Below are 66,551 nucleotides of genomic sequence, written 5' to 3'. Positions count from 1 at the left end.
GCATTCTCTCAACCAGCTTCATGACGTAGTCATCTGGAATGCATTTAAATTACCAGGTGTGCCTTCTTAAAAGTTAAGTTGTGGCATTTCTTTCCTTCTTAATGCTTTTGAACAAATCAGTTGTGTTGTGAAAAGGGAGTCGTGTATACAGAAGATATCCCTATTTTGTAAAAGACCAAGTCCATATTATGGCAAGAACAGCTCAAATAAGCAAAGAGAAATGACAGTCCATCCTTACTTTAAGACATGAAGGTCAGTCAAGAACTTTGAAAGTTTCTTCAAGTGCAGTTGCAAAAACCATCAAGAGCTATGACGAAACTGGCTCTCATTACGACTACCACAGGAGTGGAAGACCCAAAGTTACATCTGCTGCAGAGGATAAGTTCATTAGCGTTACCAGCCTCATAAATCGCAGCCCAAATAAATACTTCACAGAGTTCAAGTAACAGACACATCTCAACATCAACTGTTCAGAGGAGACTGTGTGAATCAGGCCTTGGTGGTCAAATTGCTGCAAAGAAACCACTACTAAAGGACACCAATAAGAAGAAGAGACTTTCCTGGGCCAAAGAAACATGAGCAATGGACATTAGACAGGTAGAAATTTGTCCTTTGGTCTGATGAATCCAAATTGGAGATTTTTGGTTCTAACGGCTGTGTCTTTGTGAGACGCGGTGTGGGTGAATGAATGATCTCCGCATGTTTATTTCCCACCGTAAAGCATGGAGGTAGTGTGATGGTGTGGGTGTGCTTTGCTGGTGACACTGTCTGTGATTTATTTAGAATTCAAGGTGCACTTAACCAGCATGGCTACCACAGCATTCTGTATCAATATATGCTACGCCATCCCATCTGTTTTGGGTTTAGTGGGACTATCATTTGTTTTTCAACAGGACAATAACCCAACACACCTCCAGGCTGTGTAAGGGCTATTTTACCAAGTGGGAGAGTGATGGAGTGCTGCATCAGATGACCTGGGTTCCACAATCCCCCGACCTCAACCCAATTGAGATGTTTAGGGATGAGTCGGACCACAAAGTGAAGGAAAAGCAGCCTACAAGTGCTCAGCATATGTGAGAACTCCTTCAAGACTTTGGAACAGCATTCCAGGTGAAGCCTGGTGAGAGAATGTCAAGAGTGTGCAAAGCTGTCATCAAGGCAAAGGGTGGCTATTTGAAGAATCTCAAATAAAATATATTTTTATTTGTTTAACACCTTTTTGGTTACTATATGATTACTATCCATATGTGTTATTTCATAGTTTTGATGTCTTCACTATTATTCTACAATGTAGAAAATAGTAAAATAAAGAAAAACCCTTGAATGAGTAGGTATTCTATAACTTTTTTTTTACTTGTACAGCATATAGAGTATATATATTTATTTTATCAGAACATTAACCATGTGTGTTCTCTCGTTTTGTACTGTTCTGTAGTTTTGACCCAATGATTTGTCTGACAAACAAAGAACTTCATGTCATGCAGGCCCATGCATGGATCAAAGCTGGCGAGACATTCAATGACACCATCTTCACATACGAATCAACCTTGCCCCTTGAGCAATTTGCTCAAAATTGCTACAGAAAAAAGGAAGTAGATCAAGCAAGCAGAGTCCCAAGCATCCGCTCAAACTCCATGTGTGGGTGGCAATTTCTCTCCAGGGACCAGGCCCAAATTAGATTTTTGATGGTATGTTTAGCTATTTACAAAGCAAAAGGTACATCAAATATTGTAGCCTACACCTCACAGACTGCTATGTGTTCAACACTAATTCACTGTTGCCTCCTTTTTCAGGTATCATGGCTCAAGATTTATTTGAGGAAGAAATCATCAAGAGACTTGCTGGACCCTATGTCAGAGAGGTGTTTCTGGGACCACATCGTAGGTAGGATTATAGCAATATTTTGTTATGTTTAGGCCTATTTCCATGTATATTTCTAGTTTTTGATTAGATTTATTGAACCTAATGTTAGCTTTTAGGCTAGATGTATTTTTTTCTTCTCCAAATGCAGACAATGACCCAAACCAAATTGGAGGATTTTCACACCTACAGTAGCCGGGCTATGAAGAGTCTATTGTCCTGCTAATAGGAACTATTGTTTGCATGATGGGCTACACCTGCTACAGTACACTTGTGAAAACCTGTTTTCAAAATGCCTCCAGCTGTCCATCACTACTGTAAATAAAAACAGAGCACAGCAATGACCAAAACAAAACAGTCGTGAAGAAGGCACGACAAAGCCTATTTCCCCACAGGAAACAAAAAAGATTTGGCATGGGTCCTCAGAAGGTTCTACAGCTGCAACATCACTGCCTGGTACAGCAACTGCTCAGCCTCCAACCGCAAGGCACTACAGAGGGTAGTGCGTACGGCCCAGTACATCACTGGGTCAAAGCTGCCTGCCATCCAGGACCTCTACACAAAGACCCCAACCACCCCCAGTCATAGACTGTTCTCTCTACTATCGCAGGGTAAGCGGTACCGGAGTGCCAAGTCTAGGACAAAAAGGCTTCCCAACAGTTTTTACCCCCAAAGCCATAAAATCTAATTCATTTCTATAGCCCTTCGTACATCAGCTGATATCTCAAAGTGCTGTACAGAAACCCAGCCTAAAACCCCAAACAGCAAGTAATGCCCCTATTTTTACACTACTGATACTCTCTGGTCATCATATAGGCATAGTCACTTTAACCATACCTACATGTACATATTACCTCGATAAGCCTGACTAACCGGTGTCTGTATATAACCTTGCTACTGTTATTTTCAAATGTCTTTTTGTTGTTTTATTTCTTTACTTACCTACGCACACACACACACACTTTTTTCCACACTAGTGGTGTCACGATCGTCGTATGGATTAGACCAAAGCGCAGCATGGTTAGAATACATTCTTCTTTATTAAAGAAAGAACACTTAAACAAAATGATAAGACAAACGTGACTGCTAATGAAACAATGTGCTAACGTGCAACATAGCATAGACAATAACCCACAAAATACCCAAAGAAGATGGCTGCCTAAATATGGTTCCCAATCAGAGACAACGATAAACACCTGCCTCTAATTGAGAACCAATCTAGGCAACCATAGACCTACATAAACACCTAGATGGAAACAACCCCATAAATCTACAAAACCCCTAGACAGTACAAAAACCCTAGATGAGAAAAAACACACATACCACCCTCGTCACACCCTGACCTAACCAACATATATTTAAAAAACAAAGAATACTCAGGTCAGGGCGTGACAATTGGTTAGAGCCTGTAAGTAAGCATTTCACTGTAAGGTCTACAGCTGTTGTATTCGGCGCACATGACAAATACACTTTGATTTGATTTGATTTGAAGATGCTGGAGGAAACAGGTACAAAAGTATCTATATCCACAGTCAATCGAGTCCTATATTGACATACTTGAAAGGCCCCTCAGCAAGGAAGAAGCCATTGCTCCAAAACCGCCATTAAAAAAGCCAGACTACGGTTTGCAACTGTACATGTGGACAAAGTTGGAGAAATGTCCTCTGGTCTGATGAAACAAAAATAGAACTGTTTGGCCATAATGACCATAGTTATGTTTGGAGGAAAAAGGGGGACGCTTGCAAGCCGAAGAACACCATCCCAACTGTGAAGCACGAGGGTGGCAGCATCATGCTGTGGGTGTGCTTTGCTGCAGGAAGGACTGGTGCACTTCACAAAATAGATGGCTTCATGAGGTAGGAAAATTATGTGGATACATTGAAGCAACATCTCAGGACATCAGTCAGGAAGTTAAAGCTTGGTCGCAAATGGGTCTTCCAAATGGACAACGACCCCATGTGTACTTCCAAAGTTTTGGCAAAATGACTTAAGGACAACAAAGTCAAGGTATTGGAGTGGCCATCATAAAGCCCTGACCTCAATCCTATAGAAAATTTGTGGGCAGAACTGAAAAGCGTGTTAGAGTAAGGAGGCCTACAAACCTGACTAAGTTACACCAGCTCTGTCATGAGGAATGGGTCAAAATTCACCCAACTTATTGTGGGAAGCTTGTGGAAGGCTACCTGAAACGTTTGACCCAAGTTAAACAATTTAAAGGCAATGCTACCAAATACTAATTAAGTGTATGTCAACTTCTGACCCAATGGGAATGTGATGAAAGAAATACAAGCTGAAATAAATAATTATCTCTACTATTATTCTGACATTTCACATTCTTAAAATAAAGTGGTGATCCTAACTGACCTAAGAAAGGGAATTTTTCCTAGGATTATATGTCAGGAATTGCGAAAAACTGAGTTGAAATGTATTTGGCTACGGTGTATGTAAGCTTCCGACTTCAACTGTACTTCTGAGCATTCTCTGAAGCAACACATTACTCGCACTAACATAAATTGATATCAATGTCATCCAAGAAACACCTCAAGTTATACAGTATATTGTTTAGTAGACATAGAAGCTTGTCTTAGTTTATACCAATTGAAACATTGTTCTGGATGGGATGACTGCCTCCCAAACAAGTGGCATAAGATTTTTACTCTACATAGTTGAGGTTGTAATGCTTTAAATGAAGCATTCTCAATTCATTTCAGAATCTGTGGAGGGGTGTTTTGCATCACGTAGTCAGTTAACACAAATGGGCCTTTTGCTCCTCCAGCATGACAAGGAGGAGAACCGCAACAAAGATTGGATGCAGCAGGGATCTTCGGCGTATCAGGCACTGACCCAAATTGTGTTGAATGCATGTTGGCTGAAAATTATCAAAGTGCCTCAACTTTAGGTGATAAAGAGTTATTAATTCTGCCGAATATCCTCCTTCTCCAATGATCCAAAGAAGACTTACTAAACTGAATATATTTGCCCTGGAAATCAAAGACTAATGGTCATTAAAGGCAAGTCTGTCACAACCAACGGCCGTCCATGGAGAATGTGGAGGGCAAGAAGATGTATGTCTTTGTTATTGTCTCGCTTGTGAAAAATATTTGCATGATGTAGAAACCCAAAATATGTCCATTATATGGATGCAGGGGGACGCAGCAAGGCTCTAGGTGGGGATCATAGACATTTAGCCTGGCAGTCCTTACCCCAGTAGGTGTAGTAGGTGTCCCGTGGACCAGGAGAGTAGTGGGTTATGTAGCGCTGGCCACTGGTACCCTAGGATAAGGATGTTCTCGGCAGCCATGATCAAAAGAAAACTAAGAGTCTGAGTGATTCACCCCAACCTGCAGTAGAAAGGGCTTGGTCTGACATTCCACCTGACCGGAGCCAATGGGGCGTCCATCGAGGGGTTGAATCTGCCGATGGATGGGAGATTTCACACAGGGGATTTGTAATTCTCTTGCGAAGGCTTGATCAATGAAATCATCTGCGGCCCCAGAGTCCACGAAAGCTTGAATCTGGTGCTGACGGTTGTCCCAGTGGAGGGTTGTGGGTAGTGACAGACAGTGACTGGGTAGCTGGTGAGTAACTGCACAGCATGTCAGGGTCTCCCCTTTTCCTGGCGAGCCCTGGCGTTTCCCGTCAGCTCTGTGCATGTAGCACGGAGATGGACAATACCTCCACAGTAGAGGCAGCAGCCTTCACGCATGAGCCTGTCAGACTTCTATGGGCTCAGACGTGTGCGACTCAGATGTTTAAGTCCCAACTGCATTGGGCTCCTCAATGCTGGGTTCGGGGGGCTTGGGGTGCTAAGGAACCCGGGATACTGGGGTGGTGACATAAACCTCTGTCTCATACGTTCTCATGGGCAGTTGTCGATCCTGTTTGCCAGCGTTATCAGCGACTAATGGTCCTCTCCCAGTTCCTGAGAGGCCAGTTCATCCTTGACAGAGTTAGACAACCCCTGGTGGAAAGTGTTGACCAGTGGAAAAGCTTTGATCAGTGCCTGTGTATTCCACCCACTCTCGGCGGCGAGGGTGTGCGGAACTCAAAGGCAAAGTCAGTCACTGGTCTGGCCCCTTGGCAGATGTTGAACAGTCGGCTGACCGCTTCTCTTCCGCCGACTAGGTACTTGTAGTCTCGTCACAGTGAAGGCTAATATGGAGCTGCATGATGGTGGCTGCTGTTCCCACACTGCCGTTGCCCATGCCATGGCCTTGCCTGAGAGTAGAGAGATTATGTAGGCGATCTTGGCCTGATCGGTGTGGAACGAGGAGGACTGTAGCTCGAACATTAGAGAGCACTGAGTGAGGAACCCCTTGCATCCTCCCGGGGGCCTGTCATACCGCTCAGGGGGCTTGGATGATTCCCTGTGCAGGTTCCCTTGAGGATCTACGGTGACGCCTGTAGCACTGGGTGATGAGACTTGGGCATTGGCTCCTCCTGGGTTGGGGTTGGACTGTGGTTAGAGGGAGTCGGTAAGTGCCCAGAGTGTTTCTGACATCTGGAAGAGTTGTTCTTGCTGCCACTCCAGCAGTGCTCCTTGGTGGGTTACAACAGTCTTGATCTGGGTGATCTCTGCTGGGTCCATGTTGATGGGCTGAAGCTTACTGTGACATGGTGAGGTTGGGACCCAGGTGCAGAGAAGAGACCAGACGAGGAATCAGCGTTTAAGGATAAACATAAACATTTATTGAGACACAGTAAAGGAAGGATCACAGTAACACTGGGAAAACAACAAACACTAAGTCTCGAAAACTCCCTCAGAAGACAAACACACACAGCACATAATTCAAGTTGGTTTCAGCAAAGGACAACATAAACACACCTCTTTGAACAGGCAAAACATAATGAGGTCATAGGACACAACTGAGTGTCATTAATGTCTTTAGGACGGTATCTGCCACTCTCTGGAGACAGGTGGAACCATGGCAAAAGGAGGATTTGTGGCAGGGTCAAAAAAAACTTCCCATCTGGGCTGGCACCAAGGTAAGGAGTATCTGGGTGTATCACAATGCCACAAGATGACACACTGACATTATACATTTCAGAGTACTGCTCTAACCTCTGGCTCTACATCCCCTTTTCCCTTTTTTTGACTGGTTTGCCGTACCCCCTTAATCTCGTTTACCCAGAAGTGTGCAGGCCATTGACTGTGATCTGACTGTTAATTTTGACTGGCGTGTAAAAGAGGCTATATGAGCTATCAACACGCTGTGTGTTCTGGAGACTCTTGGGAAAGTGATGAATGAACTGACTCATAATCAGGTACTTCACTGAGGGATTTTTCACTGTTACTTTCACTGTTACCTTCACTTCTCCTCTCCGAATGCAGGCAAACTAGTTTCCTGAGCTGGTGGATTCTGGCTGGCTCGTCACTCGGGCAGCCAGGGTCTTAGATGCGGCTATATGGCAGTCTCTCTAACATGACCTATGGAATGACATCTGAAACATAGTCGACTAGACTGACAGTGGGAGAATGTGGTGTGTGCTGTATCTTTACACACATGGCATGCCTGTTCAGGGGCACTGTTGTTGTTTACACAAAAATATTTTAGCCATTTAGCAGATACTGTTATCCAGAGCAAGGGTTAAGTGCCTTGCTCAAGGACACCAACAGATTTTTCACATAGTCAACTCAGGGATTTGATTACTAGGCTACCTGCTGGTATAGTGCTGCTTCAGAATGCCTTAGCCTACTCATCTTCTTCTCTGACTGGCTGGTTAATGGGACACTCCTTCTCTTCACGTCTTCACGTCCATCCCCATCACATCAACCCATTCCAGAAAGTCACACTTGTCTGACCCATCCCCCTGAAGACTGGTGTATCCTTGGCATTAGATTTCAGGATTATATTCAACTGAGATAGATCTAGGTTTGTACCCTGTGGGCTGGAGTTGGCTGAGCCACTGTGACATCTGGAGGGCTGAGTTGTTTTCCCACATTCACCCTCAAATAGTAGTCTGGCTGTCACTGAGTCTCCTATGTGCTCGCCTAACTTCTCCATCAACACACCTAACTCTGTAGCTGGGTCACTAGAGGGCCTGGTGTTGAAGTGTACGGTGTCATATTCACAGTAGTTTCCAAGATCTGGTAAATCAAGGACTGAGCTAGGGTCAGCAAAGTGCACTGAGACTTTGGGCCTAGTGCCACCATAACCTTTACCTGGTCTGGTTCTATCAATACCTTCTACCATGGTATTAATAGTAAAATATCCCAAAAGTCAAATAAAATGTGTAAAATAATTGGTTTATTCAATGCTGGGTGAGAGACTGTTTAAAGATACGACTCAAATGACTGAGAAATGTACTCTGAAAATAACAAATAGAGAAATTCAGAGAATTCAGAGACAACTCCCTATAATACGAAAGGTACAAAAACAAAATGAAATCCACTTGTGATGCACTGGATACACGGCACTGCTGCAGATGTCCATAGGCAATCGGCTGATCCGATTGTAACCAATTGTAACCTTTTGGTTCTGACTCCATTCCAAGGCAACTAATCAGCATGCACGGACACGATGGTACTGGAGCCCATGAAATTATTTTATTCTGGGACAGACAACACGCAGTGTTAGTTGAGCTATTGCTTCTTTCACACTCCATCAGCACTTAACAGTCTGTTATGGTATTCTTGTTTTGATCAAGTAGTATATTTCATTTTTCTTTCATAATGCCTGAGCTCCATGTAAAATTATACAATAAAAATAGCCAACAATAATTACATAGAACAATTACAAATTCTCCATAGACAACACATTCAATCACATACCTGGGACAGGCAATAACCAACACCATAGTGTTAGTTGATTTATGGCTTCTCTCACTCTCCTACAACATAAAATAATATTTTTTTAAATGCAAAAATGTCTAACCTTCTAGGTTTGAATGGCAAACACATGTTGAAAACAAGCTATCTAACAGTATACATACAGTACATGGCTAACAGGACGAGAGCTAGCATAGCTAACAAGTTAGCATAAAAACTCAGTTAAAACAACCCAAAAACATTTTACATTACAACAAACTACTTGTCATTACGTTGTACATTAGTTCATACACATTCTGTGACAGTTTGGACATAATTATATCAAGAGACCACGCCTTTAACTGGGAAAGTAGTAGAGAAGCATTTCCAACCTACCGTACACTCTATCAGCACAAAACAGTCGCAACAACAATAGAGCTGTCAGAGTGACATATTGTCAACCAACTACACAATGTCAGTCAAGTAGCGATGAATGGAATACAGTATGTCAATAGGAATCAATACAACTATATGGCATGTTTAAACAGAAACTCAATATCATGAATGCAATGCTTATTAAACTAATTTGGGTGAACTTTACAAATAAAACAGGATGTATTTTCTTACTCTGTTACACCTGCCATGCTGAGATGTGTTGTATGGAACAGAATACATTTATGTATACATCAGTCATGTTTTGAACACTCATGAGCCCAACATGAATCCTTCCGAACATGATAAATGAATCTACATGGCATATCCAGCCCCTTTGTCAAGAAGAGGTGTCATTTCCTAAAGGATGCTTATTGACACGCATACTTATTGTCAAGGGATTTGCTGTCAGCTCCATTGGATGAAAGCATTAATAAATTGAGTCATACACTGATCAATATCCAGACTATAATTTCTTTGGGGCTAACCTAAAAAAATACTCCTGATTTAGTCTGGAATCTTTCAGACCTGTCTTCTCAATAATATCTCTCATTGAGTGGATGTGGAGGGGACAAACTTGAAAAAGAAATTAGAACAATGCTTGGTCACTCCATCATCAGAGCCTTCTACACACATCGTAGACAAACGCTAGAACAAATGAGGGGAAAATGTATGAAGACCCCAAAATAAATGTTTTAAAATGATTTGTTGCCGAAAACAACAAGAACATGGGAAGCAGCGTCTGTTGGAGTGGTGTAATGCGTGATGCCATTGGACTCTGGAAGAGTGGAAACGCATTCTCTGGAGTGTTGAATCACACTTCAAACCAAATTAAATCAAATGTTATTTGTCACATGCGCCGAATACAATAGGTGTAGACCTTACAGTGACATTCTTACTTACAAGCTTTTAACCAAAAACGCAGTTTTAAGAAAAATAAGTGTTAAGTAAAAAATGTAATAAAAAATAAAAGTAACAAATAATTAAAGAGCAGCAGTAAAATAACAATAGCGAGGCTATATACAGGGGGTACCAGTACAGAGTCAATGTGCGGAGGCACCGGTTAGTCGAGGTAATTGAGGTAATATATACATGTAGGTAGAGGCGGGTGGCAATGCAAATAGTCTGGGTAGCCATTTGATTAGCTGTTCAGCAGTGTTATGGCTTGGTAGAAGCTGTTAAGAAGTCTTTTGGACCTACAGGCCCAGGATGGAAGGAAGCGTGCCCCCAGTGATGTACTGGGCCGTATCACTACCCTCTGTAGTGCCTTGCTGTTGGAGGCTGAGCAGTTGCCATACCAGGCAGTGATGCAACCATGGTGAATAACTTTTTGAGGATCTGAGGACCCATGCCAAATCTTTTCAGTCTCCTGAGGCGGAATAGGCTTTGTAGTGCACTCTTCACTGTCTTGGTGTGTTTGGACCATGATAGTTGATCAGGCCCACCACTGTTATGTCATCAGCCAACTTAAAGATGGTGTTGGAGTCATGCCTGGCCATGCAGTCATGAGTGAACAGGGAGTAGAGGAGGGGACTGAGCACGCACCCCTGAGGTACCCCCTTGTTGAAGATCAGCATGTCGGATATGTTGGTACCTACCCACCTGGCAGTCCGACGGATGAATCTGGATTTGTACGATGCCAGGTTAATGCTACCTGCCCCGAATGCATAGTGCCAACTGTAAAATTTGGTGGTCTGGGGCAGTTTTACATGGTTCGGGCTAGGCCTCTTAGTTCTAATGATGGGAAATCTTAACACTACAGCATACTTTCTAGATGATTCTGTGCTTCCAACTTTGTGTAAACAGTTTGGGGAAGGCCCTTTCCTGTTTCAACATGAAAATGCCCCCATGAAGAAAGCGAGATCCATACAGAAATGGTTTGTCGAGATCGGTGGGGAAGAACTTGACTGGCCTGCACAGATCCTTGACCTCAACCCCATCGAACACCTTTTGGATGAATTGGAATGCCAACTGCGAGCCAGGCCTAATCGGCCAACATCATTGCCCGACCTCGCTAATGCTCTTGTGGCTAAATGGAAACAACTCCCCGCAGCAATGTTCCAACATCTAGTGGAAAGCCTTCCCAGGAGTGTGGAGGCTGTTATTGCAGCAAAGGGGGGACCAAATCCATATTAATGCCCATGATTTTTGAATGAGATGTTAGACAAGCAGGTGTCCACATACTTTTAGTAATGTAGTGTATCTGTGACCAACAGATACATGTCTGTACTCCCAGTCATGTGGAATCTATAGATTAGGGCCTAATGTATTTATTTCAAATGACTGATTTACTTATATAAACTGTAACTCAGTCAATTCTTTGAAATTGTTGCATGTTGCTTGTATATTTTTGTTCAGTGTAGTTTAGTGGAGTTTGCCCTCTCCCCCTCTCACTCCTTGGAGTGCAGAACTGAGACAGCTGAAAAAAGGGGTCACATGATTTGTGACATTGCTGGATGCACGCCTCACTCTGCTCTGTTGTCAGCGAATGCATGATTCACAAATCTGCGCCCTAGAAGCAAATACATTGTTTTATTGAAATGAGCTGTTTTTGTCTAAAAATACTTTTTTGAGTCACAAAATGTTGACTTTTCCTCATTAAATATTTGCGATGATTAAATGTTTTATTTTAGGTAGCTGACTGACACAGAAGTGGAGATGGGTCAAATCTGTGCATGAGCGCCCTCATGGGGGAAACCCTTTTATTTAGAAATGTCACGATATGTCACGATATGCCCTTATATGGAGCTTAATTTCCAGCTTGATTTGGGGGGGTTGGAAGTAGTGAGGATACTGAAGACAGCTCCATATATTGGCATATAATGAGTTTTATAATGGTTTTCCCTATGAGGGCTACATAAAATAATAATAGAAAATAATCACAAATCTGGTTCAAAAGTACCAAATGTACTTTTGACAAAAATAGCAAATTTGGCCATACGAATTCAATAAAACAATGATTTTGCCAACAGTTTGCAGATTTGTAAATCATGCATTCACTGACAACGGAGAGGAGCGAGGACTGCATCCAGGAATATCAGGAGTCACATGACCTGTTTTTGCAGCTGTCTCAGTTCTGCAATCCAGGGAGAGAGAGAGGAACTCCACTGAAATAGTTTCAAGGTTTGGAACCACTTGGGAGATTCTGGATTTTGGGTAGACTTCTCCTTTAAGTGGGCGTGATGAGCAGGCTTTTTCCCCAGGTTGTGTCTGTATAGTTCTTCTGTCTCTCACCAAATTAAATGTGCCACGGTCTTCAGCGGGACTCAACACTAGACGGTTAGTTTCTATTCATATTACATTTGATTTTAAAAAATTGCTGGTTTACTTCTGTAGTAGTAGCCTAATAATATATTAAATATAAAATGTTTCTACAAGTCAATATGCTGGTAGTAGTTCCAAACTTGCTTCAGGTGCAACAATGATTCATCATTATGTTATTCACATAGGCCTAGTTGATCAGTCATAATGGCTCCAGAGAAAACAGCATCCACCAAAGCCCAGGAAAAGGTAAGGTTTCCAAACAGTTTACAACTACATGTTCATGCACTGATGTAACTGTAACATAATTCCACTACAGTACAATATCCTAACCCTCATCTGTAAATCTCTGACAGACTATAATAACAGTTATGTATATATGTAGCCTACTACAGTTTGTATGCACATTGACAGAGTTGAGCATGTCTGTCTCAGCTTGAGGAGTGAGTTGTTGTTCCATGTCTCTCAGGACAATGTGTTTGTCAGACTCCTAAGCCTACCTGCAGTGAGCTCTACCTATGAGGTTATTGAGAGGACCTACACTAGCACCAAGCAGACCCACCCGCTCCTCTGCTCTGTGTGTGGGGTGTATGAGAGGGGGGCCAGGACCGCCAGCAGTCTGGCAGTGTGGAGCATCCAGCCTGCCATCGACCGACTGGAGACCCAGCGTGAGCACACTGATTCCCTGCCTTAGTGCTAACTGTCATCAATTGCTGCACTGCAAAAATTGTTAGTCACCCTGCCACCAGTCCAGACAAATAGATAGGCTGTGTAATCAGTTCATTAACCATATGTTCAGCTACTACAGTACAATAGTCTATACTGCTTCACACTGCAGTACCATTACCTGATTGTGATGTCCATCTACTACAGTAACCTGAACATGCAGTACCTCCAAAAGTAATCCTTCAATACATGTTGATGCTGTGAAGTGCAATACATGAAAAGGAGTAAATGAGCTCATTCTCACTGAGAGTGTTTGCTGTTTGTTTGATAATCTGTAGTGACAACAAATTCGTTGTGCTGTTGAGTCTGGGAATGTGTCCTGCCGTACGCCTGGGCTAGGGCCAGCTCTTATTAGAGCCAGGTTTAGTAGACTGCGCCAGGTCTACAAGACTTGGTTTGACTGTTTCTATGTTCTACTTGTTGATGGGGAGAACACACAGTTGTCATGAAACTCTCTCTCGGGATGTTACATTTCCTGGTTGTGAAATGTAATTTATATTGGATGAACTCTGTGTCCTGAACTCACATTCACAAATTGCAAAACTGTTCTCTGGTGACAAGTAGACTTTGAGATTTCATGATAAATTGGGCAATTTAAATATTTCATTGTCTCACGTTCTAGCTTACTTCACAAACATTTGAATGAACACGCATGAAGGAAAGTTTTGAATCTGCAAATGCAATACAGCTTTGCTCACAACCCATTGGCAAGTGAGGAAAAAGGATCTGTTGTAATGAGTGCAATATAATGAAAGTACCAAGGCAGATTGCAGCTTGCATGTCACTAAGGTGTGCCACAGATATTCTGTCTCAGAGAGCAATGCCAAAATGACAATGATCTCATCTGCATTTTTGCTATCTAGCTCCTGGAGATGTTTAATAGCGTATTATTTGTGATTAAATAATTTCACAGAGTAGAGAACATCTTTCAATGTGTTCAATACTCAGAGGTTATCGGCAGTGTAAAACACATAATGACCTTCTCTAAACTCAATATATTGTCTCTAGTTGTTGCTGCCAACAATCTGGCCTGTAAAGGGCTGGATCATCTGGAGGAGAAGATCCCAGCTCTGCAGTATCCCCCTGAGAAGGCAAGGAAGCTATTTTCTGAGTCAATTTAAAATGCTTGTTACACAGCATGACTTCTGCCCCTAAAACCTGTCTTTTTCCTCTGTTTCACACAGTTGGCATCTGGCATAGTGGATGCAGTCACCTCTACAGTGCAGACAGCTAAGGAGGGCATCGCCAGCCCCATCGCTGGCACCTCAGACAGGGTGCTCAGCATGGCATCCAGTTGGCTCCAGTTGACCAGGAGTGCCTTCAGTGATGGCTTTAGCTACGTCCTGGACAGCAAGCCTGTCCACCTTGCAGGGGAGGGAGCAGACACTGCACTGACCCTGGCTGAGAGTCTGGTCAACTATGTTCTGCCTGGATCCTCTGAGGAGAATGGTATACTTCAAACGTAATATTTTTTCTTCTTACTGTGTTGAGTTAGTTCAGATAAGGACATGGAATGGGAGTATGACAGCTAAACATTTACAAGGGTCGTTGCTATCCGTTGAGGGACGTCCCAAAGATCCCGGATCGCACTGACCCATTTTAAACAGTATACTGTAGCTATTTCAACTTTCACCAGAAGGTGGCAACCTACAATTGAGAAACAAAAGTGGAGCGCTATGGTTTCATGGTTACAGCAGGCAAGCTGTAGTAGATGACTGGTGATAGGAGATGTTTTGTTTCAGGACACAGAAAGAACATAACAGCATGATTTAGACAAGTGAGATAAAGTGATAACATCTCTAAGCAATGCCTGAAGATGAGATGTTCTCTAGCACTTGCACTAGACACAACCTCTTCACCCTCCACATGATGACTCTTACATGAGTCAGTCTGTTACAATCTAAGGGAAATATATTATATTCAACTAAATTAGCCAAATACATACTTGGCTTGCCAAATGGAACCGTATCTGGCTGTTAGAGAAGGTGCCAGACCATAAGGAAATCTATAAAGAATCCCCATACCATACCTGTAGAACCAGGGTGTCAAACTAATTTCCCCTGCGGGTAGCATTCTGTCTTCGCAGAGGTCTGGAGGGAAGCAATTCAAATGTATTATATTTCTTCGCAGTCAATGTGTCGAAAATTGTCCCATATCCATCGCTTTTGGAATTTGATCAGTGTTAGCATTTTACATTATTTGTCAGACACTCTTATCCAGTGACACTTACAGTACATAAACATATTAGTTTTTTTCCTCGTCTCCCATAGGAATTGAACTGATCTTCAGCAAGCTGGACAGAGTGAAGAGATTATAAATGTAGAACCATTATCATTTCTACAGTTTCAATTTGGTTTTAGTTAGTTCAATGTCAATTGATATTATTCTAATAATCTTTTACCCAAACCCCCTGCCTGCCAGATTGAATGTGCTCTTGAGTTTGACTCGGGCTGAACAATCTATTATTTGCTTTTATACTGTGCGAGGGGGTACAATGTACTTCTGCCGGTCTGCAAGTGTCATTATTAAGTCAATGACCCCCATTTTATATAAGTGGTATTATCGGTTCCACCTGTGGCCCTGTCTGGCCAGCAAGTCCCTCGGGTGTTCTCCAGACTAATCCTCCTGCTCTGGGAGTACAGGTGATCCCGTCCTCAGATAGGCAGGCAGGATAAGCAGTTGGCCCTGTCTGACCAAAGTTAATCATCCCTCACTACATACATCCCACGCCCACCACTCACACAGTGTGTGGTATATAGGCTCTCTGAGCTGAGCCATCTCTTATTTGCTCTGTACAGAGAACATGCTGTGCTGCTCTGATGATTAGAAGGCTGGTGTTAAGAAACAATTGTTATTTGGGAATTTCAGTACTTCCACTGAACATTACACACAAGTTCCCACCTGGTTCTCTTAACCTCTTCCATGTAAATTTCCCTGTTTCGGGGACCTGCGAGCTTCTTGTACTGGTTGCCCACTAACATTTTTGCTTATAAATCGATCTTTGGACACCGTCGATCAAAATGGCTTGCATTGAGCAGTAGCCCTGTGTCACGCCCTGACCTTAGATTCTCTGTTTTTCTATATATTTTGGTTAGGTCAGGGTGTGACTAGGGTGGGTACTTTAGTTGTTGTATGTCTAGGGTTTTTGTCATCTGGGGTTTTTGTATGTCTATGTTGGCCTGATATGGTTCCCAATCAGAGAAGGCTGTTTATCATTGTCTCTGATTGGGGGGGGGGTCATATTTAGGTAGCCAGTTTCCCCATTGTTAGTTGTGGTATCTTGTCCATGTTGAGTTGCCTGTAAGCACTAGTTTGTATACTTCACGTTTCGTTTGGTTGTTGTTTTTGTTCATTAATTAAAAAGAGAATGTATACATACCACGAATGCGCCTTGGTCCGATCCTTATGACGAGCGTGACACCCTGACTCTCATGGGCACAGGAGTATGTCTCATCTGCCTTTTATAAAGGTACTAACAAAACATATGGCTGTAATCCTTACATTGTAACCCAGCATGGGAGAGTGGTTTTCTCACTGTAGCACATTTTTTGAGAAATTTTATAGCTAATCTAAAATAATTCATTGATTTTAAACCTTTCTGTTTGTCATAGACAGACAAGATTGATATAAGATGAAAGGCGAGTTCCTATTGAGTTCTGGAAGACAAGCTAGTGCTCTAAGCCGTTCACAGCGGAGGGGGGGGGGGGGGAACAAACGTTTTGATCAGGAAAGACCTTTAGGAAATATGTACATTTTCTCTAACACTAAATGTACAGATATGCATTTTAGAGTTTTATAAAGAATGTGAAATCTTATTGTATAAATTTTGAAAAAAATGTAATTTCAAGCCTAATTTACACAATTTTGTTGAATAGGAAATGCATTATGATAAAAATTTTACATTTTATACATTTGTATTGTATACTTAAGCTTGTCCTCAAAAGAAAGTGACTACACCTCAGCAATAACTTTTTTTACCAGAAAGGTTAGATGGTAACCTTTTCTTGGAGTGTGCAGCATTACTAGTTATTGTTTTTGTCCCTCTCATGACAAATAATTACTTTTGGGGATTACGAAGATTACATTTAGATACCTTTTGAGTTCTAAAGCTTCTTCAGGCTAGGGTCTTTTTTTCTCCACTTCCTGTCTGACTGACGTGCCCAAAGTAAAGTGCCTGTTACTCAGGCCCAGAAGCCATGATATGCATATAATTGGTACCATTGGCTAGAAAACACTGAAGTTTGTAGAAATGTTAAAATATTGTATGAGACTATAACACAATAGATATGGCCAGAGAGAATCTAAAGAAAAACCAAACGGATTTGGGTTTTTTTGAGAGCCCATGCTCTTCCAATGGAATGTATAGGGTCATATCCAAATTCAGCTCCCAGATTGCAATTCCTATGGCTTCCACTAGATGTCAACAGTCTTTGTTCAAGGTTTCAGTCTTGTTTCTTCCCAAACGAGGAAGAATTTTGAGTTTTAGTACTGGGAGTCAGAGTTGGAAATCAGTCTGTGTGCGCGATGAAGTGGACACGCACCTGCTAATTTTGCTTTCCTGTTGAACATATTTCTCTCCGCATGAAAAATGATAGTTTAATTGCATTTTAGGGTACCTAAGCATTAAATAGAAACTTATTTTGGACTTTTCAACACAAGTTTAGAGGTAACCTTTTGGATTCCTTTCTCTGCATGTTGAACGAGTGGATTACTCAAATCGATGACGCCAACTAAATGGACTTTGGGAAATAAAGAAGGATTTTATCTAACAAAACTGCCATGCATGTTGTAGCTGGGATCCTTTGGATTGCAAATCAGAAGATTTTCAAAAAGTGAATATTTTAATCACCATTTGTGATTTTTGTGAAATCTGTGCTGATTGAAATATATGTTGATGTGGGGCGCCATCCTCAAACAATCGCATGGCATGCTTTCGCTGTAAAGCCTATTATAAATCGGACAATGCAGTTAGATGAGAAATACTTTAAGCTTTTAACCGATTATATACGACACTTGTATGTACTTAAATGTTTAATATCCACAATTTGTATGATTATTTATTTAAAATGAGCGCCCTCCAATTTCACCGGAAGTTGACGAAGTTCTCAGATTGTTCAGAGACTGTATAATAACTATTTTGTCAGTTATTGGAAATATTCTGAATCTTTTAATGTGCACAGTAACATCAATAAGCTCTAAATTCTCAAACTTTCCATAAAAACCACAGGAACTTTAGGAAAGCTCAGAGAACATTCTAAGAATGTAATTTTAAAATAAGGTAGCAGTGTTGTTAAAAGTCTTATTGAAACATTCAATAAAAGCTTTAAAGTAGTTATTCACTAACCTCCAAATGACCTATAATTTATGTTCTCAGTGTGTTAATAAAACCTCTAGGGGACACCTTATCAGAACCAGAATAAAACATTCTCAGAACCTCCCTGCAACCTAAAAATAATTGTTTCCAAAAAAGGCCAAATGTTCTCAGAACATTTAATTTAAAAAAAACGTCAGTTTTACTGGTCAGGAAGCTTATGTCTTTGTTCCCACAACCAATGTGAAACCAAAAACAAACATTCCCACCACTTCCAAGGACCCAAATGTGCTAGCTTGTGACCAACTACAGAATGTTACATCCCCATTCCACACTGTAAGGCCAGAAGTGTTTTCCCTACAACAAGACCAAAGGTTTGGACACCTACTCATTCCAGGGTTTTTCTTTTCTTTTGACTATGTTCTACATTGTAGAATAATAGTGAAGACCAAAACACACTCAATTATTGTATGTGTGGTGTACAGAAATGACGTAGTCAGTTAAAAAATCATGTTAAACACCATTGCACACGGGAGTCCATGTAACTTGATAAGCACATTTTTCATCCTGAACTTATTTAGGCTTGCTGTAAAAAAGGGGTTGAATACATTTTGACTCAAGACCATTAGACTTCCACTTTTAATTATTTTGTAAAAATGTCAAACAATTCCACAGGTCAGTGACAAATCTAAATTTAATTCATTTAAAATTCAGGCTGTAACACAACAAAATGTGGAAAAAGTCCAGATGTGTGAATACTTTCTGAACGCACGTACCTTCTTCGGAACTCATGGACATAAGACATAGTCACTCAGTGTGACCTTCTGCTCACAAGTAATAAACTGTAACATTGTCAGTAAGTATGATACAGGATTTATGTAACAGCTATAGAAGTTTTGAATCTAGAAGTTCTTACAAGTTTGTTAGCTTTTTCTTAGTGAGGGTCCATCCTATTTGTCCTTCATCAGGAGTGGTCAGCTAATGATGATGTGATGTTTGAATTAGGTTGTTGAGTGAAAAAGAGAGACATTTTGTATCGTTTGTCTAGCCGTTGTGTGCTCTTTATCTGTCCCCCAGAGTCTGCTGCTTTGTGGGAGCAGGAGTCAGGTGTCAGTGCTCCTGGCCTTCCGCCCAGCTACAGGAGGCTTGGGGCTCTGGCCAGCACAGTGTGTCGACGTGCCTACAATCAGACAGCCGCAACACTCCAACATGCCAAGAGTCAAGGTCAGGACCTGGTCACACACATCTCCGGTGTGTCTCCACTGGTAAGAGCCAGCTGTCTGTTTAGTCTCGGCCCCAGACACTAAATAATTGTGGGGAAATTAAATTAAAACATCACATTTTCGCTGATGGGATGTAGATACAGTGGAATTGGCCAATCAAAATCAAATTTGGCAGCCCAATTAGGTACTATGGTCAGTACAAATAAGGGAAAATGTGTGAATTTTGACCTCTGTTAGCCTAATCGTAGAGTTGTTGTTGAGGTCATCACGGAGAGGGAAGAAAATGCCTGTGGAAAGACTCATATGAAATGTATTCCTTACAGCCAGCGTATCATTTATTTATGACCGAAAGACTGACACAATTCTATCCATCATTTTGACATGTGAATTACTTGATGTGTGTTCATTTATGAAATTAGGTATAATTATTTGGGTTATTACTAGAGTAAATGCGTACTCTCTCGGGGAGGTTATGTCACACACAGTCTAAAGCCATAATTCATTCCAAATCCCTCTCTGGGAATCACATCAATTACAGTAGTTCTCAATAACAGCAGGGGTTACTGGAGTATGGCAGTTGAAATCCCAGCTGAAATAAGCATTGAAGAGAGACCCAAGGAGAGACAGACAGCCAGAGGTACACTGAGTGTACAAAACATTAGGATCACCTTCCTAATATTGGGTTGCAATCCGTTTTTCCCTCAACAGTCTAAATTTGTCGGGCATGGACTCTACAAGTTGTCGATAGCGTTCCACAGGGATACTGTCCCATGTTGACTAATGCTTCCAAAAGTTGTCAAGTTAGTTGGATGTCCTTTGGGTGGTGGACCATTCTTGATATACACAGGAAACCAAGCAGCGTTGCTATTCTTGACATACTCAAACCGGTGTGCCTTGCACATACCCCGTTCAAAGGCACTTAAATCTTTTGTCTTGCCCATTCACCCTCTGAATGGCACACATACAGGATCCATGTTTCAATTGTCTCATGGCTTAAAAGTATTATTTAACCTGTCTCTTCCCCTTAATCTACATTAAATAAAGTGTATTTAACAGTTGACATCAATAGGGGATCATAACATTCACCTGGTCAGTGTCGTGGAAATTTCCTGTATTACCAAATCATGAGAGCAAACCACACACAAGTCAGAGTTATATCATAAAGTCCATATTTAATTATATGAGATTTACCATAGCCCTGTGACTCTCCGATCAATTCAGTGTCTATAAATGAATTCTCTGAGAATCCTTACAAAACAGTTCTTAGTATCATTTATAGCCAAGACACACCCATCTCAACTCACATGACGAAACACAGATCTCAGGAACATTACAAAGGAGGACTTTACTTGAGAGAGGAGTATCCCATAGCTAGATAGCATTCGCTGTGAATTATCATTCAGTTTGCTCTCTTAGCTTCATATGGTATAGGGGACGCTTGCGTCCCACTTGGCCAAAAACCAGGGAAAATGCAGCGAGGCAAATTTTATATAAAAATCTAACTTTCATTAAATCACACATGTAAGATACTCAATTAAAGCTACACTCGTTGTGAATCCAGCCAACAAGTCAGATTTTTAAAAGGCTTTTCGGCGAAAGCATAAGAAGCTATTATCTGATGATAGCACAACATTAAACAAAGAGGGTAGCATATTTCAACCCTGCAGGCGCTACACAATTTAAAAATGTTTTACCTTTATTTAACTAGACAAGTCAGTTAAGAACAAATTCTTATTTTCAATGCCTAGGAACTGTGGGTTAACTGTCTGTTCAGGGGCAGAACAACAGATTTGTACCTTGTCAGCTCAGGGATATGAACTTGCAACCTTTTTGGTTACTAGTCCAACGCTCTACCACTAGGCTACCCTGCCGGCCCAAAATGCAGAAATAAAATATAAAACATGCCTTACCTTTGACGAGCTTCTTTTGTTGGCACTCCAGTATGTCCCATAAACATCACAATTGGTCCTTTTGTTCGATTAATTCCGTCCATATATATCAAAAATGTGAATTTTGCGCGTTTGATCCAGAAAAAAACAGCTTCCAAAATGCGCAATTGTCACTACAAAATATTTCAAAAGTTGCCTATAAACTTTGCCAAAATATTTCAAACTACTTTTGTAATACAACTTTAGGTATTTTTAAACGTTAATAATCGATCAAATTGAAGACTGGTCTATCTGTGTTCAATACAGGAACACAACAACCAAGCTACTTTTGAAGTCTTGCGCAACTCTCAACAGTATTATGCAGTTCCTAGTTGGCCCTACTTCTTCATTACACAAATGAATAACCTCAACCAAATTCCAAAGACTGGTGATATCCAGTGTAAGCGGTAGGAATTGAAAACAAGTTCCTAAGAAATATAGTTTATTAAAAATATTGACCTAAAAAAAATCCTTGAGCTTATTGGTTACCGCGTAGAGTTTTGGTATCTACTGACACTGTAGAAATGTTTGGATGTAGGGACTGTACTCCCCAAGGTGTAGAAGTGACCTTTTTACACAGATTAATTCAATGTAGCAGGTGGTCCTTATTTTATGTATTTATTCCAGTTGTCTTAGTTAGATCGCTTTTTCACAGCATTCCTTTTGATTTAAACAAAACTTTCCTTACGTTTCCCCGTGGAAGAAGTGGTCGAAGGGACTTTTTGTACCTGAATGCCTAAACATTCAAGAGAGAGACCCTCAAAGTTGACCCATTTTTGTATACCACACCATATTATGAGACATCCATGTCATCACTGTAAAAGATAAACGGTTGAGTTTGATGTCTTTCAAACAGGTTACAAACAGGGTTTGAATACAAATTAATCTTTAAAAAACAATGTTTTTGTCAATTTTCATAATCGCAAATGTTGTAGGTTATACTCTATTTGACATCTGAGGTTTTTGTGTTGTGCCCGCCAATCGGTTGAGAAGCAACATGCTCTTGAGTACAGGGTGGGTATCATTTCAATCACAGAAATATAATGAACCTATCCCTTCAGACCACTGCAATTTAGCTGTTACACCATTGAAATTTAATTTAAATTAAAAATGTTACTTCTATTTACTACCGCAAAGATTGATGCCGGTCCACCCACAGTTGAATGTCAACTTAAATGTTTATCTATTCTATATTTCTATGGTTTCAATAGGTTTCCTATAGAGGATTGACATTATAATTTAAAACCGATATTCCCATTCAAATCAACATTCTCTGTGTGGATCTCCAACCATCTCTGTGGTACCATTTGAAAGTGTAATAAAAAGAATGAGCTAAAGCACACTCAAAAGTTGCTAGAGGTGCTGACTAACGGCAAGTAAACTGTAGGCTATAAAAATAAATAGTCGCACACTCTATATACAAGATCCCAGTAATTTGAAAGTTGACATTTTTACATTTTATTCACATTTTAGTACATTTATCAGTCAAATCATGACACCCCCCCCCCCCCCCCCCCCCCCAAAAAAAATATATATATATATATATATATATATATATATATATATATATATATATATATATATATGAAAAGCAATGTTCTGGATTTTTTTTTAAATGGACAATCCTGTTTGTATGCTTTTAAATTGTATCAATCTCAACCGCTTATCTTTTCCAGTGACGAAGACATGGGTGTTTGATAGTACGGTGGGGTATGCAAATTGGTCAACTTTGAGCACCATTTATCTCTTGAATGTTTTGACATTCTACAATGGGTAAATATGTATGGAAGGTTTTGTTCAAATCAAAAGGGTTGCTGTCAAAGTGATTAAATTCAAATGGATTTACCCAGATGTGTTTGAGAATGGCTGTACATAGGATGGTGGTCTGAGTCAATACAACTTAGTGGCCTTGTGTCTGACGTCAGCCAATAAATGCAAAAGCTTAGCTCTTTTGAAATGATATTCTTACAGTTGTGGGTTTGATAAGGCTTACAGTAGTTCTAGATACTACTCAAACTATTATAAATAATTGACTGGAACAGTGTGCCAGGCAAGTTATTTTATTGAACCCTCTTTCATAATGATATAGAAGCTTCTAAAAAATTACTTGTAACGGAGTATCATTTTATTACTGTAACTTTTATTACTGTCACGTTCTGACCTTAGTTCTTTTATTTATGTCTTTGTTTTAGTATGGTCAGGGCGTGAGTTGGGTGGGTTGTCTATGTTAATTTTTCTATGTTGTGTTTTGAGTTTGGCCTGGTATGGTTCTCAATCAGAGGCAGGTGTCATTAGTTGTCTCTGATTGAGAATAATACTTAGGTAGCCTTTTTCCACCTGTGTTTCGTGGGTGTTTATTTTCTGTTCTGTATTTTATGTATGCACCGTACAGGACTGTTTCGGTTTCATTTCGTTCTCTTTGTTGTTTTATTATTTAGTGTTCTGACTTATAAATAAATATAATGAACACTTACCACGCTGCGTATTGGTCCTCCGATCCCTCTTACTACTCCTCCTCAGAAGAGGAGGACGAGAATCGTTACAATTACTGTTTATTACCTTTTTGCAAATATGTTGTTATCGATGATTAAAATTGTCTTTGAAAATGTACTGTTCCCTGCCAGACTGAATATGCCATGAAGAACCTTGAGGCTGTGGAAACAGTGGGCCTGTTCTTTCAGAGCTCATTGATGGGATTCTTCAGTTGGGAGGAGCAGAGAGACAAAGCGACAGAAGCAGAGTTTCAGAAGGTTATGAACCCTTACATCATACCAGCCTTAGAGCAGGTCTCAAACAATGCACATTACCATTTTTTAAATAGTAATTTAGGTCATTTCATTATTGTCATTAGAGGATGTTTTACTGTGAAGTCTTTTCTCCCACTGTGCTACAGTATTTCTTTAGATTGATGTGGTCATGTCTGCCCCACTCAAATAGGCCTAAAATAGTCTCCCAATGCGACCCTTGATGTACCTCATGGTATTCTCAGAAAATTTAATCAAATGCTGTACATTCTTAACATTCAGCTCACATTCCCTGAGACTCCCCCTACTGAAGTATAATTTAGGGAGTGGATAAAGAAATCTGAAGTGCTGTTACAAAACCATACAGAATCTGGCCTCTAGGTTCACCCTAGAAGACAGCCAAGACAATACCCATATGTACAATACATGTTGTACTGTTTATGTTGATTTGCTGCTCAGAAAAGGCTGCCTGGTTAGCAGAGTATAATGAGCCATACCATGTGCGTATGTGTTGTATGGTAAAGAAATGTTCAGATACTCACCTTGTATTACATTCATGTCCCTGTGTTTCAGAGTGGTGGTGGGCTGCAGCGCCTGGTGAGTGGCCTTGGTTATCAACTGCAGATTAACTACATGTCAGTTGTGTCCAGTGTGAAGAGTGCCCCTCAGACCACCTTTGGCTTGGCTAAGAACGGGCTGGGTGCCCTGTTGGAGACCGTGGGCAGCGCCCGGGATCGTGTGGTGAACAGCATCTCCTATTATGTTATGGTGAGTCACTCCGTCATCCCTGCCATCCCCTGATTTGATTTGGCCCTTACATGCATTGATTCTGTCTGGCTTACCCTTCACTTGAACCCCTCATGTGGGGAAAGGAGGGAGCTGCTCCATCCCCCAACCATGTGTGATCAGCTCAGCTCTTCAGAGAGGGCTGTATCACGTACTGTAGGACGTAATCAGGTTAGAATGCTCTATTTAGCGTTGGGCTAAATCATTGTCACCACTCCAAAAATGATGAAATGTTTATTTTAAACAAGTGTGTGTGTGTGTGAAGATTTTTTTTATTAGTGCCTTCAGAAAGTATTCACACACCTTTAGTTTTTTTTGTCACTGGCCTACACACACTAACCCGCAATGTCAAAGTGGAATATTTTTATTTTTTATTAATTAAACATGAACATGTGAAATGTCTTGAGTAAACAAGTATTCAACTCCTTTGTTATGGCAAGCCTAAATAAGTTCAGGAGTAAATGTTTGCTTCACAAGTCACATGATAGGTTGTCTGGACTGGGCACCTATTGGTAGATGGGTAAATATATAAAAAACTGATATTGAACATTCCTTTTGAGCCTGGTGAAGTTAATTACACTTTGGAAGGTGCATCAATACACGTCCTTCCTAACTCCGTTGCCAGAGAAGAAGGAAACTGCTCAGGGATTTCAGGTTACTTTAAAATGGTTAATGGCTGTGATAAGAGAACTGAAGATGGATCGACAACATTGTAGTTACTCCACAATACTAACCTAATTGCTGACAGAGCCAAAAGAAGGGAGCCTGTACAGTATAAAATATATTCCAAAACATGCATCCTGTTTGCAACAAGGCACTAAAGTAGTACTGCAAGATCTGTGGCAAAACATTTCACTTCTTGTCCAGAATACAAAGTGTTATGTTTGGGGCAAATTCAATACAATACATTACTGAGTACCACTCTCCATATTCAAGCATAGTGGTGGCTGCATTATGTTATGGGTATGCTTGCAAATGTTAAGGACAGGGGAGTTTTACACAATAAAAAATAAGTGGAAATTGAGCTGGGCACAGGCAAAATCCTACAATACCTGGTTAAGTCAGCTTTCCACCAGACACTGGGAGCAGGACAATAATTTATATATAGATAGATATATTTGGTATTTTTAAGTAGAAATGTCGACATGTCCAAAATATGTTTAAACTTAAACAACTAAAAACAGATATGTAAACTCAGCAAAAAAATAAGCTATTCAGGACCCTGTCTTTCAAAGATAATTCGCAAAAAATCCAAATAACTTCCCAGATCGTCACTGTAAAGGCTTTAAACACTGTTTCCCTTGCTTGTTCAATGAACCAGAAACTATTAATGAACATGTAACTGTGGAACGGTCGTTAAGACACTAACAGGTTACAGACGGTAGGCAATTAAGGTCACAGTTGTGAAAACAGGACACAAAAGAGGCCTTTCTACTGGCTCTGAAAAACACCAAAAGAAAGATGCCCAGTGTCCCTGCTCATCTGCGTGAATGTGCCTTAGGCATGCTGCAAGGAGGCATGAGGACTGCAGATGTGGGCAGGGCAATAAATTGCAATGTCTGTACTGTGAGACTCCTAAGACAGCACTACAGTGGTAGACCACGTGTAACAACACCTGCACAGGATTGGTACATCCGAACATCACTCCTGCGGGACAGGTACAGGATGGCAACAACAACTGCCCGAGTTACACCAGGAACGCACAATCCCTCCATCAGTGCTCAGGCTGTCCGCAATAGGCTGAGAGAGGCTGGACTGAGGGCTTGTAGGCCTGTTGTAAGCAGGTCCTCACCAGACATCACCGGCAACAATGTCGCCTATGGGCACAAACCCACCTTCGCTGGACCAGACAGGAAAGTGCTCTTCACTGACGAGTTGTGGTTTTGTCTCACCAGGGGTGATGGTCGGCTTCGCGTTTATCGTTGAATGAATGAGCGTTTTACAGAGGCCTGAACTCTGGAGCAGGATCGATTTGGAAGTGGAGGATCCATCATGGTCTGGGGTGGTGTGTCATAGCATCATCGGACTGAGCTTGTTGTCATTGCAGGCAATCTCAACGCTGTGCGTTACAGGGAAAACATCCTCCTCCCTCGTGGTACCCTTCCTGCAGGCTCATCCTGACATGACCCTCCAGCATGACAATGCCACCAGCCATACTGCTCGTTCTGTGCATGATTTCCTGCAAGACAGGAATGTCAGTGTTCTGCCATGGCCAGCGAAGAGCCCAGATCTCAATCCCATTGAGCACGTCGGGGACCTGTTGGATCGGAGGGTGAGGGCTAGGGCCATTCCCCCCAGAAATGTCTGGGAATTTGAAGGTGCCTTGGTGGAAGAGTTTGATAACACCTCATAGCAAGAACTGGCAAATCTGGTGCAGTCCATGAGGAGCCGAACTGCAGTACTTAATGCAGTTGGTGGCCACACCAGATACTGACTGTTCAGTTTGATTTTGCCCCCTTTGTTCAGGGACACATTATTCAATTTCTGTTTGTCACATGTCTGTGGAATTGTTCAGTTTGTCTCAGTTGTTGAATCTTATTGTCACGATCGTCATATGGAGTAGACCAAAGCGCAGCGTGGTGTGAATGCCTATTTTAATGATTAAACGGAAAACACGAAGTACGCTAAACAAACAAAAAACGGGCTGGCTGACGGCAGGCTCTGGCGGCTCAGGACAGATGGGGAGGCTCTGGCGGCTCAGGACAGACGGGAGGCTCTGGCGGCTCAGGACAGACGAGACGCACTGTAGGCCTGGTGCGTGGTGCCAACACTGGTGGTACTGCGCCGAGGACACGCACCTCAGGGCGAGTGCGGGGAGGAGGAACAGGGCGTACTGGCCTGCCGAGTCGCACTATAGGCCTGGTGCGTGGTGCCGGCACTGGAGGTAACGGGCTGGGGACACGCACCTCAGGGCGAGTGCGAGGAGCAGGAACAGGGAGTACTGGGCTCTGCAGATGCACTGGTGCAGGGGACTGCCACCAGAGGGCTGGTGCTTGGAGATGGCATCGGATAGACCGGACAGTAAAGGCGCACTGGAGATCTTGAGAGCAGGGCTGGCACCATCCGCCCTGGCTGGATCCTCACCCTAGCCCGGCAGATGCGGGGAGCAGGGATGTCGCGCACCGGGCTAAGCACGCGTACTGGGGACACCGTGCGCTTCACCGCATAACACTGTGCCTGACCAGTACAACGCCCGCCACGGTAAGCATGGCTCGGAAAACTGTAACACCGAGCTGGCACAGGACGTGCAGGGCTAGGGAAGCACACAGGAGGCCTGGTGCGTGGGGCTGGCACGGTCTTCACCAAACGGCTAGCATGCACCTCAGGACGAGTATGGAGAGCTGACTCAGGTGACATCAAATCTCTGACATGCTCCGTCGGGCGGATGTCGTACCTCAGGCACCAACACAGCACCTCCCTCATAACTCTCTCCTCCAATCTCCCCATTAACTCCTTCACTGTCTCTGCTTCGCTCACCTCCAATTCCGCCCTGACCGGCTCTGGTTCCATCCTTGGCTCCTTATGGTAAGCAGGGGGAGTTGGCTCAGGTCTGACTCTGCCACACTCTCCCTGTGACCCCCCCCCCCCCCCAATACATTTTTGGGGCTGCCTCTCGGGCTTCCAGCCGCGCTGCCTTGCTGCCTCATACCGGCGCCTCTCTGCTTTCGCTGCCTCCAGCTCTGCTTTGGGACGGCGGTATTCCCCTGGCTATGCTCAGGGTCCTTTGCCGTCCAGACTCTCCTCCCAAGTCCAGAAGTCCTGCGATTGCTGCTGCTGTCCGTTACCACGCTGCTTGGTCCATTGTTGGTGGGTTATTCTGTCACGATCGTCGTATGGAGTAGACCAAAGTGCAGCGTGGTGTGAATGCCTATTTTAATGATTAAACGGAAAACACGAAGTACACCAAACAAACAAACTAACAAGACGAACGTGACTGCTAATGAAACACTGTGCTAACGTGCAACATGACATAGACAATAACCCACGAACAATACAAAATAGGCTACCTAAATATGGTTCCCAATTACTGATTGAGAACCATATCGGGCCAAAACACATAGAAACAGACTAACTAGACATGCAACATAGAATGCCCACTCATACCACACCCTGACCAAACAAAACAGAGAAACAAATAACTCTAATAATGGTCAGTGTGACACTTATGTTCATACGAATATTTACACATGTTAAGTTTGCTGAAAATAAACGCAGTTGACAGTGCGAGGACATCTCTGTTTTTGCTGAGTTTATAAAGTGCATTCGGAAAGTACTCAGACCCCTTGACTTTTTCCACATTTTGTTACATTACATCCTTTTTCTAAAATTGATCAAAATCAATCTAGACACACTATCCCATACTGGCAAAGCAAAAACAGGTGTTTAGATTTTTTTTTCCGATTTCTTTTTTTTAAGTTTAGAAAACGCCCCGGAGGTATCACATAAGTATTCAGACCCTTTATTTTCCTTTGTTGAACCACCTTGGGCAGCGATTACTGCCTTGAGTCTTCTTGGGTATGACACTACAAGCCTGTATTTGGGGAGTTACTCCGAATCTTCTCTGCAGATATCTATATCTAGGTTGTGTGTGTGCGTGACTGTTCATGCAAGTGTGTGTGTGTAATCTCCTCAGATCTCTGTGCAGTACCACCAGGCAGATGCCTGACCCTGCTGTTTGCTCGGTTGCCTCTGTGAAAGCCCTCATTATCACCCTGTGCAGAGAGAGATGACTTACAGAGCTGTCACAATACAGCAGTGTAGCGCTCACTGACAGACAGCTCCAGACCAGAGGCACCCGTCTCCTGTCACCTGACTAAGAAAGAGCTTAGATTTATTTAACAAGAAACAGAATAACTGAAACACAAATGAGTGGAATCTTTTCTGTTCATCTTGATTGATCAAATGTTATTTGTCACATACACATGGTTAACAGATGTTAATGCGAGTGTAGCGAAATGCTTGTGTTTCTAGTTCCGACAATGCTTTAATAACCAACAAGTAATCTAACCTAACAATTCCACAACTACTACCTTACACACAAGTGTAAAGGGATAAAGAATATGTACATAAATAGGTACACTTCAACGATGACAGACAATGAGGGGGAAAAAAATCCAGAAAATCACATTGTAGGATTTTTAATGAATTTATTTGCAAATTATGGTAGAAAATAAATATTTGGTCACCTAAAAACAAGCAAGATTTCTGGCTGTCACAGACCTTTAACTTCTTCTTTAAGAGGCTCCTCTGTCCTCCACTCGTTACCTGTATTAATGGCACCTGTTTGAACTTGTTATCAGTATAAAAGGCACACCTGTCCACAACCTCAAACAGTCACACTCCAAACTCCACTATGGCCAAGACCAAAGATCTGTCAAAGGACACCAGAAACAAAATTGTAGACCTGCACCAGGCTGGGAAGACTGAATCTGCAATAGGTAAGCAGCTTGGTTTGAAGAAATCAACTGTGGGAGCAATTATTAGGAAATGGAAGACATACAAGACCACTGATAATCTCCCTCGATCTGGGGCCCCACGCAAGATCTCGCCACGTGGGGTCAAAATGATCACAAGAACGGTGAGCAAAAATCCCAGAACCACACGGGGGGAGCTAGTGAATGATCTGCAGAGAGCTGGGACCAAAGTAACAAAGCCTACCATCAGTAACACACTACGCCGCCAGGGACTCAAATCCTGCAGTGCCAGACGTGTCCCCCTGCTTAAGCCAGTACATGTCCAGGCCCGTCTGAAGTTTGCTAGAGAGCATTTGGATGATCCAGAAGAAGATTGGGAGTATGTCATCTGGTCAGATGAAACCAAAATAGAACTTTTTGGTAAACTCAACTCGTCGTGTTTGGAAGACAAAGAATGCTGAGTTGCATCCAAAGAACACCATACCTACTGTGAAGTATGGGGGTGGAAACATCATGCTTTGGGGCTGTTTTTCTTTAAAGGGACCAGAACGACTGATCCGTGTAAAGGAAAGAATGAATGGGGCCATGTATTGTGAGATTGAGTGAAAACCTCCTTCCATCAGCAAGGGCATTGAAGATGAAACGTGGCTGGGTCTTTCAGCATGACAATGATCCCAAACACACCACCCGGGCAACGAAGGAGTGGCTTCGGAAGAAGCATTTCAAGGTCCTAGAGTGGCCTAGCCAGTCTCCAGATCTCAACCCCATAGAAAATCTTTGGAGGGAGTTGAAAGTCCGTGTTGCCCAGCAACAGCCCCAAAACATCACCGCTCTAGAGGAGATCTGCATGGAGGAATGGGCCAAAATACCAGCAACAGTGTGTGAAAACCTTGTGAAGACTTACAGAAAACGTTTGACCTCTGTCATTGCCAACAAAGTGTATATAACAAAGTATTGAGAAACTTTTGTTATTGACCAAATACTTATTTTCCACCATAATTTGCAAATAAATTAATAAAAAATCCTACAATGTGATTTTCTGGATTTTGTTTCTCATTTTGTCTGTCATAGTTGAAGTGTACCTATGATGAAAATTACAGGCCTCGTCTTTTTAAGTGGGAAAACGTGCACAATTGGTGGCTGACTAAATACTTTTTTGCCCCACTGTATATGAATGAGTGATGATACAGAACGGCATAGGCGAGATGCAGTAGATGGTATCGAGTACAGTATATACATATGAGAAGAGTAATGTAGGGTATGTAAACAAAGTGGCATAGTTTAAAGTGGCTAGTGATACATGTATTACATAAAGATGCAGTAGATGATATAGAGTACAGTATATACATATGAGATGAGTAATGTAGGATATGTACATTATATTAAGTGGCATTGTTTTAAAGTGGCTAGTGATACATTTTTTACATAAATGTCCATTATTAAAGTGTCTGGACTTGAGTCAGTATGTTGGCACAGCCACTCAATGTTAGTGGTGGTTGTTTAACAGTCTGATGGCCTTGAGATAGAAGCTGTTTTTCATTCTCTCGGTCCCTGCTTTGACGCACCTGTACTGACCTCGCCTTCTGGATGATAGCGGGGTGAACAGGCAGTGGCTCGGGTGGTTGTTGTCCTTTGATCTTAATGGCCTTCCTGTGACATCGGGTGTTGTAGGTGTCCTGGAGGGTAAATAGTTTGCCCCCGGTGATGCATTGTGCAGACCTCACTACCCTCTGGAGAGCCTTACGGTTGTGGGTGGAGTAATTGCCGTACCAGGCGGTGATACAGCCCGACAGGTGGCTCTCGATTGTGCATCTGTAGAAGTTTGAGTGCTTTTGGTGACAAGCCAAATTTCTTCAGCCTCCTGACGTTGAAGAGACGCTGCTATTCCTTCTTCACAACGCTGTCTGTGTGGGGGACCAATTCAGTATTTCCGTGATGTGTACGCCGAGGAACTTAACTTAAAACTATCCTCTCCACTACTGTCCCATCGATGTGGATAGGGGGTGCTCCCTCTGCTGTTTCCTGAAGTCCACAATCGTCTCCTTTGTTTTGTTGACGTTGAGTGAGGTTATTTTCCTGACACCACACTCCAAGGGCCCTCACCTCCTCCCTGTAGGCCGTCTCGCCATTGTTGGTAATCAAGTCTATCACTGTAATGTCATCTGCAAACTTAATTATTGAGTTGAGGCGAGCTTGATGATGAATTTGGAGGGTACTATGGTGTTAAATGCTGAGCTGGGCAATTTATGCTAGACTAAAAGGACTGCCAGTGTAAAGATTGTAATTGTGCTTGCTTAGCGAGTACCGCTTCCTCCTAATTCGGCTCACGCTTAGGCTCAAACCCAGGAACTCTGCTTTCTAGCACGTGACCTCCCTCCTGAAGCTTCTTACCAGTCACGCAACGTGAAAAGCTAGCTATTCAGCGGTGCAAGTTGGAACACTTAATGGAATCATCCAGTGTTACCGAAGTAAATTGACTAGCAGTGAATTTACTCTGCACAGTGATTTTTCACCCATTAGATTCAGAAAGAGAGGGGGGCAGGATTATGGTTACCAGCTCCCTCAGTGTCAGTATGACTGCCTGACCAGCATATGAAGGTCATTATGGGTGTGCAGCCACTGCACTTGAGGAACAACTCTGCAGGGGACCTTAATACTCTGCTGGGAAGTATTCAGGCAAAGGGATATTGGATAGATGGCATTTTTTTAAATAAATTAACGCATTTCTTCAGGTTTTTTCTGTAGCAAAAAGGCCCACTTAACCTTAACCACACATTCCAGACCCCCTGCTAACCGTTTTAACGGGAGATTGAAAGTCAATGTTAGGACAGGTTGGCATACAATGCCTTACCGTTGGACAGCATTACAATTTTGGGGATTTTGATTGCAATCTGAGATTAGGTTTAGTAAAATTCTGCCTAGTTGGTTATATTAAAGTAATATTTTTTGACAATATCATTTTTTTGAATGCACTAACCTCGTAGCTGAGAGGTTCATCTTGCTAGTGGTTAGATGGCAGTTATTTTTTACATTGTATGGCTCCTGTATTGGAGTAAGTTGAGAACTCAATGTTGTCTCAATGGTACATGTATACACTCACTCATAAATTCCACTCATGATTTTTTTGGGGGGGTTGCATTTTTTTCCCCCTGGAAATGAATGTAAAGCACCTCAATCATTGGTCTTTAAAACGTTAATGCCTTAGGGTTCCCTTTTGCAACTTGTCAAACAGGACTTGGATGTTATTTGGGGCACCATGGTCCAGTAAGCAGTAAACATTCTTCCCACCACACTAGTTTTCAATTCTATATGTACAGACTCTTACAATAATATGATCTTGTTTATATAAAAAATCTTTATCATGCCTAAACATAACTATATACACAGTTGAAGTCGGAAGTTTACATACACTCAACCACTCCTCAAATTTCTTGTTAAACCTATAGTTTTGGCAAGTCTGTTAGGACATCTACTTTGTGCATGACACAAGTAATTTATACATTTAATTGTTTACAGACAGGTTATTTCACATAATTCATTGTATCGCAATTCCAGTGGGTCAGAAGTTAACATACACTAAGTTGACTGTGCCTTTAAATAGCTCGGAAAAATCCAGAAAATGTCATGGCTTTAGAAGCTTATAATAGGTTACCTGACATCATTTGGGTCAATTGGAGGTGTACCTGTGGATATATTTCAAGGCCTACCTTAACACACAGTGCCTCTTTGCTTGACATCATGGGAAAATCAAAAGAAATCAGCCAAATCTGTAGACCTCCAAGTCCGGATCATTCTTGGGAGCAATTTACAAACGCCTGAAAGTACCACGTTCATCTGTACAAAGAATAGTACGCAAGTATGAACACCATGGAACCATGCAGCCGTCATACCGCTTAGGAAGGGGATGCATTCTGTCTCCAAGAGCTGAACGTACTTTGGTGCGAAAAGTGATAATCAATCTCAGAATAACAGCAAAGGACCTTGTGAAGATGCTGGAGGAAACAGGTACAAAAGTATCTATATCCACAGTAAAACGAGTCCTATTTTGACATAACCTGAAAGGCCGCTCAGCAAGGAAAAAGCCACTGCTCCAAAACCGCCATAGAAAAGCCAGACTACGGTTTGCAACTGCACATGTTGACGAAGATCGTACTTTTTGGAGAAATGTCCTCTGATCTGATGAAACAAAAATAGAACCGTTTGGCCATAATGACCATCGTTATGTTTGGAGGAAAAAGGGGGATGCTTGCAAGCTGAAGAACACCATCCCAACCGTGAAGCACGGGGGTGGAAGCATCATGCTGTGGGGGTGCTTTGCTGCAGGAGGGACTGTGGTACTTCAAGAACAGATGGCATCATGAGGCAGGAACATTATGTGGAAATATTGAAGCAACATCTCTAGACATCAGTCAATGTTAAAGCTTGGTCACAAATGGGTTTTCCAAATGGACGATGACCCCAAGCATACTTCCAAAGCTGTGGCAAAATGCCTTAAGGACAACAAAGTCAAGGTATTGGAGTGGCATTCACAATGCCCTGACCTCAATCCCATAGAAAATTTGTGGCAGAACTGAAAAATTGTGTGCGAGCAAGGAGGCCTACAAACCTGACTCAGTTACACCAGCTCTGTCAGAAGGAATGGGCCAAAATTCACCCAACGTATTGTGGGAAGCTTGTGGAAGGCTACCCAAAACATTTGACACAAGTTGATCAATTAGTTACCCAGTCAAGCTGATACAAGTACTATAGTCATTTTGGTTGTGAAGTGTATTATCAAATGCTACCAAATACTAATTGAGTTTATGTAAACTTCTGACCCACTGGGAATGTGATGAAAGAAATAAAAGCTTAAATAAATCATTCTCTCTACTATTATTCTGACATTTCCCATTCTTAAAATAAATTGGTTATCCTAACTGACCTAAGACAGGGAATTCTTACTAGGATTAAATGTCAGGAATTGTGAAACTGAGTTTACATACAACTTAGCCAAATACATTTAAACTTCTGACTTCAACTGTGTGTGTGTGTGTGCATATACTGTACGCTGGATTCATTCAAACTACCAGAATTATTTATATTAAAGTGGAACTTCACCTGCTGATTTGGCCTTGTTTTTGGCTTGCTCCTCAAGAAATGCTGGCGGCCAAGGCAGAAGTGAAATGTGAGCTGGCTTGGGGGTGTGGTTTGATTTGGGTGTGTCCTTTGCACCACCAAGACACATCCATCTGTCAACCATGCTCACAGTTGTTTTACCCCCACTTAATCACAACAAACAAACCTCCTTCAGATTGAGTTCAAAAGCTATTGGCAGATGTATGGTGAGAAGAGTGTAGCGGTATTTATTAGAGAGGGGTAAAGAAAGATTTTGTTCGGGCGCCAGGCAGGTATTAACCATGCCGAAAGGAAAAGAGTAGAATAGAGAGAGTACCACTACCAGACCCACACACATCAGCAGAAGAGACTGCCTAGAGTGTAGCCTGTTTACCAGATAGCCAGTGGAGAGAAAAGAGAATACACAACATATAAAACCCACATCACAGCACAGGGGTAACCCCAACAAGAATACCTCAAGTGAGCTGCCCAGTGACGCGAGCCTACCAGATATGTAAATGCATTTTACGCTCGCTTCGAGGCAAGCAACACTGAAGCATGCATGAGAGCACCAGTTGTTCCAGATGACTGTGTTGTCTCACTCTCCGTAGCCAATGTGAGAAAGACCTTTTTAAAACAGGTCAACATTCACGAAGCCGCGGGGCCAGATGGATAACCAGGACTGTACTCAAAGCATGCGCGGCCCAACTGGCAAGTATCTACACTGACATTTTCAACCTCTCCCTGACCTAGTCTGTAATACCTACATGTTTCAAACAGACTACTGTAGTCCCTGTGCCCAAGAAAGCGAAAGTAACCTGCCTAAATGATTATCGCCCAGTAGCACTCAGTCAGTAGCCATTAAGTGCTTTCGAAGGCTGGTCATGGCTCACATCAACACCATAATGCCGGAAACCCTAGAGCCTCTCCAATTCGCATAACGCCCCAACAGATCCACAGATGACACATTCTCAATCGCACTCCAAACTGGCCTTTGCCACATGGACAAAAGGAACACCTATGTGAAAATGCTGTTCATTAACTACAGCTCAGTGTTCAACACCATAGAGCCCACGGCTCAACACTAAGCTAAGGACCCTGGGACTAAACACCTCCCTCTGCAACTGGATACTGGACTTCCTGATGGGCCATCCCCAGGTGGTAAGGGTAGTCAACAACACATCTGCCACGCTGATCCTCAACACTGAGGCCCCTCAGGGGTGCGTGCTTAGTCCACTCCTGTACTCCCTGTTCACCCACGACTGCGTGGCCAGGCATGACTCCAATACCACCATTTTTAGTTTGCTGACGACACAACAGCGGTAGGCCTGATCACCAACAATGATGAGTCTATAGGGAGGAGGTCCGAGATCTGTCAGTGTGGTGCCAGGACAACTACCTCTCCTTCAATGTGAGCAAGACAAAGGAGCTGGTCGTGGACTATAGGAAAAGGATGGCTGAACAGTTAGGGAAGGTAATTAACATCGACAGGTGGAGAGTTTCAAGTTCCTTGGTGTCCACGTCACCAACAAACTATCATGGTCCAAACACACCAAGACAGTCATGAAGAGGGCACAACAACACCTTTTCCCCCTCAGGAGACTAAAAAGATTTGGCTTAGGTCCCTAGATCCTCAAAGTTCTACAGCTGCACTATCAAGAGCATCCTGACCAGTTGCATCACCGCCTGGTATGGCAACTGCTTGTTATCTGACCGTAAGGCTCTACAGAGGGTAGTACATCGCACTCAGTTCATCACTGGGGCCAAGCTTCCTGCCATACATGGCCTATATATTAGGTCAGACTCCAGTCACCCAAGTTCTCTCTGCTACCGCACGGCAAGCGGTACTGGAGCGCCAAGTCTAGGACCAAAAGGCTCCTTAACAGCTTCTAACCCCAAGCCATAAGCCTGCTGAACAATTAATCAAATGGCCACCCGGACTATTTACATTGATTTCCCTCCCCCCCCCCCTTTGTTTTTACACTACTGCTACTCCCTGTTTTTATTATCTATGCATAGTCACTTTACAAATTACCTCAACTTACCGGTACCCCCTGTATATAGCCTCATTATTGCTTTGTAATTTAATTTTTTTCTCAACTAGTTTATTTAGGAAATATTTTAACTATTTCTTGAGCTGCGTTATTTGTTAAGGGCTTGTAAGTAAGCGTTTCACAGTAAGTTCTACACCATTCTGCGCAAGTGACAAACAATATTTGAATAGGTCAGTAGCCTATAAAGTAATATAAGAATAATGCAATTGCTGAATTTTTGTAGATATTCTTAACTAAGTGTTTTGATAACTTTCAAATATTGTAACAGGTCCTTGTAGAATAAACAACCCTTATCATAATACCATAGAAGTAGTTCTGCTAATATCACAGTGTGCACCTTTCACTTTTCATTGTCATTCTCAGCCAATACACATACTGTGTCTATCAACATTTTGTCTGGTGGTAATGGGACTACCTTGACAAACATGTCTGGTCATCCTGTGTGGTGTCCCGTATATAACAGGAGTTCTCTGATTCTGCTGTAGAATATACAGGGTTATTCCCTCCCCATATGTACTGATATCATTCAATTAAGAAAAAAAGACAGTACTAGTAAAAGTTTTGTCTAGTAAAAATGTAATGCTGAGTGCCAGGTCTCTCTCCAAGCCAGTCTGGACTTCATCACATCTTGCAAATCTCCATGTGCTGGCTCCATACATGTTTCTGTGAACACATACACATAGTCACTGTTCTATTACCAATGGCAGTTAGGAGAGGTAATATCTCATGCAAACAGGTATAATGTTGAAGTTTGAACAGATCAGATAACATATGCCCAATTATGGTCACCCCATCAAACAACCGAGGCTGGTGTCTCGCAAAAACATCTACAATCCTCTCCATCTGTAGAAATAGCTAGTTAAGGCCGAGTTCATCAGTGACACATGGAATGAAAAGGGTGTTACAAATACTGGACTTTTTTTTCTGTGCTGTATTATTAGCAATCGACTTCAGTCCCTCATTTTAGATGTGTTGAGTGCCACGTCTCTCTCCATTCAGAGATATCATTATCATGCCTGTCTGTTGGTCATGACTCCATCACATCATCTTGCAAGTGCTGACTCCATAGACCCATCTGTGAACACATACAGTCACTCTCTTCTATTACCAGTGATGTCTGACAAACGAACATATACTATGTTGATGTTTGAACAGGTCAGACTATTGGTAAGCAGTCGGTGGGGCTAGAGGTAAGGTATTTGCCAGCGCCCCATTGATGGGCATGTCTTCGTAGATCAGCTCCTGGCCCCTCCATCAAATATACTGGTCGGTCACACACACAAACAGACAGAGACCACAGATTACATGATCAATGGTGGTTATGATTAGCATGGTGAAACTAACCTGATCACTACATTCACCTTTCTATTTCACTTAAGATATCATGATATGTGAAGTGAAATAGAATGGTAAATGAAGAGGTCAGGCCGGTTCCACCAGGCTAGGTTATGAAGGTGAATTGGAACAACTTGAAACTGTTTTAACTTTTGACCAGGTCAAATGTTACCAACCTGATTTCAAGTGTCCTCCCTGTTCCATTTATAGGATTGCTCAAAGCAAGGGCATGTCTGCGTGATGCTGAGGGTCCCCTTGCTGGTCTACTCTGTTTCATGATCGGCTGTAAACTGGACATCTTTTGAACAACTGCAGCAGGAAATCTTCATAATCAATGTACTTCCTCATCTTATGAGTTGGTGCTGACTGGGGGTGCCTGTGACAGGTGATACAATAGATAGCCAAGGGGTAAATTACATTTTGTTATAAAGAAAGAACAAAGCTTTTTGATAATACACTTCACAACCAAAATGACTATACTACTTGTATCAGCTTGACTGGGTAATTAATTAAATTGCTAGTTTATCAAACTGGTTTTTTTTTAATACACTTTCACATAGCACACATTACCGTTGTTGATGAAGCCCTCTGTGTCATCAGGGTAGTAACTCGGGACAAGCTAATTTGATGCTCTACAGATGTAGACTGACTGTAGCCTCAGATTGGATTAGATTCAGGCCGGTGACGCTGTTACAGTTTTGCTCCTATTTCACTGTATTATTCAGCCTCATACATGAGTTATCTACCACCATAGGTGCATCCAATTATTTAGTTTTGCCCTTGACAATACAGAATACACTTGTACGAGCTACGAACTAACTTGTAAAATCCGACATGTATGAAAACGTTAGCTAGCTATCTAGCCTGCCTCGCTAGCGTTATCAAATGATAACGTTACATAACCATCAATATATAGACAATACACAAACTTGTATGAGCTATGACCTAACTATGTTGTAATGAGGTAGCTAACTAGCCTGCCTTGCTTTATCAAAAAATAGATAACCAAACACAACCAGCAATAGCGTTATCAAACACATCCAACCTGATTTCAGTTGCTTCTTCATGAATGAGATAAAGGCATGCTGCGTTCAATAAGGAAGGGGGAATTCCATTGTCTGAGAATTGATCAGCTGTGGCTTGGGAAATATGCTATAAAGATAAGCATGGAGAAAATACCCATTTACCTCCTGTGACTTTGCCATTGTCCCTTGTTAGGAATTTAATGTATAATGACTAAACAATATCTACATTTAAATAGAACTATAATTAATTGAACTCTACCCTGTTTTACAATATCTGATTAATAATGTGAATTCATCAGGAAGGGATTGTGTAGCATGAAACAGGGGGTAATTAAACATAATAAATACCATTCCAGCTAGGTTGGGGGAGGAATGGATTGTGGTTTTAAGTAAGCAGAAAGGATTGTTAACCTATGGTTGAACCGACTCAACTTAGCTCTGGGATGTTTAGATAAGGCAGTGAGTGTTTTCCTAGGTTTTCCATTATCTGGTGCTGTCTTCTGAATAGTGATAGATGAAGGTGAGATTTCAGCAGTTAATCTTGATAAGTGTGTGTCTGGAGTGAGCGAGCGAGGGGGTTGGAATAAACTTTTGAACCTGCTTTGTCCTGGTCAATAGGAGAAAGGACATTTTATAACCTATGACGTCATATTTTGTATATAAACTGTTGTTCGTGGTTTCATGGCAGCGAGCTCCGAGAATAAATACTATTATCTAATTTTGATAAGGCTGGTCTCTGTCTATTTTATGCAAATAGGATTCTTACAAATTCTTATAAAATAGACTGAGTGATATAGTTAATGCACACATATAGGAATTATGAAATTCCAATGACAGCCCTCTAAATCTGTGGAGCAAATAGGTGACTAAACTCAACATGAACTTAGAACTAGATGCTTTGTTAGAACTTGTTAGAACTAGATGCTTTGTGTCAGCTGTGGGACCAAAAAAGTACAACCAAGTTCATTTTGTTATTTTTATTAAAGACCGCATTTATCCAATCCAAATAGGTACCATGTGCCAGACCAGTTTGTCAGTGACTGTCACATTTTATCATGCCTTTACTGGGTATACATAGAGTCATAATTATTTTAGAAATTTCAGATGAGGAAAGACTAGACCTTGATGTACAATGCCTTCAGAAAGTATTCAGACAAATAAAGCGGTGTAATGGGTTTGCACTCAAACATATATTGCATAAAGCTTACTTCATTATCCAATGCGTACACAGATGTTTTGGCTTTACAGCCACATTCAGTGTGTACAATTTTCTTTAATTCAAAGCAGCATTTGTAAAGAACAACAGATGAGCAGCAGATGGTTCTAATCAGGGTTGCCACTCATCTGCCAATCAGGGACCTGTATGTTTACCTGTATGCAAATTAGTCACAAAAATATACACAATTATAGGGTATGGGAGCAGGCACGAAAGGGCAACTCGCAAATCAATCGCCCTGGGGTGTCCGACTCACCTAAATACATCACATCAATTCATGAGAGCCCACCACAAAGGACATCAGACAAAGCCGTTCATAAATATGTGGTGCTAACTCATAAACAATGTGCAAAATCTGATATGGAAAGTGTTCTTGTATAACAGTATAAATGTGGCTTAAAGGAAGAATGCGAAATCTTGTTCTTCGTTTAAAAGTGTGGAGATACAGAATTTAAGTTATATCCACATCGCTTCTCTTTGGAGTAATTTGTTGTCATAGTCTGTGACACAGTCCCCTCTAGGTGGTGGATGAACCTTTTAGATCCCGACGCATCATTAATAGAAAGATTTTTATTTTCTATAAAGTGTCTCGCAACTGGCGAGGTGATATCTTGATGTCTAATAGTGGATATACGTTCTCCACAACGTCCTTTCAAGGCATGGGATATACATCTTATTACAAGAACACTAATATATAAATAAATAACTCCTTTAGTAGTGCAATTTATATATTTACCTCATAGGTCCTAGAAGTCTGAAGGCATGCAAAGTTGTAACATTTCCTTATGGTGCCATGAGGTACAAGATCTACAGTGGAAGTATCCTTTTATGAATGCCTCTTCTCTCTCCACATCTGATTTAACTAATATGTTTGATAGATTTCTTGGTCGTTTATAGGTGAATAAAGGTGGATTTTGGAAAACAGATTTTAAACACAAGGCCGAATATACAGTTGCCTACAGAACGTACAGTTTTGACTTAAATCGTCTTGAAAATCTATGGCAAGATTTGACAATGGCTGTCTAGCAATGATCAACAACCAACTTGACAGAGCTTTAATTTTTTATTTTTTTTAAGAATTTGAAAATATTGTACAATCCAAGTCTACAAAGCTCTTAGACTTACTCAGAAAGACTCAGTTGTAATTGTGATTTTAACACATTTTTAACACATTGACTCACTGTGAATACTTATGTAAATGAGACCTTACTGGTATTTCATTTTCAATACATTTATACAAATGTCTAAAAACGTGTTCACTTTGTCATTATGGGGTATTGTGTGTAGATGGGTGAGAACAAATATTTAATCCATTTTCGATTCAGGCTGTAGCACAACAAAATGTAGAATAAGTCAAGGGGTTTGAATACTTTCTGAAGGCACTTTAAATTCAAATTCAGATTTGCCTGAAGGTGTTGAGATGCATTCTGGGTAATGTCAGCACATGAAAAGGCCTGCATTGTTCCCTTCATAGATCATACCAGAGTCTGTTTGGCTTCATTAGCCTATTTGTTCAAATAGCCTCCTAATGAAATATAATTAATCCATCAGAATGTCATTCCATTTCTCCTTGGCATCACACAGCTCCTGATTCCCTGAACAAACCGCAAGCAGTTCTAACTGGAATTGTCCCACACAGAGGAAAATTCTGCTGGTTTTTCTGGGAAAACACTGTCTGATATTCTAATTAGCTGCAGGCCCAGATGGCACGTCTCAAATAAGCAATAGCAGGTTATTTTTGAAGAAGCCATTGTAGGAGGGGGGGGGGGGGGGGATTCAACTAAGCCTGTGACACTCATTAAATCACCCCTGTAGTAGACAATAACCAAACAAGTAATGATTCAGATGAAAAGCATTAGAGCTAGTCCGAATTACTTGGATGAATTGCTATCATGGTATTGTTTTCTTTGGACACAGATTCCAGGGTTATACTCCTACAAGGATTCTGAGCCTGGCTGCAGTGCTGTGGATGAGGAGAACAGTGAGCCCAAGATCTCTGATGAGGCCCGGCTCCTCAAGCAAAGGGTCCTGCTGCAGATCCCCCAACAGCAGAGGATGATACTGGGCCAGTCCTACACCCCTATCGTCACCCAGCGCATCCCACGGAGAGGAGAGATCGCTATGAGGTCCCGAAACTCCTCGTATACACACAATGTGCATTCCCGCAGCTACAGCCCCACTGCTAAATACGTTGTCACTGTGGAGCCCATTCAGAAGGATACAACTGAAATGGATGACTAACAGTGTCAACTAGAAGCAATTTAATATAAGCATGCAACAATGCTGTGATTCAACTATTGCAACAGTATTTAAAGAGCTTTATGCAGTAACAGCAAGTGCAATCATGTATGTCGAAGGTCTACGAATGTAATACTTGTGTGTTTCTTTGTGATATGGCCAAAGCTTTGCTTGAAAGAAGGCCTCCTATTCTGTTGACAAATGCATAGCTAATAGACAAAGCAATGTCTGAAACAATGATTTATATATGCAGTAGATGGCTATTAGGAGGGGGCGTGTTGAAGCCACCGCACCTCCATCTTGGCAAAGATATTTTCGAAGTTATAGAAATGTATTTGTTAATGTCGACATAAATGTCTGCCACGTTTAGTCTATTTCAGACAGCTTAAAGCATACTTTAAAATTATGACAGCTAAACATTAAAATGGCAAAACATTTTCCATAAAGTATAATTTTGAGATTACGAATTTTATTGTCCCCACTACAACAGAAAATACTTAAATACATGTAATTCTGTCCTTTAAACATTTCATTGAAGTAATGTAGAATTCCATTCATTCTTATGGAGGACTGACGGCTTCAAAGCATCACAATGGCAAATACATAGCATCAGCAATCCAGGATTGAAATAAATCATTGGCCAGAAACAATGTGACTGTGCTCAATAGCTTTGCCTATAACATAGCTGAATCATTAAGAACAGACAGATCAATGAAGTGACGCTGATCCTGTCCACATTGAGCTCTGTCTCTCTGTCATTAGAGGGATTCATAATTTGGATTTGAGAAGAAACTCTAGGTACCATATTTCCTTCTTACTGCCTGTCATGGGAAAATGTTGAACAAAAGACTGTCTTGAAGAAATAACCCACATTCTATCACGATGAGGGACATGCATGAAGTTAAACCATTAAAAATATTCTTAAATGACACTTTCATGACCGTTTCTTAATAGCATGTGTCTGTTTGCACATCCTCACTTTGCATTAAGTCCTTACTTTAAAAACGTATATACAGTGTTTTCAGAAAGTATTCAGACCCATGCTTTTTTCCACATTGCCTTTTGTTACAGCCTTCTAAAATGTATTATATACTTTTCTCCCATTCAATCTACACAAAATAATCGACAATGTCAAAGAGAAAAACAGGTTTTTTGTAATTCTTGCACATTTATGAAAAATAAAAAACAAATATGTTATTTAGATAAGTATTCAGGCTCTTTGCTGTGAGACTCGAAATTGAGCTCAAAAGCATCCTGTTTCGATTGATCATCCTTGAGATGTTTCTAGAACTTGATTGGAGTCCATCTGTGGTAAATTCAATTGATTGAACATGACTTGGAAAGGCACACACCTGTCTATATAGGTTCCACAGTTGACAGTGCATGTCAGAGCAAAAACCAAGCCATGAGGTCTAAGGAATTGTCCTTAGAGCTCCGAGACAGGATTGTGTCGAGGTACAGATCTGGGGAAGGGTACCAAAAAATGTCTGCAGCATTGAAGGTCCCCAAGAACACAGTGGCTTCCATCATTCTTAAATGGAAGAAGATTGGAATCAACAAAACACTACCTAGAGCTGGCCAAACTGAGCAATCGGGGGAAAGGGCCTTGGTTAGGGCAGTGACCAAGAACCAGTGGTGTAAAGTACTTAAGTACAAATACTTTAAAGTACTACTTATGTAGTTTTTGGGGGGGTATCTGTACTTCACTATTCATATTTTTCACAACTTTTACTTTAACTTCACTTCATTACTCAAGAAAATAATGTACTTCTTACTGACACCCAAAAGTACTCGTTACATTTTGACAGGAAAATGGTCTAATTCAAACACTTATCAAGATATCTTCCCTGGTCATCCCTTCTGCTTTTGCGGACTCACTAAACACAAATGCTTTGTTTATAAATTATGTCTGACTGTTGGAGTGTGCCCCTGCTATTCGTCAATAAGAAAAATAAAATTGTGCCGTCTGGTTTGTTTAATATAAGGAGTTTTAAATGATTTATACTTTTACTTTTAATACTTAAGTACATTTGAACAATTCCATTTACTTTTGATACATAAATATATTTAAAACCAAATACTTTGACTTTTCCTCACATAGTATTTTACAGGGTGACTCACTTTTACTTGAGTAATATCTATTACTGTACCTTTATTTTAATCAAGTATGACAATTGAGTATTTTTTACACCACTGCCAAGAACCCAATAGTTACTCTGACAGAGCTCCAGAGTTCCTCTGTGGAGATTGTCTTTCTGGAAGACATCAGTCAGGAAGTTAAAGCTTGGTCGCAAATTTGTCTTCCAAATTGACAATGACCCCAAGCAGACTTCCAAAGATGTTGCAAAATGCCTTAAGGACAACAAAGTCAAGGTATTGGAGTGGCATTCACAATGCCCTGACCTCAATCCCATAGACAATTTGTGGGCAGAACTGAAAAATCGTGTGCGAGCAGGGAGGCCTACAAACCTGACTCAGTTACACCAGCTCTGTCAGAAGAAATGGGCCAAAATGCACCCAACTTATTGTGGGAAGCTTGTGGAAGGCTACCCAAAACGTTTGACACAAGTTAAGCAATTTAAAGGGAATGCTACCAAATACTAACTGAGTGTATGTAAACTTCTGACCCAAGGGAATGTGATGGAAGAAATTAAAGCTGAAATAAATCATTCTCTTTACAATCATTTAGACATTTCACATTTTTAAGATAGTAGTGATCCTAACTGATCTAAGACAGGGAATTTTTACTAGGATTAAATGCCAGGAATTGTGTAAAACTGAGTTTAAATGTATTTGGCTAAGGTGTATGTAAACGTCTGACTTCAACTGTATGTATGGGGGATTGAAAATGATGCAGACAATTACATTGATTGAAATCACAATCTATCTGCAATATTGAAGCTGATAAATAAATAGGCCATACTTGGGATGATTCAACGGGCCTCCTAGTTTGGTACCCTCTGAGCCGGATTGGGGTGTGATTGAATGCCCCCATACCATGTTATACTGAGTGACCGACTGAAAGAGAACGTACAGTTATGAATATAACTACTGTTCCCTGAAGAATAAAAACGAGTGTTTAGTGAGTCCGTGGGGTCAAAAGGTATTTCTGTCTAAAAAAAGGCCTTACTTGCCTTGAATTGGTGAGATGATTCAACGGAACAGTTACATTTGTTCCATCTGTCATGTTCTGCTCATTATTCTGTCTGGGTATGGCTGACATTTTCTAATTAACCTCAACCATCCTCGGGACGCCTGGAACAATAGATCCAGATGACACAGAACCCTCACGGGTCCTCATCCTAAAGGTGGATGATCTCCGGGAGCTAGGGTTTTCTGGCCCAACAGGGAGCCACAAAAATCATCGGACCATGAGAACCCTTTGCAAAAGCAGTCACGGGTCTCTCCAAGGAGCCAACACCCTTATCAACGAAGAGGATACCTTGAGCAGCCGATGACAGGGGCGAGATTCATCCAGACGAGTAGCAATCATCCAGCACTGAAACGGATGCATCAACTGAAGTACCAGAGGCACCACAAGTATCATAGAGGCCATCAGACCCAAAAACCACAGGCAAAAAAAATTGTGCCCCAGCTGAAACTGTGCCAGACAGCAACCCCCCTCTGTTGGGACAAAAATGCATGATTCAGAACCGAGTCCAGAACGAGACCCAGAAACTGAATGTGCTGAGATGGAGTCAAACAACTCTGATCCCCTGGCACTGCAACAGTGCCAAAGCCGCCTCCACCACCATAGAAAAGATGGGGTCGATGGGTAGAATGTATACAGTAGCACATGAAAATATGCATCCTTCAGCTCTATGGACGTGAATCAATTGCTGGGACGCACTGACTACAGTAGTGTGAGAATTTGGAACTTACAATCTTGAGGTACTTGTTTAAAACACACAAGTCCAGGATGGGACGCAACGTTCCATCGCTCTTGGGATCTACGAAGTACTGGTTGTACCAAAGGCTCTGTACTTCTGACGCAGGGAACCAGCCAAATAGCCTGCTTTTGAAGTAGAGAAGAAATATCCTGTCAAGACAAGCGCTAGGACCTCGGACCATTGACATAATGACGCCACGAAAAGGAGGAGGATGCATAGTGAACTGCATACCGTTCCTCTAGTCACCATCCTCATCACCCATGGTGAAACTGTGCATTCCCACTGGATGGAACACCAGGTTCCTTAGCATCCAGTAACCTGCCCTCATTAACCGCGCTGCTTGGGAGCACTGTTGCCAGAATAAATGCTTGCGGAAGAGGGCCTCTTGTTGTAGAAACTGGCTCATCCATATATCTGCTTGTCCCTCTCAGGAATCTCAAGAACTGGCGCTTTTATTCGGAAGAACGGTGATATTATTAACCCCCTTCTTAGCTTCAGTAGCGAAGCAACTTGCCACTCATTGGTGAAATCTTTAAACAGGGGTAAGTGATGCTTCACCGCTGCAGGGACAGGAGGTAAATACCTTCCCCCAAAACTGGAGGAACTCCGCTGCGGGGGAGAACACGCCATCAAAGGCCCATTTACCACCAATGGTTCATTCTCCCCTGCTAAATCCAAAATCGGGGTTTCAGGCTAACCCAGACTGGTGTCATTTGATTCACACTCTAAAAGCCTTCCAGAGCCAATTGGGGATAGTATATCATCCCCAGAATCTAGACTCTGAACTCTGCCAGAGAAACTGTAATGAGCCACAGTCAGCTGGGATGACACCACTATCAACTCCGACCACCAATCTTCCTCACAAAGTTAGCCCTACTCCCAATGGAAGTTGAACCAAGCCGGAGACATTGGTCACACAAACTGGTTTGAGCCAAGGCAACTTGAGCGTGTTTCCACAGGCAACAGGAAAGCACTCGTGAGTTTCTTTAATTTTAATTGTCAACAACATGCCATAGGGCATGGTCGGAGATTCAAACTTGTCTGGTTAGCCGTTTTGAACTTATTCTTACCACTGGAAATCCTTCTCAAGAAAGAAAGCAGTGACTACACAAGCAGAGCAAAAAGTAGTTATCTTGTAGCAAACATAAAAAACGATACCAAGACACAGAACTTGCAACTCTAGGGGGATGAGTACTTTCTCCTCAGTAACAGACACCTAAGTCTAACCGAACCTCGTAGCCTTTGTGTGCTTGAAAAGTTTGTAAATTATGTGACATGTTCTTCATGTAGGCGAGCTGAAAAGCGAAGAACTGAGGAAATGGATGCAACCCCTGGTATTATAGAAAGGAAGGTGGGGCTTGCGAAGGCGGGCTCGGCATCCATTGACCCGTAGGTGTGATTTCAGTTCATTTCAGGTGAATAGGATTGGTTGTTGACTACCCATAGTTTGTTATACCAATTGACTGACTGAAAGGGAACCGGAAATTAGTTAGTATTTCTTTATAGCTCTGCTTTGTTCAGCCACTCCTATGGGAGAAATTGGCGGGGAAATAATGTGTTTTTGGACACATGCCAAAAATAAAGTCTGAGGTTAGCATAGGCTTATATCTTATATAATCTTGTATGTTTTGTTTTATGAGATAATATAATCAGGTAACATGACCTTTATAAATCTGAAGCCTTTATGTACTTTACGTACTTTATGTGCTTGTTTTGATTACATAAAGGATTTTTAAAAATCACAAAAAGTGACATTAGCTGATGAATGTATAAGATCTCCTAAGCCTGTATTTACCACAGACCTTATTTTTCAAAATGCCCTACATAACAAAAACTCCATTAATTTCCCTTTTGTCTAAAATTGCTACTGTACTGGTTGCTGTTGTTACAAGAAGAGTAATTCACATACTATACTGCACAATATTGATTCCAGTATTCCTGTCATACATAAATTCAATAAGATGAAGGTGAAAGGTTTTTATTCAGCTCATAACAATAAAAAATGAATTGTCATGAGTATCTCATTTCAGTATAGTAATATACATTATACTGAAATACATGTATAGATATACTTATCTTAAGTGTTTTGTACTGTATGATGACTGAGCTTCATTACAATTGTATTCATTTCTACCTTGGTCACAAACAATATGGACATGAAATGTTGGTTTAAAAAAAAGGTGCTGTTTGTGTATGAAGTTGTTAAGTGCTTGTCCTGTAAAAATTGATTGAGGGTTGAGGATAATAGTAAATTTATACGGAGACTTGATTACACACAGGTGGATTGTATTTATCATCATTAGTCATTTAGGTCAACATTGGATCATTCAGAGATCCTCACTGAACTTCTGGAGAGAGTTTGCTGCACTGAAAGTAAAGGGGCTGAATAATTTTGCACTCCCAATTTTTCAGTTTTTGTTTTGTTAAAAAAGTTTGAAATATCCAATAAATGTCGTTCCACTTCATGATTGTGTCCCACTTGTTGTTGATTCTTCACAAAAAAATACAGTTTTATATCTTTATGTTTGAAGCCTGAAATGTGGCAAAAGGTCGCAAAGTTCAAGGGGGCCGAATACTTTCGCAAGGCACTGTATTAGCCTTTAGGTTTCAGTTATTCTGTTGCTTGTGAAATAATCTAAACTCTCTCTTAGTCAGGTGACAGGAGATGGGTGCCTCTGGTCTGGAGCTGTCTGTCAGTGAGCGCTACACTGCTGTATTGTGACAGCTCTGTAAGTCATCTCTCTATGCACAGGGGGATAATGAGGGCTTTTACACAGGCAGCAGAACACATGGCAGAGTCAGGCCTCTGCCTGGTGGCACTGCACAGAGATCTGATGAGATTACACAAACACACAGTCATGCACTTTCAGTATGTACGCACGTGCCGTCGAGCACACCCACGCACGCGCACACACACTCACACACACACGTACAAGCACACAAACAACTATTGCGTAAGTAGTAAATGACAAGAGGCCTGGCTTTGATCATGAAATCATTTCTCTCTGATCACATTACCTATCAAAACTACCTTTGGAAGACAACACAGTGTTTCAATGTAGTCAGCTATTGTTCCAGGTACTGTGGATGCAGAGACATGGAGCTGTACAAAACTGCATATTTGAGCAAACACATGGAGTTCACACTATGTCAACAACATGTAGTTCTGCAATGGTCATATACCCAAGTCAGTATGAGAAACACATCCAGTGTGTTAAGCTGTTTAATGATGATGATGTCCGACTATTTTTTTGTTTTATATGAAAATAGGCAAAGCTACTGTATTCAGTCCTTTGAAATGACTGCAAGCATTGAGAATATTTTGCATCTGAAACAGAGCAGTTAAGTTATTCATAGGCTTCTTTATAAGTGCCTTTATGGTAGACACAGATACAGTGTATGATGCTGCCATTTTCCCGTAGTAGAGTGAGTTTTACTGCAGAGAAGCGCCTGGTTGTCGTTGGCATGAATGAGTCCCATTTTACTTGCACCATGCAGGGCCACAGTGACTGGACACAATTGGCCCAGATAAATAGGGCTTACATGTACTGACAAACGAATCCTAAGATTGGTCCTTTCCCAATACAAAACCTATCACTCTTTGATCCAAGAAAGCCTATATCAACTGTATATATCTTTTCACCTTTTCCAAGATTTGTCCATGGAGACCTCTCTATATGAGAAGGGAGTTCAGTGGGCGCACAGTTTTTGTTCTGGTAAACATCTGTGACAGGGCCACCAAAGACTACCCGGGCATGGACAAGGTTCCCATAGTGATTGTGGGCAACAAGAGGGACTCCTCACAGACAGACAGTCCTCAGTAAGGAGGGTAGACCGCTAGCCCTCACAACAGACTGCCACTTCTATGAGGTTTCAGCTGCTGAGAACTACCAGAGTGTCCTGATGATGTTTCACGGAGTAATAGACAGGATACCTGAGTACATGTCTGCCATAAAGAAGCCAGCTGGAATCAAGGGCATCGTGAAAAGCATGTCTGCAGATTTTTCCAGGTGACGGACAGATTCGCTGTGAGACTATGTCACAGGGAGGAAAGCATTGTATACCAGGGATGGGCAACAGCGGATCAATTTCCAAAAACAAAAACAAATATATTGATGTTTTTTGGGGGGGGAATTCAGTTTGGGTTTTAACTTACTGTTGACTTACTGTTGAGAGTTAGAATAGTAGCAACTTCTAAATGTTACATCAGCAGTTCTTCTCTTGTAATGTCAGTCACTGAAAGTCACTCAATTACCCCATCTCAGCAAACATTTGTTTTATTGGTAAGTAAGTCAGCCATTTATCTAAACTTGTAGTAATCATGGTTGAATTACCAACCAGGGGCCCCCATTGATTTTGTTAGTCACTCTCACTCAGATATCAAATATTTCTCTCCTTTGGAAATATGTGTAGAATTGCAGGAAATTAGCTGTAAAACTGCTTATTTTTCTCTCCGCCATATAGCAAAATGACAGGAATTTCATGAATGTAGTTATACAATTGTAAAATCTTCTCTCTGTCTCATGGCAAAACTTGTAGAATTGCTGAAAATGTACTTTAAAGCTTATGCTTTCCCTCTCCGCTGTTATTTTTTTATATCCATAAAAAGTGTCGTTTAAAGTTTGCCACAAACCACCTGGGAGACACACCAAACATGTGGAAGAAGGTGCTCTGGTCAGATGAAACCAAAATTGCACTTTTTGGCAACAATGCAAAACGTTATGTTTGTAAGTGCTGTTTATCTTGATTGATGCTAGACAAAAGGGACTTGCCAGTGTAAAGGATGTAATGGTGCTTTCTTAGCGAGTACCGCTTCCCCCTGATTTGGCTCACACAGAGTCTTACAACCCGGACCTCTGCTTTTAATAGCAGACGTGACTGTCCTCCCGAAGCGTCTTACTAGTCGCGCCAGGTGAGTAGTAAGTTTCACACATCCCCATGTGCTACACCAGCATAGCAGTGCTTCAATATTCATTTTAGTTCATCATCATGTTTTCAGTTGAATAGCTGAAGAGAAATCATGCACTGTTATTGAAGTAAATTGACTAGCAGTGAAAGTACTCTGAATTTTCACCAATTAGAGGCAGTAGGGGTGGGAGCAGGATTATGGTTACCAGCTCCCTCAGTGTCAGAATGACTTCCTGGCCAGCAAGGAAGACCATAGTAAGTGTGCAGCCAGTGCACTTGTGGAGAACAGGTCTGCAGGGAGCCTTAATAATCTTCTGGGAAGTTCAGAAATGGCAAAGGGATATTGGATAGCTGGGATAGCATTTTTTCTACCTGTGGGTTATGGGATATTGTTAATGTTTGTAGTCACGGTTTGTTCGTTTATTGTTTTTTGTTTTGTTAAGTTGGTCCGACCATTATTACGAAAATCGTGACATATATATAGCCCAAAATGTCGATGTCATGGATATCATGAATTTGTACATTTCTCCAGCCCCATTCCTCAGCTTTTTACCAAACAGGGGAAGGGAGCCTACTTTGTTATTGTTTATACTGCTGATTGATTCTTTGAAGTCATTAAAATAATTTTAAAGGCCAAGTGCAGTCAAAAACATGATTTTCCTGTGCATGATATATATTGTCCACACTATGATGTTGGAATAATACTGTGAAATTGATGATAATGTCCTTTTAGTGTAAGAGCTGTTTGAAAATACCTCTTGAAATTTCAGCCTGTTGTGGTGGGATTAGGACTGTTGCGGTGACATATTACCGCCACACCGTTGAGTCATGGTAATCTAATTTTATGCACTCTGGACAGTTGGTAGTATCCAACTTGCTCACGACCATCAGGTCGCTGGTAGCCTGGTACTCAGGGCTCTATTGTCCCTCTAAACACTCTGACATCAATGCAAATGCAATCAAAATTCACACAGGCGAAACCCCGAGGACAAACCATTCAGATAATTTTTTTAGGTCACTCTCTTTTCGATAAATTTTTATTGGGAATACAGATTTATAAGGGACCTTTTTCCGGTTCCGATCGCTTCCACTGGATGTCAACAGTCTTTGGAAATTGGCCATCCAGAACAAGGGTAACTTGAAGTGTACTGTTAGATAGAGGCGTGTGACCAGAAAACTAGCTACAGTTTGTTTTCCTCTTGTATTGAAAACAGATCATCCCGTCTTCAATTTTATTGATTATTTACATTAAAGAATACCTAAAGTTGAATTACAAACGTAGTTTGAAGTGTTTTGTCAAAGTTTAAAGGTAATTTTTGAGATATTTTGTAGTCACGTTGTGTAAATTAGAACCGGATCAAACGCGCCAAATAAATTGACATTTTGGATATATATCGACGGAATTATCGAACAAAAGGACCATTTGTGATGTTTATGGGACATATTAGCGTTTTCTGTCGCGCCTGCTGGGTTGAAATATGCTTCTCTCTCTCTTTGTTTATTATGGTGCTATCCTCAGATAATAGCATCGTTTGCTTTCGCCGAAAAGCCTTTTTGAAATCTGACGTATTGGCTGGATTCACAACAAGGGTAGCTTTAATTTGTTATCTTGCATGTGTGATTTCATGAAAGTTTGATTTTTATAGTAATTTATTTGAATTTGGCGCTCTGCATTTTCACTGGCTTTTGGCCAGGTGGGACGCTAGCATCCCACATATCCCAGAGAGGTTTTAAGTAAAGTTGTTTTTCTGACTGAAGCCTCTCTGTCTCTGTGTCAATCTCTGCACGCTCAACCCAACACCCCACGCTTTACCACATATGGTGGAGAATGCGGGCACTTCAATAGATTTGGGTGCCGTCGGGTCTAGTGTGCGGAGATTGCCATGGAGGAGCTGGTGGCTCAGTTCATCCTCAGCTAGCAGAAGCAACAGGCTCTCCAGGAGCAAGCGCTGGAGGAACAGCACCAACAAAACCTGTTAGCAGAGGTAGCCCAGTTGAAGGTTGGGAGGGCTCAGGAGTCTGGCCCAAATAGGTTCTTGGTTCAGTTAAGGGAGGAAGATGATGTGGAGTCATATCTGTGCACCTTCAAGAGGACGGCACAGCGGGAAGGATGGCCCAAGCCCCAGTGGGCCAGCCTGTTGGCACCCTAACTCTCTGGGAAGGTCCAGAAGGCCTACTTTGATTTGAACACTGACCAGGCTGTGAATTATGAGGGACTCAAACGGGAGATACTAAGCCGTTATGGGTTCAATCTCGCACGCTGTGCACAACTGGTCAACGACTGGGCCTTTGACCCCACCCTGTCCCTCCGTGCGCAGATGGGCTGGCTACTAACGCAAGTACAGTCCCTCCCGATGCCCTACGAGATGAAGAAGACGATGAGCATGCAGAACCCCCAGAACCTGGAGAAATTGAGGAAGGCGACCAACACAAAGAGAGGCGAGGAGCTGAAGGGGGCCCGGACTGAACCAGCCGAGGCTGGGAAGCAGGAGGGTGACCCAAACGGACGACGCCGGCGGCTGCTGGACCGCAATCAGAGACGCTACTATGAGTGAGGTGAGCCGGGGCACCTCTCGTGGAGCTGTCCTGGCCGGGAGGAGGCCATGCCCTCCGCACCCCCCAGCTTGGGGATAACCCGGATGGTGAGTTACGTCACCTCCTGTTGGGCGCACACCGAGACGGCTCCTCCGATGGTTCCGCTACGAATCGATGGCAACGACACCAGCGCTCTGCTGGACTCCGGCAGCATGGTGACCCTGGCCCACCCGCAGTGGCTCACATGAGAGGGGAAGGAGGAACCGGGGGACGAGGAGGTGACAATGTCCTCTGTACACGGGGACACAAAGAGGTACCCAACAGTGGCCATGAGGATAACCACCCCAAAGGGGGAGTGCCAGATGCGCACGGGAGCTGTGCCTACCCTACCCGTATCCATTCTCCTCGGTCGAGACTGCCCTCTCTTCCAGGAACTGTGGAAGAAAAGGAAACAAGACGGTGGCCTGTGCCATCCAACCCCCGCCACAAGAGGTGTCCACTGGGCCCGAGTCGGACCCGGAGAAGGGAGACGACCCCGCTCTGACAAGCAAGCCACCGTGCGAGGAAGACCTCAGGCTCCCCTTTATGGAGGTGGAGGCTCTAGACGGACCTACCGACAAGGGAATCCTCACGGGTCAGTTCGGGACGGCCCAATTAGAAGACCCAAATCTCCAGAACGCTAGGGCCCAGGTGATGGCGGTGGATGGCGTACTGTTACCTGGGATAAGTGATTGGCGCTACCCCCACTTTGCAATTAAGCATAATTAGTAAAGCAGGTAGTAAAGCATAATGGGGAGACAAAAGACTTGTTACTCATACCCAGCCAGTATGTTAGGACTGTTTTGCAGCTTGCCCACACCCACCTGCTTGGGGCACACCTGGGGGTGGAGAAAACCAGGAAGTGGATCGGGAACCGGTTTCACTGGCCAGGAGTCAACCGCGCCGTGGAGGACTACTGCCGTAGTTGCCCTGAGTGCCAGATCACAGCTCCGATGGTGCAGTATCGAAACCCTTTGGTTCCCTTGCCCATTATAGGAGTGCCATTTGAGCGGGTGGCAATGGATCTGGTGGGTTCTTTGGTGAAGACCGTGAGGGAACACCAATACATAATCATGGCTTACGCCACCCGGTATCCTGAGGCAATTCCGCTACGCACGGCGGCATCCAAAGGTATTGCACGGGAGCTCTTCCATTTATTCAGCCGGGTGGGGATTCCGCTGGAAATCCTGACGGACCAGAGCTCCGCGTTCATGTCTCAGATGATGAAGGATGTCTGCAATCTGTTACGAATCAAACAGGTGAGGACCCGTGTGTACCATCCACAAACTGACGGGCTGGTGGAACGTTTCAACCACGAGAGTTCCAACTCAGTGAGAAGGTCTTGGTGCTGATCCCTACCATGGAGAATCAATTCCTGGCTATGTGGCATGGGCGCTACGACATCGTTGAGTGGGTAGGCAACATCAACTATAAGGTCCGCCAACCGAGCGGAGAAAACCCCTCCAGCTTTACCATGTGAATTTACTGAAGAAATGGCACTCACGCGAGGCGCTGTGCTTAACGTGGACCTGGCCACAACAGGGCCCGCCCTTGGTCGAAGTGGCAATGGGTGAAGATCTCAGCCCGACCCAACAACAGGAGCTCAGAGAGTTGGTCCAGCGGAATATGGTCGTGTTCTCCGAGGTGCCAGGGCGCACGGACCTCGTGGAACATCAGATCCACACCCTTCCGGGAGAAAAAGTGCGTAAACGGCCATACCGGATACCAGAAGCCCGGAGCGTGGCATCCAGTGGGAAGTGACAACAATGTTAGAAATGGCGGTACTGGAGGAGTCACACAGTGAGTGGTCTAGCCCCATAGTGTTGGTTCCGAAACCGGATGGAACCTTCCGCTTCTGGAATGACTTCCGGGGCCTGAACGAGGTCAGTAAGTTTAATGCCTACCCCATGCCCCGGGTGGGCGAACTGATCGACCACTTGGGGACGGCGAGATACGTCAGCACCTTGGACCTGACGAAGGGGTACTGGCAGGGAGGGGGGGAATATACCACTACCGGGTTCTGCCTTTCGGGCTCCACAGGGCAACAGCGACATTTCAGCGGCTCATGGGCCGAGTCCTGCGGCCGCACAGTGAGTATGCAGCGGCTTATCTAGATGACATAATTGTGCACAGTGACAATTGGGAGTCACATCTGTGTAAGTTACTGGCCGTGGTTGATGCGCTAAGGGATGCAAGTCTGACTGCGAACCCCCACAAGTGCAAGCTGGGCTACGCCAAAGTGGAGTACCTGGGATATCAGATCGGGAGGGGAAATGTGAAATCCCAAGAAAAAAAATTGCTGCCATTAGGGGATGTCCGGTCCCCCAAACCAAGAGGCAGGTAAAGTAATTCCTGAGATTAGCGGGCTACTACAATAGATTTGTACCTAACTTTGCCGCAAAAGCTTCTCCCCTGACAGATTTAGCAAAGGCACGACTACCCCAGACAGTGCGATGGACGGAGGACACAGAGGTGGTGTTCCAGGCCCTGAAGGATGATCGCACTCGGTACTCGTCACCCCAGAGTTCTCAAAAACCTCCTGGTCCAGACAGACGCATCTGACACCGGGGTAGGGACAGTTTTTTCCCAAGAGGGAGAGGAGCACTCCATCATATATGTCAGCAGGAAGCTCCTCCCGAGGGAGAAGAAATACTCAACTGTCGAGAAGGAGTGCCTCGCCATGAAGTGGGCCCTGGACACCCTCAAGTATTACCTCCTCGGGAGGAAGTTCACCCTGATTACTGACCATGCCCCCCTTGTGTGGATGGCACAAGGTAAGGACACGAATGACCGTGTCACCCGCTGTCCTTACAGCGATTCACTTTCTCTGTCATCCACAGGTCGGGGGCCCAGCTGGATGTTATTAGAGGAAAGTGCGAACCAGCCGTAGAGGTTAAATAAAAGGAGCACGATGGCACACCGCGGGAGAGACGGACACCAATTAAGAGAGAGAAGGAAGACTGAGCAAAACCTAAGTAATTTTTTTGATATATTTATTTTCTGTCTTAAGTAAAGTTGTTTTTCTAACTAAAGCCTCCCTGTCTCTGTGTCAATCTCTGCATGCTCAACCCAACACCCCACGGTTTACCACACATGCCATAGGTTGTAGGCTTGTTCATTTGGCAGAAAGGATATGCTTGTACCTTAAGTCCCAAGCCATTTTTTCGGGAAGCATAGAGTCTAGAATGTCATTGTATGCTGTAGTGTTAAGATTTACCTCAAATGGAACTAAGTGGCCTAGACCGAACCATGAAAAACATCCCCAGACAATTATTCCTCCTCCACCAAACTTTACAGTAGGCACTATGCATTGGGGAAGGTAGTATTATCCTGGCATCTGCCAAACCTAGATTCATCCGTCGGACTGCCAGATGGTAAAGTGTGATTTATCACTCGAGAGAACAAATTTCCACTGCTCCAGAGTCCAATGGTGGTGAGCTTTACATCACTCCAGCCGACGCTTGGCATTGCTCATGGTGATCTTAGGCTTGTGTGTGGCTGGAAACCTATTTCATTAAGTTCTTGTGATGACGTGCTTCAACACTCGGCGGTCCCTTCCTGTGAGCTTGTGTGGCCTACCACTTTGCGGCTGAGCCATCTCCTCTTCACAATAACAGCACTTACAGTTGAGCAGGTCATACTTTGCAAATAAATTCAGAAAAAATACTACAATGTGATTTTCTGTATTTTTTTCTCATTTTGTCTGTCATAGTTGAAGTGTACCTATGATGAAAATTACAGGCCTCTCTCATCTTTTTAAGTGGGAGAACTTGCACAATTGGTGGCTGACTAAATACTTTTTTGCCCCACTGTACATGTGTTTTACATAATTTTAAAGCTATTCTCGTTGTTAATCCCACCAACGTGTCCGATTTCAAATAGGCTTTTCAGCGAAAGCACTACAAACGATTATGTTAGGTCTCCACCAAACCACAATAAGCACAGCCATTTTCCAGCAAAATATAGCATTCACAAAAACCAGAAATAAAGATAAAATTAATCACTAACCTTGAATTATCTTCATCAGATGATACTCATAGGACTTCATGTTACACAATACATGCATGTTTTATTTGATAAAGTTCATATTTATATTTAAAAAATCTGAGTTTACACATGCAAAAATCTGAGACGGAGCTCAGAACATTAGCCAAATTAGCCACCATGTTGGAGTCAACAGAAACCAGAAAATACATGATAAATGTTTCCTTACGCGTTTGGTAAACAATTCCAAAGTCACAAAGCGCGTCCACTATAACATGACGAAATGTCCAAAAGTTCAGTAACAGTCAGTAGAAACATGTCAAACGATGTACTGAATTAATCTTTAGAATGTTGTTTACATATATCTTGAATAACGTTCCAACCGGAGAATTAGAATGACTTCAAATAAGCAATGGAACGCAGGTCCTTTATCTGTGAACGCGCCTGGTGAAAGCATGGTCCACTCATGGCTGTGGTGACTATTTCCTGTGTCAATCAACCCCCCTTCACATTAGAGTCATCAGACAAAGTTCTATTGACTGCTGACATCTAGTGGGAGGCGTAGGAAATGAAAACTCATCCATATCTCGCTGTAATTTCAATGAGAACTTGGTTGAAAATCTGCCACCTCCAGAAAAAAAACAGGAAGTGGAATTTCTCAGGTTTTTGCCTGCTACGTATATCAGTTCTGTTATACTCACAGACATAATTCAAACAGTTTTAGAAACTTCAGAGTGTTTCCTATCCAATACTACTACTAATATGCTAATATTAGCAACTATGACTGAGGAGCAGGCCGTTTGATATGGGCACCTTTCATCCAAGCTACTCAATACTGCCCCTACAGCCATAAAAAGTTAAGAAGGAAAGAAATTCCACAAATAAACTTTGAAACGCATTCCAGGTGACTACGTCATGAAGCTGGTTGAGAGAATGCCAAGAGTGTGCAAAGCTGTCATTAAGGCAAAGGGTGGATACTTTGAAGAATCTCAAATATAAAATATATTTAGATTTGTTTAACACATTTTTTTTGTTACTGCATGATTCCATAAATATCACATTTCAGGTAAGACCCAGATGCAGACAACGTCGAAGTAACAACAGTTTATTAATGAAGCTGGCAGTTGAGGACTTGTGAGGCATCTGTTTCTAAAACTAGACACTCTAATGTACTTGTCCTCTTGCTCAGTTGTGCACCGGGGCCTCCCACTCCACTTTCTATTCTGGTTAGTGCCAGTTTGTGCTGTTCTGTGAAGGGAGTCGTACACAGCGTTGTACGAGATCTTCAGTTTCTTGGCAATTTCTCACATGGAATAGCCTTAATTTCTCAGAACAAGTATAGACTGAAGAGTTTCAGAAGAAAGTTTTTTGTTTCTGGCCATTTTGAGCCTGTAATCAAACCCACAGATACTCAACTAGTCTAAAGAAGGCAAGTTGTATTGCTTCTTTAATTAGAATAACATTTTCAGCTGTGCTAACCTAATTTCAGAAGGGTTTTATAATGATCAATTAGCCTTTTAAAATTATAAACTTGGATTAGCTAACACAATGTGCCATTGGAACAAAGGAGTGATAGTTGCTGATAATGGGCCTCTGTACACCTATGCAGATATTCCATAAAAAATCAGCCATTTCCAGCTACAATAGTCATTTACAACATGAACAAAATGTAAAAAATGAATAATCAGTGATAATAAAGCTGCATACAAACATGGCTTTATTTTGCTTTCTTGAGTAAGGCAGCTCCAAAATGCAGGTGCTTCAGCCTAGCTCAGTACTTTATGAGGTGCAGAGGCAGCAAGCGGAAAATACAGAGAGTAGGGGTTGGTAGTGTTCTCTAGTTGCACTATCCTGGCGCCGACGGAGATGTCTGATTTGCACACTGAAGCTATGTTGCGCTTGGTGAACTCTGACTGTTTCATTCTAACATCGTTGGTGCCGACATGGATAACAATATCGCTATACTCTCTACACTCGCCAGTTTTAGCTTTAGCCAGCACAATCTTCAGATTGGCCTTAACGTCAGTAGCCCTGTCCCTGGTAAACAGTGTATGATCGCTGGATGATTCATTTTAAGTCTAATACTGCAGGTAATGGAGTCACCAATGACTAGGGTTATCAATTTGTCAGAGCTAATGGTGGGAGGTTTCGGCATCTCAGACACCGTAACGGGAGGAGTAGAGACCAGAGAAGGCTCGGCCTCTGACTCCGACTCGCTGCTTAATTGGGAGAACTGGTTGAAAGTTTCTGTCGGCTGAATGAGAGACACCGGTTGAGCATTCCTACAGCATTTCCCTCCAGAAGCCATGAGAAAGTTGTCCGGCTGCGGGGACAGTGCGAGGCGATTTATACTACTATCTGTGCTTACTGGTGGCACAGACACTGTTTTATCCTTTCCTACACTGAAATTACCCTTGCCTAATGATTGCGTCTGAAGCTGGGCTTGCAGTACAGCTATCCTCGCCGTAAGGCGATCGTTCTCCTGTATATTATGAGTACAGCGACTGTAATTAGAAGGCATCATGTTAATGTTACCACTTTGCTTTGGCTGGTGGAGGTCCTGATGAACCACGTCCAGATAAAGTGTCAGGAGTGAAAAAGTTGAATGAAAAAATATATATATATTATATATATATATATATATAAATGGTAATTAAAAAGTAAAAACTGTAAAGTTGTCAGGTAGCAAAGTAAGGTTGACAATAAAACGCTCAGCAGCACATAAACAAGTCTGCATGTTGTGACCGGAAATGACTGCATGTGAATGAATCCATTAGTGTCATTCCATTTCTCCTTGCCATCATACATCTCATGATTCCCAGAACAAACAGCAAACAGGTCTAGCTGGAATAGCCCCACACAGAGGACAAATCCTGCTAGCTTTTCTGTGAAAAAAAATCTGATATTCTAATTAGCTGTAGGCCCAGATGACATATGGGTTGTTCCACTTCAAAAAGCAAAATAAATAGGATTTCGACATCAACCATCTCAGATTGTTCTGAAGTCATTTCTGTAGTTACCCACTGGGACCACACTGGTTGAATCAATGTTGTTTCCACGTCATTTCAATGAAATTACATTGAATAAATGTGGAATAGACATTGAATTGACATCTGTGCCCAGCGGGTAGTAACAGATACAATTAGCATTCCTGAAATATTATTTTGTTGTAATCTAATTTGATCTATGAGAAATTAAGCTAATTGATTGCACCTAAATTGGCCATTTTAATTTAGAGTACTCAGATAATATTCAATAAATATAGTACCCAACAACTGATTTGGACCATACTTCTTCCTACTGTTGGATTCGATATTTTGAACATTGAGATATTAAATAAATGATAGAGAAGAAGCATAGAATATTAGGAGTGAAAGAGACTGGGTTTCATGTCAGAAGTGAATGGTTCTCTGTAGAAAGACAGAAAGTAGAAAGTGGTTAGAGCGTCAGACTAGTAACCGAAAGGTTGCAAGATCGAATCCCTGAGCTGACAAGGTACAGATCTGTCATTCTTCCCCTGAACAAGGCAGTTAACCCACAGTTCCGAGGCTGTCATTGAAAATAAGAATTTGTTCTTAACTGACTTGCCTAGTTAAATAAAGGTAAAATTGTGTTCACAACCGGGCAGACTTGCCTAGTTAAATAAAGGTAAAATTGTGTTCACAACCGGGCATGTTAACAGCATGTCAGTTACCCAGTAAATTAGCAGTGGTGAAATGTGAACCTCATACTAGTCGTACAGATAAAATTGCCATAGGTGATTGTTAAGCAGACAAAATGGCTAAGGTGGCTGACTTGATGAGAGAAAGTGGTAGAGAACCACATGTAAATATTGCGGATTCCTTACGATGAGAAGTTGGCTAAATTGCCACAGGAAAACATATTTTGGGTTGAAGATCCTCGGCAAAATGCCAGTGGAATGGATTCTAAAGGTAACACATTTCAATTATATGGTCAAACACTCCTTCCTTTCTTTTTTTTAAATCATGAGACATTTTATGTGGTTTTATTTTGAAATAAATTTACGTTTGATGTCGTCTTATTCTGGAATAGGATTCTAGAATGGACGAAAGGGTGGAGGGGTCACGAGGAATTAGTATAGGGGTTACCAAACCTAAAATGAACTTTACATTTTTTTATGTGGTGTGGTGGTTATGGAGAATCATGGGAAAAGGTGACCAGTGAATCGTTAGACTCAGTGGAGAGACACTGTCGCGGTGTTTATTGGATGGGATGGGGTCTTTTCAATTCAGTTAAATTGCGTATGCAGGAGGATGGAAATGTTTTGAAGAGGTATTTAAATGGTTTCCGAAGGACAGGGGTGAAAAGGGAGAGGAAACATTTGAATGGTGTCGAAAGTATACTGTATAGTAAAAAATCCTAATGAGGAATGATCAGCCTCATTAGAAATTAATGGAACAGGGGGATTTCATTATAAAATTCATGAGAAACACCATTCTCTATCCAAATTGTACCATTACTTTAGGAGATTATTATTATTTCCGTAGGGAGTTATAGAGTTGTAATTCTAAATTGATTACTTATTCAAATTTTTAAATTTTTTATTTAACATGTTGTTTTTTTTATCACATGTTTGAAAGTGGAAAATGAACAGTTCCCAGAGGTCCTGGTCTTTGGGGTACTTATACAGTGGTACAGTATTCCGTTTGTATATAGAAAGGAAAATATATGTTAATAAGGGATGACAGTTACTTCAAATGGATTGTGATATATGTATTGCTGATTTCATGTTGTGTTTTTGTTTTGATACAAATTCCACCAGGTTGGGATCCTGGAGTGGGAATTCTGTGAGAGGTTAGTGTGCTAACTTCATAATCTGGTTACTCTTCCAAGAGGTCGCCAGTAGAATAAGGGAGTATGGACTAATTTAGATAATGGTTTTAGCAGTAACAGTATGTTGTGTTTTTTGACATTTGTTTTAGAGATGTTATTAAGAAAAGGTTAATGTCATAGTTCGTCAAATAGACAATGTTCGTCTGGTTTCCAGAAACAAAAATGTAATGTTGTATAATCTGTGCTTTTTTGAGGTTATGATGGAAGGTAATGTCAGATCGTGTATTAATGCATGGTAGGAATCATTTGACCATAGACAGTGTGTGTAAACCTCAAAGCCCTCCCTACCCGGTTGAAGAAAGAGCAACAAAGGTGTGCAATGAGAGACAGCAACTTTTACCACTCCTATCTGAGTCGGAGCCATAAACCGAAGCCGGGGTGCTGAGAGCACGTGTGGAGTGAGCGTGGAGAGACAACAAGCTCAGGTGAGAGACTCGTGTACGTGGGAGGAATGGAAATATCTACTTGGATTATAAATCGGGACATTATTAAGGGCCATGAAATGTGAAAGGCAAAAGTTACATGTGCCATTGGGAAAATGAACTGTAAACGATATCTGAAGAAGACACACTAGAATGATAAGTACCGGGTGAAGGAAAGGGGGGGGGGGGGGTATATGCCCTGCTAACTATTTAGAATGCATTGAGATACTGATCTTTCTTTACCAGGCCACTCATGACAAGAAAACAGGGACAAAGGGGGGCTGTAATGAGAAGAGTTATGACCGGCAATAAAAGGTGGTTTATAAATGTATGTTCTAACAGGGATGATGTGTGCTAAGTTGATCAAATGGAATTTGAGCCCTAGACTCAAAGCAAGCACTGAGGTCAGTCATTCTACATTTGGGTTGGATCATTTATAAAATGTTTTAGCTGTGATTGGGATACAGCGAGAGAGAATTGCTAAAGCACGATGAGGGGTGACTGGAACCTAACACTACCAATGAGTAACAAATGAGGAATCCCCCAAAAAATTGTCAAAAGCCACCCACGCCACAGCTTCACACTACTTGTCAAACATAAAAAAACTGATACTGTATACTGGTGGTTGGGGTGGGATTGGATTGGCATGAGTTGTGGGGGGTTCGTGGCTGGCTTTTGACTATGTTTTTTATTCCTCATGTCTTACATATTTGTAGAATTGATTTTGGTCCACATCAAACGTACTATATTTAATGAATATTATCTGAATCCTATGAATTAAAATGGCCAATTTGGGTGCAATCAAATATGTTACATAGTTCAATTTCTACAAAATAATGTTTCAGGAATGCTAATCTTACCTTTTTCTAACTACAGAAACAATTTCATAACAATCTGGGATGGTGGTGTCATGGCTTGCTGAAATGACATGGATCGACTCACATGTCTCAAATGCGTAATAGCAGGTTATTTTGAGGAAGTCATTGTAGACAATTACCTAGCAGACTATGAGACTATGAGGAAGCCAGCGGGGGAAACACACCGTCACCTCTGCTCCTGCCACACCCCCTAGTGGACATCCGGTGTCTCCTTGACCTGCAGCACTCCATCACTCTCCTTTGTGGTCAAATAGCCCTTACACCGCCTGGAGGTGTGTTGTGTCATCGTCCTGTTGAAAAATGAATGATAGTCCCACTAAGCACAAAGCAGATAGGATGGTGAATCGCTACAGAGTGCTGTGGTAGCCATGCTGGTTAAGTGTGCCTTGAAATGTAAATAAATCACAGATAGTGTCACCAGCAAAGCACACACACACCATCACATATCCTCCTCCATGCTTCTCGGTGGGAACCACACATGTGGAGGTCATCCGTTCACCTACTCTGTGTCTCACAAAGACATGGCGGTTCGAACCAAAAATCTCCAATTTAAACTCATCAGCCCAAAGGACAGATTACCTCCAGTCCATTTCCTTCCTCCATTGCCCATGTTTCTTGGCCCAAGCAAGTCTCTTTTTCTTATTGGTGTCCTTTAATAGTGGTTACTTCACAGCAATTCGACCATGAAAGACTGATTCAAGCAGTCTCCTCTGAACAGTTGATGTTGAGATGTGTCTGTTAATTAAACTCTGTGCAGCATTTATTTGGGCTGCAATCTGAGGTGCAGTTAAATCTAATGAATTTATCCTCTGCAGCAGAGGTAACTCTGGGTCTTCCTTTCCTGTGGCGGTCCTCAAGAGAGAGAGTTTCATGATAGCGCTTGATGGGTTTTGCGACTGCACTTGAAGAAACTTTCAAAGTTATTGAAATGTTCCGCATTGACTGACCTTCATGTCTTAAAGTAATGATAGACTTTTGTTTCTCTTTGCTTATTTGAGTTGTTCTTGCCATAATCTAAAATTAACTCTGTATACCAACCCTACCTTGCCACAACACAACTTATTTTCTCGTATTAAGAAGGAAAGAAATTCCACAAATTAACTTTTAACAAGGCACACCTGTTAATTGAAATGCATTCCAGATGACTACCTCACAAAGCTGGTTGAGAGAATGCCAAGAGTGTGCAAAGCTGTCATCAAGGCAAAGGGTGGCTACTTTGAATAGTCTCAACTATAAAATATATTTTCTTTTGTTTAACACTTTTTTGGTTACTACATGATTCCATATGTGTTATTTCATAGTTTGATGTCTTCATTATTATTCTACAATGTAAAAAATAGTTTAAAAAAATGTACAAAAACCCTTGAATGAGTTTTGACTGGTTGCCACTGTATAGAATGTGTGTGTCTTTGTGATATGGCAAGCATTATAAGACGAGGGCCAAGAATGCCTCCTATTCTGTTGTCAAATACCCAATAGAAGACATAAAAGCATGTCTGGAATAATGTGACAGTGTTCATTAACTTTGCCAATAACATAGCTGAATCATTAAGAACAGACAGATCAATGAAGCGACACGCCTTGATCCTGTCCACATTGAGCTCTGTGTCTTTACCACTGTCATTAGAGGGATTCATAAATTGGAT

At 42.0% G+C, this 66,551-nt stretch overlaps 1 protein-coding gene and 1 long non-coding RNA gene across 4 annotated transcripts; one reads left to right on the top strand and one right to left on the bottom strand.

Annotated features, from left to right (window-relative positions):
* Positions 1-12,096: 12,096 nt before the first annotated feature.
* plin1 (perilipin 1) lies at positions 12,097-44,326 on the top strand. 2 transcript variants are annotated; one of them, XM_020480733.2, is made up of 9 exons: positions 12,097-12,319; positions 12,490-12,550; positions 12,771-12,969; positions 14,036-14,118; positions 14,212-14,476; positions 19,416-19,603; positions 24,114-24,239; positions 24,807-25,001; positions 39,127-40,665. In XM_020480733.2, exons 2-9 carry the CDS (start codon positions 12,509-12,511, stop codon positions 39,193-39,195), a joined length of 1,167 nt encoding a protein of 388 aa, XP_020336322.1. In that variant the 5' UTR covers positions 12,097-12,319; positions 12,490-12,508; the 3' UTR covers positions 39,196-40,665. The 2 variants fall into 2 exon arrangements, with proteins under 2 accessions (XP_020336322.1, XP_020336321.1); XM_020480732.2 differs by lacking the exon at positions 39,127-40,665 and adding an exon at positions 43,075-44,326 and having other exon boundaries at positions 12,099-12,319.
* LOC109889360 (uncharacterized) lies at positions 37,824-40,043 on the bottom strand. 2 transcript variants are annotated; one of them, XR_002255272.2, is made up of 3 exons: positions 39,962-40,043; positions 39,093-39,292; positions 37,824-38,244 (listed from the first exon to the last, which is right to left on the bottom strand). It is a non-coding gene; the product is annotated as an uncharacterized LOC109889360 (long non-coding RNA). The 2 variants fall into 2 exon arrangements; XR_002255273.2 differs by lacking the exon at positions 39,962-40,043 and adding an exon at positions 39,487-39,601.
* Positions 44,327-66,551: the final 22,225 nt, after the last annotated feature.

This window comes from Oncorhynchus kisutch, linkage group LG4, assembly GCF_002021735.2.
Source record: "Oncorhynchus kisutch isolate 150728-3 linkage group LG4, Okis_V2, whole genome shotgun sequence".
In the NCBI taxonomy this organism is placed as follows: domain Eukaryota; kingdom Metazoa; phylum Chordata; class Actinopteri; order Salmoniformes; family Salmonidae; genus Oncorhynchus; species Oncorhynchus kisutch.
This window is presented reverse-complemented; position numbering and strand designations above follow the sequence as displayed.

Coding starts and splice junctions, on each gene's coding strand:
- plin1 (XM_020480732.2), top strand. CDS start 12,509: ATGGCTCCAGAGAAAACAGCATCCACCAAAGCCCAGGAAAAG. Junction 14,119..14,211: donor TGCAGTATCCCCCTGAGAAG/GCAAGGAAGCTA, acceptor TGTTTCACACAG/TTGGCATCTGGCATAGTGGA. Junction 14,477..19,415: donor TGGATCCTCTGAGGAGAATG/GTATACTTCAAA, acceptor TCTGTCCCCCAG/AGTCTGCTGCTTTGTGGGAG.